The sequence below is a fragment of the Cetorhinus maximus genome, chromosome 12, assembly GCF_964194155.1.
Source record: "Cetorhinus maximus chromosome 12, sCetMax3.hap1.1, whole genome shotgun sequence".
In the NCBI taxonomy this organism is placed as follows: Eukaryota; Metazoa; Chordata; class Chondrichthyes; order Lamniformes; family Cetorhinidae; genus Cetorhinus; species Cetorhinus maximus.
In genome coordinates, this window is record NC_135890.1 from 68,692,775 (window position 1) to 68,764,863 (window position 72,089).

Here is a 72,089-nt window from a genome sequence, read left to right on the forward strand (position 1 = left end):
GGGATAAAGAGGGTCAGCAGCATTGCCAGTGTGAGTAGTGAGGAGTTTGGTAGATAGTTTGCTGCTGGTTGCTTATTGGTACTTGGCAGCTTCATCTCTGTTTGAGGCTTCATTGTTAGCATTTCCAGGCTTCATTTCAGGACTTGTTGGTGTCTCCAAGGCCCCCAGAGGATTCAGACCATGAGGACCCTTCCAGTATCAGACAATCTTCTGTTACCCTGGGAATGGGGTTTGTGGTCTCCGCTGGAGGCACCTCCTCTGAGGGGGAAGAGAGGGGCAGAAGGGAGAGGAGGCCCGGTGTCCCAGTGCAGCTTCCAATGGAGGGACCTGCGAGAGGAGAGGCGCAGGCACAAGGGGCACAAGGCCAGCAGGAAGTCCAATACATAAGGGGCCACAGAAGATGCCACTATCCTACTGCCAGGGTTTACAGGCAGCGATGCAGCTACCTCAATATGTCTGAGGTGCAATGCCGAAGGAGGCTCTGCCTCTCCAGGGAGACTGTGACCTCCATTTGTCAGAGGATCGGGCCTGAGATCAGCTCCAACTGTGTGTGTGGACACCCCATGCCAGTGGCGCTGAAGGTCACAGTGGCTCAACTTCTATCCCTCTGGCTCTTTCAGGGGTCAGTGAGGGGTCTGTGTGGAGTCTCCCAATCAGCTTCCCACAGTTGTGTCAAGCTGGTGACAGAAGCTCTGTTCAGGTGGGTACTGACCTTTATTCTTTACCGTATGGATGAGGCCAGCCAGGCACAGCGAGCCAGAGGCTTCACAGCCATTGCTGGCTTCCCCCGTGTCCAGGGTGCTATAGACTGCACACATGTGGCCATCAAGGTGCCAGCGGGTGAGCCCGGTGCCTTCGTCAACAGGAAGGGATTCCACTCCATGAACGTGCAGATAGTGTGTGACCACAGGATGCAGATTCTGCAAGTCTGTGCAAGGTACCCAGGCAGCTCCCATGATGCTTACATCCTGAGATACTCCCAGGTGCCGAGGCTCTTCAGTCTCCAGCCCGGCTGGATGGATGGCTTTTGGGTGACAAGGGCTATCCATTGAAAAGGTGGGTCATGATGCCTCTCCGCTACCCAAGAACAGAGGCAGAGAAGCATTACAACCGGAGTCATGCCTCCACAAGGGCAGAGGTAGAGAGGACCATAGGCAAGGGGGGGACCCACTGGAGGAAGAAGATCTTGAGGCAGCTCCACAGGCCACAGATGGGTCCAGTAGTGAGTTTGAAAAGGAGCATGGTGAGGAGAACACTGAGGGCATGGAGACAGACCTCAGTAACCTCAGGGAGGCAGGGACATCAGGGATGCCTTGATCCAATGCTACTTCAGGCTACCAAAGGTCAGCTTCAAACATGCCGGGGCTTCCGCCTCCATCCTGAATGTTGGAAAGGACCCTTTCATTTGAACCCAAAGAACACTCAGTGCCTGTGCAGTAAAGTTCAGAACCACCTACGTCCAGCATTACATACTGGCGTACCCTGCATCAATGAAATAAAGAGGTGAAGCATACTCAGGCCATGATGACAAAAACACAATTAATCTCATTGTGACAATTCAATAATATTTACATAAACATTTCTGGTCTTCAACCCCAGACCTGCACACATAAAGTCAACATAAGTGAACATAAAATCACCTGTGACCTGTCCCTCTTGAGCTCATGGGGCCTTTAACTTACGTTTCTGAGTGCTACGACTAGGTTCTCCCCTGTTGCTGGCACCGGCATTGGAGACAGCTGCTCACTCTGCTGTCCTGTTGGCCTTGATGACCTTGGTGGGCGTCCTCTGGCCAGTGGAGCCTGTGCTGGCCCCGCCTGGGAGGGAGTGGCCAGTGCCACAGCTGGCACCTCCCCAGTCACCAGGCCTCATTAGATGCTGCGGTCACTGGCAGAGGGGCAGAGGAGCTGCTGCTGTCATCCGGAGCATCCTGAGAGGAGCCTGCACAGGTGACCAGCAGCTAATGTGCCAATGTGAGGTCGTTCTGGACCTCCCTGCTCACCATTGATGGACGGGCACCTCGCTGGGATACTGGGTGCCTCATCCATCTCCCACACTGACACTGACCACTTGAAGTCATCGCCTGTTTGGGAGGTCCAAGTGTAACTCCAGGAACCCCTCATTCTGTCCCTGGAGCTGCCTCTCCATGAGAGTCACCACTCTCTCAATGGAGGAGACAATGCACTTGGTCAATGCAGTACTCATGCTCCACATGGACTCCTCCATCACGGAGAACATGGCACACAGACCCTCAGGGATCTCCGCCAGATCCCCCCGCACATCTCGCTGCACATCCGACATCTGCTGCCTAATGGACGACTCCAGAGGCTCATCATCTGCTTTCGACCGAACATCGTCCTGGTCTCCGGCAGCCCTCCGACTGCTGGCGCTCTGGGCACTCTCTGCCTCTGCCTGCACCTCAAGCGAGTGTGAAGTGTCCTCACCAATGTGCATCAAGATACTAGCCGCCAATCTAATACCCACCAAGGTGCTGGTATCTGCTTCAGAGAGCGGGCGTGACGCAGGTGTAAATGAAGCCCGGTGGTCCTATGGCATCGGTGGTGGCCCTTCAGGGTCTGGAGAGCGAATGCCTGTTGGCGAATCTAAAATAGAGAAGGGCATGTCATTGGTTAAAGTCATCACGCTGTCACTGTGAATGCCAGGCACCCTGGTGAGACCATGGAGATCTGCAGCACGGTGCCATCATCTTCCAATGATCAATGGGGACTCCAGGTTCAGGCTCCCATCAATGAAGAGACTGCACTAGAATGGCTGCACAATCCAAAATTCTCACCCCTGTGCACTGCGCTCTTACCTTCATCTGGCACCCCCTCCTCTCCACGCCCGGTTGCACGGGGAGAGTGCTGACTCTCCAGCTCCAGGGGATCTTGCTCGTATTGGGGCAGGATTAAGGGGGCTAGCGGTGCCTCTGCCTGTCTGCGACCTGTCTATATTGTTGTGGGCTGTCTTTTCCTGAAAGGACAGGGGAGCATTGATTAGTCCACTCTCTACCTGGCCAACCCCAGCTGAGGAACACCTCGCAGGGCACATCTGAGTCATGGCACTCAAGCCGCAAGGCACTCAGTCCAAGCAGCCAGGGCTCACCTCCTTGGCCAGCTCCAGCGTGGTTGACAGTTGGCACTCAGACTCTAACACCCCTGAAGTCCATGAGGGGACAGCCAGACCTTAACACATCTGCACACTGACCCATGCCAACATGGTACTCACCCTTCCTGAGTGCAGCAGGTCATTGAAGCCCTTCCGGCCACTGCACCCATGTGCGCCGCACCACATCACGGCTGCTGACTGGCGCTGCCACCTTCTCCCATGCCCTCTTGGTGAGGTGCAGTGGCCTCCTCCTCACATCCCAGGGGACAAAGATGTCCCTCCTGGCAGCCACCTCCTCCAGGAGGACGGTGAGGCACTCGTCAGAGAAGCAGAGGGCTGAGTGCTCGCCAACCTGTCCTCCTGCCTGCCGTGTCCAACCGCACTCGAATCCATAGTGAGAGTACAGCAGCCGTCCTCCGTGGCAGCCTTCCAGGGGCTGCCTGGGCTGCTTTTAAACCGGCCGCCGGGTTGCCATTGGACCCGGTAGCCGACAGGCCCCCGCCCCTGCTCGGCCCTTCCCGTCCAGTGCAGAGCCACGTTTCACGCTGGGCGAGCCATAATTGTCTCGCCAACGTGAAATCGCAGCCAGGGCCCGATTGCGGACGGCAGACCATTTCCCAGCCGCTCCCGGACCCACCCGACAACCTCAAAATTCTGGCCTTGGATTCTTTGCCTGTGTGTGTGAAGCAAATTAGAAATTGGATGAACAGAGATCAAATATTGTCGAAAGTCAGAGACGTTGTTTTGGAAGGATGGTCAACTTCATCTGTATCTGATGATTTGAGACCATTCCATGCCAGAAACACAGAGTCAAGCTGTTAAGGTGGGATTTTGTTGTGGGGATCAAGAGTTGTTGCCCCATCACAAGGTAGAGAACCACTCCTGACAGAGCTTCACAGCGCACATCCAGGCATAGCAAAGGTGAAAATACTTGCGTGAAGCTATGTCTGGTGGCCAGGCATTGACAGTGACATTGAAAGCATGGTCAAGCACTCTCTCCACTGTCAGCAACAATAAAAGTTGCCTGTTTCAGCTCCACTGAATCTGTGGGAGTGGCCTGGTCGACCCAGGGTTAGACTACATATCGATTATGTAGGACCATTCTTAGGTACCATGTTTTTGTTGATCAGAGATGCACATTTGAAATGGATGGATGTATACAAAGTCAAATCGCTACCTGTCACACAACAACAGCTGCCAAACCTGCAGAGTTATTAATAATGCTGAATTAAGAGGGGAAGGTGGAAAGGAGTCAGGGAAGCCAGAAAACTAGACATGACTGGGATAGTCGCGAGAGGAGATTTACCGTGTGAGAGCCGGTATACGTGAAGAACTTCGGGGAAGGACCAAAGTGGTTACCGGGTGAAATAAGTGCGGTGACTGGACGTCTATCTTACCACATGGAGGTGGGAGGCCGGATCATCCATAAACATGTGGGCCATTTAAGGAAGAGAGAGACAAGATTTGGTTCCACCAGTGACCATGACCAGGTCTGCGTTTCCTGTTGAAGATACTCTACCCAGGACAGACATGTCTGATGTTCCTGTAAGAGTTGAGGATACAGAACTGCAAGTTCCACCAAAGTACCTGATGTTCAGGCAACTCCGGAAAAGGAGATTCCTGACAAAGAATCTGAAGTTGTGGAGCTGCGACATTCCACACGTACCAGGAAACCACCTGAAAGACTGAACTTGTAAATTCTTCACCCAGTGTAAATATTATGTTGACTTGAAAAATATGTTCTTGTAAATATAATATGTATATCTGAGTTAAAGGGGGAGGAATGTAGTAATTATGGTTTTATTTAGTGTGTGATGTACCTTTAAGAATAACACTTGTTAGGGAAGATTACATGATCTGTAATAACCAATAGGAGGGTACCTCAGCAGTCAATGAGGAGATAGAGTTGGAGTTGAAAGCACACGTGTAGTTGCTGCTGAGTATATTGTAAATAAAGTTAATGTTTCCACCCAAGAAGTGTCTGCAGATCAACTCTATCAATAATAGTACAACTCGGCCCCCGTACAACACCCATTCACCCACCCCTTCCCCACTCACCCTCCTTCACTTCTCACACACCCCCCTCCTACCCCTGCTCACACATCCTCCTCTTCCCCACTCACCCCTCTCTTCCCCACACCCCTCCCTTCCCCACTCACCCCTCCCTTCCCTGCTCACACACCCCCCTCCCACCCCTGCTCTCACACTCTCCTCTTCCCCACTCACCCCTCTCTTCCCCACTCACCCCTCCCTTCCCCACTCACCCCTCCCTTCTCCACTCACCCCTCCCTTCCCCACTCACCCCTCCCTTCCCTGCTCACACACCCCCCTCCCACCCCTGCTCACACACCCTCCTCTTCCCCACTCACCCCTCTCTTCCCCACTCGCCCCTCCCTTCCCCCCTCACCCTTCCCTTCCCCACTCACCCCTCCCTTCCCCACTCACCCCTCCCTTCCCCACTCATCCCTCCCTTCCCCACTCACCCCTCCCTTCCCCACTCACCCCTCCCTTCCCCATTTACCTCCCTCTTCCCCACTCACATACCCACCTACCCCGCTCAAACCCCTTCCCCACTCATATACCCACTTCCCCACTCACCTCCCCCTTCCCTGCTCACACAGCTTCCCCGCTGACACATCCCTTGTCCCTGCTTACACCCCACCTCTCTTCGGGTCTTCAACCCTCTCCCCCCCTCCACTTGCCCTGCTCTCTCTCTCTCTCTCTCTCACTGACCTGCTCTCTCTCTCTCTCACTGCCCTGCTCTCTCTCTCTCTTTCTCTCTCTCGCTGCCCTGTTCTCTCTCTCTCTCTCACTGCCCTGCTCTCTCTCTCTCTCTCTCTCACTGACCTGCTCTCTCTCTCTCTCTCTCTCACTGACCTGCTCTCTCTCTCTCTCACTGACCTGCTCTCTCTCTCTCTCACTGCCCTGCTCTCTCTCTCTCTTTCTCTCTCTCGCTGCCCTGTTCTCTCTCTCTCTCTCGCTGCCCTGTTCTCTCTCTCTCTCTCGCTGCCCTGTTCTCTCTCTCTCTCTCTCTCTCGCTGCCCTGCTCTCTCTCTTTCATTGTCCAGCCCTGCTCACAGAATTGTTATGGTGCAGAAGGAGGCCATTTGGCCCATCATGTTTGTACCGGCTCTCCGAATGAGCATTTTAACTTAGTGCCAATCTCCTGCCTTTTCCCCGTAACCCTGCACATTGTTTCTATTTAAATAATCATCCAATGCCCTCTTGAATGCCTCAATTGAACCTGCCTCCACCACACTTCCAGGCCAGGATATCCTGTGCCCGTGGCCGTCGTGTGTGTTCAGTGGCGTGAGTGGACAAAATGGCGCGATCGCTTTCACGACAGCAGGAAACCAGTTTGTGATTGTCTGCTCAGCCCGCCAATGGTGGGCCGCATTTCCCACCATCGGACCCCGGGAAACTCATTGTAATACATCAGCCTATCATTCTCAGGCCAGCCCGCCAGAGTCCTTCCCCACCCCCAACCCCCCCAACCACTGGATCGTCCGCCCACATCAGCGGGAAAACACGCCCACGTGTTTCACAACAGCACATATAAGGTGACGGACTGCAAGGTTTGTTTGCCTACCTTGCTTCGGGCAGCACTCACAGTCCTCAGCACCAGGCTTCGCAGGCAGCACCACATCACTGATAGGGGGCTCACGGGCAGGTCTCTACCTACCAGACCAGCCATGTGGGGGTGGTTTTTCAATGTCTGCAGGGCTAGGGCTTGCTTGGGGAAGGGGGAGAAGTGGCCTCAGGCAAGAGGAGAGGCTGCAGGGTGAGGGCTGTGCTGGGGAAGGGGGGTATCCCAGGGTGTGTGTGGGGGCACATGTTGACCTGTGCAAGTGGCCTCAAGATGGCGAGGGCTGAGGAGGCAGTCTCCAGAGGAGATGAGGCCAGATGGGGATGTGAGGGTGTGTGTGAGAGAGTGAGTGGTGATGTCTCTTGAGCTGGCAGTGAGTGAGATGCCAGTGAATGTGTGATGGGCTTGTGAGTGTGAGAGTTTAGAGTGATGAGATGGTTGCCTTACCCTGGCTGCGCGGATGAAATCATTCAACCTCTATCTGCATTGGATGGTCAGCCTCTGCAGCATTGGCACTGACCGCCACTGCCATCACTTACCAAGCCGGAGTGGTAATGTTGCTGCCCCTCCTGCGGCCAGAATGGGGGTAGAGGATATCACAGCGGCCTCCACAGCGTCCAAAAGGCAATCGAGGGCTGCAGTCTTCTTGCCTTGCGGGGCCATGTCTTCTTTGCTGCAGTCCTGGGCTGGAAGCACCAAGCACGGCTGTACTTTAAATGTGGTGCCTGGCATGATGAAGCAGTGAGGTGACGGTGTGACAGGCAAATTGGAGCCTGCCCGCCATGGAAACAGCGTGTTTCCCAGGAATGCGTAATCAATGAGGCGGGTTTGGGATGATACAGCTTGAAACCCGCCTTCATGTTCAGCGGGTAAAAAGTTGTTTTACCCGCCCGCTACCGCACTTAGTGCAAATCTGGGACAACCCTGTCCTTTAAATCTGTACCGTCTCGTTCTTGATCATCTTACGAGCTGGAGTAGTTTCTCCCTATATACTCTATCCAGCCCCCTCATGATTTTGAACATCTCTATCAAATCTCCTCTTAGCCTTCTCCTCTCCAAGAAGAACAGTCTCAACCTCTCCAATCTGCTCACTCCCCCTCTCTCTCTCTCCCTCTCTCACGGTCTGGCTCTGAAGTTTTTACACAAATTTCTAATGCACAGTCTGTAAATCTTGTCATTGTGACTGAGGTTTACACATTACTCGCTAATTGCAACTTAACTGCCAAAAAAACCCTTTGAAATTACCCAAAAGCTGAGTGCTCCTCGATCAATTTCAGGAGCTGGTTAGTTTCACTCCATTAACGCTGACATGAGTTACTGCAGCTTCAGGAGTAGTAATCGGAAGAACACACAGAGATTACTAACCCATCATTCAGTGAGGCAGCCCCATTGGAAATGAGAGTGACAGGGATCAGCTACATGGAGCAAGGACCCAACCTTCCACCCATTCCCCTCAACCGAGACACTGCAACCAGCAACAGAGTCACCGCAAAGATCCAGAAGCTCCTGCCAGGACTGGTAAGATGTACAAAAATTAGCAGAGAGATTAGGGAGTGGTATAGAGGGACACAGACTGGTGTAGAGGGAAAGGGGTGGGTATAGGGGGACAGAGAGTGGTGTAGAGGGACAGGAACTGGTGTAGAGGGACAGGGAGTGGTGTAGGGAGACAGAGACTGGTGTAGAGGGACAGGGAGTGGTGTAGGGAGACAGAGACTGGTGTAGAGGGACAGGGAGTGGTGTAGGGAGACAGAGACTGGTGTAGAGGGACAGGGAGTGGTGTAGGGGGACGGGGAGTGGTGTAGAGGGACAGGGAGTGGTGTAGGGGGACGGGGAGTGGTGTAGGGAGACAGAGACTGGTGTAGAGGGACAGGGAGTGGTGTAGGGAGACGGAGGCTGGTGTAGGGGGATGGGGAGTGGTGTAGGGAGACAGAGACTGGTGTAGAGGGACAGGGAGTGGTGTAGGGAGACAGAGACTGGTGTAGAGGGACAGGGAGTGGTGTAGGGAGACAGAGACTGGTGTAGAGGGACAGGGAGTGGTGTAGGGAGACAGAGACTGGTGTAGAGGGACAGGGAGTGGTGTAGGGAGACAGAGACTGGTGTAGAGGGACAGGGAGTGGTGTAGGGAGACGGAGGCTGGTGTAGGGGGACGGGGAGTGGTGTAGGGAGACAGAGACTGGTGTAGAGGGACAGGGAGTGGTGTAGGGAGACGGAGGCTGGTGTAGGGGGATGGGGAGTGGTGTAGGGAGACAGAGACTGGTGTAGAGGGACAGGGAGTGGTGTAGGGGGACGGGGAGTGGTGTAGGGGGACGGGGAGTGGTGTAGGGGGACGGGGAGTGGTGTAGGGGGACGGGGAGTGGTGTAGAGGGACGGGGAGTGGTGTAGGGAGACAGGGAGTGGTGTAGGGAGACAGAGACTGGTGTAGAGGGACAGGGAGTGGTGTAGGGGGACGGGGAGTGGTGTAGGGGGACGGGGAGTGGTGTAGGGGGACGGGGAGTGGTGTAGGGGGATGGGGAATGGTGTAGAGGGACGGGGAGTGGTGTAGAGGGACAGGGAGTGGTGTAGAGGGACAGGAACTGGTGTAGAGGGACAGGGAGTGGTGTAGGGAGACAGGGAGTGGTGTAGGGAGACAGGGAGTGGTGTAGGGAGACAGAGACTGGTGTAGAGGGACAGGAACTGGTGTAGAGGGACAGGGAGTGGTGTAGGGAGACAGACACTGGTGTAGAGGGACAGGAACTGGTGTAGAGGGACAGGGAGTGGTGTAGGGAGACAGGGAGTGGTGTAGGGAGACAGAGACTGGTGTAAAGGGACAAGAACTGGTGTAAAGGGACAAGAACTGGTGTAGAGGGACAGAGACTGGTGTAGGGGGACGGGGAGTAGTGTAGCAGGACGGGGAGTGGTGTAGGGGGATGGGGAGTGGTGTAGGGGGACGGGGAGTGGTGTAACTCTTTCGAGTCCATTCACAGTTCTTGGCTTCCGGGAGTGGGACATGAACCCATAACCCTCTGATTCAAAGGCGAGGGTGCTATGAACTGAGCCACAGCTGACACCTCTGTGGTGTAGAGGGACAGAGACTGGTGTAGGGGGACGGGGAGTGGTGTAGGGGGACGGGGAGTGGTGTAGGGGGATGGGGAGTGGTGTAGGGAGACAGAGACTGGTGTAGGGGGACGAGGAGTAGTGTAGCGGGACGAGGAGTGGTGTAGGGGGACGGGGAGTGGTGTAGGGAGACGGGGAGTGGTGTAGGGGGACGGGGAGTGCTGTAGGGGGACGGGGAGTGGTGTAGGGGGACGGGGAGTGGTGTAGGGAGACAGAGACTGGTGTAGGGGGACGAGGAGTAGTGTAGCGGGACGAGGAGTGGTGTAGGGGGACGGGGAGTGGTGTAGGGAGACGGGGAGTGGTGTAGGGGGACGGGGAGTGCTGTAGGGGGACGGGGAGTGGTGTAGAGGGACAGAGACTGGTGTAGGGAGACAGAGACTGGTGTAGAGGGACAGGGAGTGGTGTAGGGAGACGGGGAGTGGTGTAGGGGGACAGGGAGTGGTGTAGGGGAACGGGGAGTGGTGTAGGGAGACGGGGAGTGGTGTAGGGAGACGGGGAGTGGTGTAGGGAGACGGGGAGTGGTGTAGGGGTACGGGGAGTGGTGTAGGGGGACGGGGAGTGGTGTAGGGGGATGGGGAGTGGTGTAGGGGGACGGGGAGTGGTGTAGGGAGACGGGGAGTGGTGTAGGGAGATGGAGGCTGGTGTAGGGGGACAGGGAGTGGTGTAGGGGGACGGGGTGTGGTGTAGGGAGACGGAGGCTGGTGTAGGGGGACGGGGAGTGGTGTAGGGGGACGGGGAGTGGTGTAGGGGGACGGGGAGTGGTGTAGGGAGATGGAGACAGGTGTAGGGGGATGGGGAGTGGTGTAGGGAGACGGGGAGTGGTGTAGGGAGATGGAGACAGGTGTAGGGGGACGGGGAGTGGTGTAGGGAGATGGAGACAGGTGTAGGGGGACAGGGAGTGGTGTAGGGAGATGGAGACAGGTGTAGGGGGACGGGGAGTGGTGTAGGGGGACGGGGAGTGGTGTAGGGAGACGGGGAGTGGTGTAGGGGGACAGAGACTGGTGTAGGGGGACGGGGAGTGGTGTAGGGGGACGGGGAGTGGTGTAGGGGGACGGGGAGTGGTGTAGGGGGACGGGGAGTGGTGTAGGGGGACGGGGAGTGGTGTAGGGGTACGGGGAGTGGTGTAGGGGTACGGGGAGTGGTGTAGGGGTACGGGGAGTGGTGTAGGGGTACGGGGAGTGGTGTAGGGGTACGGGGAGTGGTGTAGGGGGACGGGGAGTGGTGTAGGCTGACGGGGAGTGGTGTAGGGGGATGGGGAGTGGTGTAGGGGGACGTGGAGTGGTGTAGGGGGATGGGGAGTGGTGTAGGGAGATGGAGGCTGGTGTAGGGGGACGGGGAGTGGTGTAGGGGGACGGGGAGTGGTGTAGGGGGACGGGGAGTGGTCTAGGGGGACGGGGAGTGGTGTAGGGGGACGGGGAGTGGTGTAAGGGGACGGGGAGTGGTGTAGGGGGACGGGGAGTGGTGTAGGGGGACGGGGAGTGGTGTAGGGGGACAGGAACTGGTGTGGAGGGACAGTGTGGTAATCTGAGGTGTAATACACCTTTAAGAGAGTGTGAGCAGGTTGACCACGTGACTATGTAGCGCAGGCTACCATGTTAATGTTAGTCTAGTCTGGTGTTTGTGTAAATAAATAGTATGTGCTTCATTTCATATTGGTCTCCGCATCTGCCGTATATTGTAATCGACTCACCTGCCGACAGATAAACGAGCAACCAGTTTGTGAGCAAAGCGACTCCATAGTGAAAATGTAACAACTGGTGACGAGGCAAAACACGACCAGTCAACGACATCAAGGAAAACTGTGAAAAATCAACAGTAGTGAATCAGCTGTGCCTTGCAGGCCGATTGTAAGTACAGCCCTCACCGTAGTTATTGAAATTATCTCCCTCCAATATGCCACAATTTGGCCACATCGAACTGTTTGATCAGACGATCGACGACTGGTCAGATTATATTGAACGCCTCGCGTTTTTCATTTTGGCCAACGACGTATTGGGGGGGAAGAAGAGGCGGATGATCCTCTCATCGACATGTGGCAATAAAACATACAGCCTAATTCATAGTCTAATGGCACCCAACGCCCCAGACTCCGAGGTCTTTGATGAGTTGGTGAATCTTGTGAAAAGCCACTTTCAGCCGAAACCCTCGGTAACAACGCAGCGTTTTAAATTTAATTTGAGGTATCGTACCCCTGGAGAGACAGTCACTTGCAATGTAGCAGCCTTGAAATAACTGACAAAGCACTGTGAGTTCGGGATGTCGAATAATGACATGTTAAGGGACCGATTAGTGTGTAGGATTAACGAAGATGCCATTCAAAAAGCACTGTTGCCAGAAACAAATTTAGACTGCAGCAAGCCGCTGGAGTTGGCACTCGCAATGGAAAGCGCAGTCAGGAGTTCCAAAGCAATCAAGGGAGCACAAAATGGCACCGTCCATCACATCAGGAGGGAGGCACTGGTTAGAAATGGCACGGAAGCAGAGGGCTCCGCGGAAAGGCAGGAAACAGCCACCATTAACAGACCAGCAAAAAACAATGGCTTAATGGATAAAAACCACATTCACAATAGCAGAAATGGAACCAGACAGCCTACAAATAAACGACAATTTAAAAGAACCGAGTGTTTCTACTACCATCGCAAGGGGCACATTACACAATATTGCAAAGACAGATTGAGTCAAAATTTCAAACAAAAAGGCAGAAGTTGTAAAATTTCTATAATGGAGGAGTCAGGAGAAACAGAGTCAGATATTTACTCACTGCACAGCCTAAAAATGGGTAAAACAAAGTCAATCTACGTGACAGTGGAAGTCAACAGGAAGCCCATCCGAATGGAGGTGGATACAGGGGCATCCACAAAAGTTATAGGGGAACATACATTCAAATATCTGAATGGAGGACACCACTCATTAAATCTGGAAACTCATATGCTAAATTAAAGACGTATACTGGGGAAGACATACGAGTAAGAGCTATATGCAAGGCTCCAGTACAGTATGGAAACCAGTCTGTTAATTTACCCGATAGTGAAAGTAGGTGAGGGTCTAAGTCTACTTGGTCGGAATTGGCTTAAGGAAATAAAGTTGGAGTGGACCGAGATTTTTCAACTCCGAATGAAAGATCTGCAAGAATTATGACAGAAATATGCCTCAGTTTTCAGGGAAGAGCTCAGGAAGATTCAGGGGCTGCAAACTAAAATCCATGTGGATCCTGGGGCAACCCCCAGATTCTTGAAGGCGAGGCCAGTCCTCTATGTATTATGAGAAAAAGTTGGTGTTGAATTAGACAGGCTGGAAAGGTTGGGAGTCTTACAACCTGCACCATTTTCTGAATGGGCAGTACCCTTGGTTCCAGCACTAAAGCCTGACCAGAGTGTGCGAATGTGTGGGGACTACAAATTGACCGTTAACAAATTGGCCAGACTTGACAGGCACCCTATACCGAAAATTGATGAATTGTATTCCAAGCTGCAGGGGGAGCCGCAAATACGAAGCTCGACATGAGCCACGCTTACCAGTAAGCTGAGCTAGAAAAGGCCTCTCAGGCTTTTCTGACTATCAACACACATAGGGGGCTATACCAACATGCCAGGTTACCTTTCGAAGTCTCATCAGCTTGTGCCGTTTTCCAACGGACAATGGAAAATTTACTTCAAAGTTTTCCCCATGTTGTGGTTTATCTTGATGTCCTAGTAACAGGACCAACTGATGAAGAGCACCTGGCTAACTTGGAAGAGGTATTGAAGCTTTTCTCACAAGCCGGAGCACGTTTGAAAAGAGAAAAATGTATCTTCCAAGCAAAAGAAGTGGTTTACCTGGATCATAGGGTCAACTCACAGGGCCTTCACCCACTAGAAGACAAGGTGAGAGCTATTCATGAGGCGCCAGCACCGAAAAACACCACAGAACTCAAGTCCTTGGGAACGATTAACATTTTCTCCCAAATTTATCAACAGCACTGGCTCCATTATGCAGTTTGCTCAAGAAAAACCACAGGTGGACTTGGCAAGTCCCACAGGCTTTTATGACAGTAAAGCAGTTGCTACATTCATCGGCCCTGATGGTACATTTCGACCCAAAGAGAATTGATTTTGACCCGCGACGCATCCCCTTACGGAGTGTGGGCAGTACTCTCCCACTGGATGGCAGATGGCTCCAAACAGCCCATTGGCTACATCTCAAGAACACTCAGTGTGGCAGAACGAAGATACTCACAGATAGAGAAAGAAAGCGTTAAGAAATTCCACCCAATACATCCATGGTCGCCACTTGACCATCATATCCGATCAAAAGCCAACTGTAGGCTTGTTCGGGGAAGAAAAGGCGATATCCCCAATTGCCTCTTCATGCATCAAAAACTGGGCACTGATTCTAGCTGCTTACGAATATACTTTTATCCACCAGCTGGGAAGCCAGATCGCCAATGCCAATGCACTGAGCCGATTATCCCTGTAGGACAGCATTGTGAACGTCCCAATATCCCAAGAACCTGTCTTATTATTAAACTTTCTAGATTCATCACCAGTGAATGCCAAACAGATCAGGGAATGGACAGACCCTGATCCAGTTTTGTCTCATGTCAGGGAACAAGTCTTGCAGGGATGGTCTAACGGCCCTAGTCAGGTGAAATGAAGCCCTATTTTAACAGGAGATATGAGCTCACCTGCCAGGATGGCATCTTACTGTGGGGAGCGAGAGTCACTGTGCCTCCCAGAGGAAGACAACCATTATTGATAGAATTGCATAGCGCTCACCCCGGCATTTCCAGAATGAAAATGTTGGCGCGCAGCTACTTATGGTGGCCAGGGATGGACACTGAAGTTGAAAACTTAGTCAAGAGATGCATACAGTGCCAACAGGTACAGAAATTTCCCCCTTCGGCTCCACTGCATCCTTGAGAATGGCCAGGAAGGCCATGGGTCTGCCTGCAAATTGTCTACGTGGGGCCTATTTTGGGCACAATGTTCCTCTTGATTATAGACACTCACTCGAAGTGGATGGATGTGTACGAGGTGAGATCGCCCGCGTCTGCCGCCACCATAGGCAGATTGCATCAGGGTTTAGCGATACACAGGTTACCAGGGATAATAGTGTCTGACAATGGAACGGCATTCACTATCATGGAATTCCAAAGATTTACAAGTCTCAATGACATAACACATGTCAAGACCTATTTATACACCCTGCATCCAATGGGTTGGCTGAGAGGCCAGTCCAGACCTTCAGTGCCGGAATGAAAAAACTAGCTGGGGACTCTATAGCAACGAAATTATCACATTTCCTGCTCAGCTACAGAACCACGCCACATACGACCACCAGTATTGCCCCCGCAGAGTTATTAATGAAGAAGCATCTCAGGACACGTTTAAGCCTCAAAACGCCAAATATAGGGGGGAGGGTAGAGAGAAGTCAGGAGGCCCAGAAAAATGAACACGATTACCATAGTCGTGAAAGAAACTTCACTGTAGGAGAAGCAGTTTTTACAAAGAACTTTGGAGATGGGCCCAACTGGCTATCAGGTGAAGTCTGTGCAGTGACAGGACCCCTGCCCTACCACATATCGGTTGAAGGTCAGATAATCAGGAGACACGTAGATCACCTCAGGAAAAGGGGAACAGATCCTTAAGGTGCGCTAAACATTCCTGTTGGAATCAGCACCACAGGTAGAAGGAACTCCTTTTGCTTTGGCAGTACCAGTAGAACCCGTTGAGCCTGAGAGAGTCGAAGAGGCAAACTTGCAGGTTCCTACTGGGGAGCCTCGTGGACAGATGACTCCTGAGAGGGAGGCCTCAGATAAACCAGATGAAGTCGTAGAAGTACGACGGTCGAGACATTTGAAAAAGCCTCCTGAGAGACTAAACTTGTGAATCGTTCATTTTTGTGAATTGTTAATATGTTGTAAAATGTTCTTTCAAGTAAAGGGGGAGGGATGTGGTAATCTGAGGTGTAATATACCTTTAAGAGAATGTGAGCAGATTGACATGTGACTGTGTGACCCAATAGCTGTGTAGCGCAGGCTACCATGTTAATGTTAGTCTAGAGTAGGGTCTGGTTGGAGAAGCAAAAATCATGTTGGTGCTCTGTTGTTTTTGTAAATAAATAGTATGTGCTTCATTTCATATTGGTCTCTGCATCTACCGTATATTGTAATCAACTCACCTGCCGATAGATAAGTGAGCAACCAGTTTGTGAGCAAAGCGACCCCATAGTGACAATATAACAGACATGGAGTGGCACAGGGGTGGGGGGGGGGAGTGGTGCGGGGTGGGGGAGGGGGAGTGGCGCGGGGTGGGGGAGGGGGAGTGGCGCGGGGTGAGGGAGGGGGTGGCTCTGGGGGGGGGGGGGAGTGGCATGGGGGGGTGGGGGGAGGGGGAGTGGCGCCGGGGGGGCAGTGGCGCGGGGTGTATTAGGAATTAAAATGGTGCCGGAGTCTTACTGATGGCCGTGTCTGATACCAGCAGGATGGGTACCTTTTTAAAAAGCTCAATCGGAGGCCGATGATAACCCCAGGTCCCGAGCACAGCCTTGTGTTAGGGAAATGATCGTGCTTCACCCCACAAACCAAACCTAATAGATCCAGGGCCTGATGGCTTTTCAATTTCCTTGTGAAGCAGGATAGGAATTGGAGGCTTCCCGTGAGGAGAGTGCCGTCAGGCATGTGATGAGATCCCTTCAGACCACACCCTGGTGTGTACACCTCGACCAGACAGACTGGCTCAATACCAGACACACAGAGACAGTCAGACCAGACACAGACAACCAGCCACATACACACAGACCAGACACACAGGCCTGGAACAAACACACAGACAGACGTAGACACACAGGCCCAGGCCAGGCAGAGACACACAGCCCAGACACACACATACAGACATAGGGCGAAATTTTACGCCAGTGAGATATGACGGTCCCGCCAAGTCGATGGAGGTTTGAATGGTTGACCACATTTCACAGCCCCATTCCCACCGTGACGGAGCCATAAAATTCCAGCCATAGAGTCACAGACCAGAGACAGACAGAGATCCTGTGCAGTAGGAGGAAGCTTTATTCCAGTGTAAAGTTTGTGTGGCAATGTGTATGCTGCAATAAGTAAAAACAACATCACTTTTTGCTCATAAAGTAAACAAACATTAAATAATTCCCAGTATATACAGCGGAACAGGTAACAGTCACCATTTGACTGGTGGCTTTCTTGAGCTCTCCATGATTGGTGGAAGGTGGGGGTGTTGGAGGTTGTTCTATAACATCTAAACTGTTCAGTCATTGGCCTATTAATGGCCTGGGGGTTGACAGAACATCGAGGCAGCCATTTTACCAGAGTCACATGGCCAAGTACTGGGGGCTGTGCATCTTGTCAGGCTCTAGGGAGACTGCACATTGCTAGATAATGAGGATGCTGGAATCTTCCACCTCTTCTGTCCAAAATTGGTCACCATCATGCCTTCAGACCCTCCTGAAGACTAGAAAATTCTCCACAACCCTACAGGCTTTAAAGGGGCTTTATACCACGGCTTCCCAATGGAGTTCATCTTGTCACACATGAGGCAATGAACTCCTTCCCATCAGCCATTGACGCATGAAGCAATGACCTCCTTCCCATCAGCCATTGACTCATGAAGCAATGACCTCCTTCCCATCAGCCATTGATTTGAGAGGTGAAAACCTCATTCCCATCAGCCTCCTTGTTTGAAGGTACCTCCGGCTCCTTGGAAAGTGAGCCAGCAGGCATCATCCTGCCCCTCCCATACCAGCAGGCACATGGGTATGGGCAGCACCAAGCTCTTGTCTAGCTGGGCTATCTAAAGGTTGTAGGAAACAGGACAGCCTCATTAGATCTGACTCTGAACTCAATTTCTGCCCATGTCCTCTTCCCAGTGATGAGCTAACTGGATAGTGATCAGGAGCAAGAACCTGGGCTGAATTCTTCCCCCTTTAGCCCAAGGAGACCCAGGTCAATTGTAATGCTCCAGTTGTTATCTCAGTCGAGGTCAGGTAAGGTAATCCAGACTTGGGACAGTAACCTGGGGCTGTCTGCTCTACTGTGGCTTAACCCTGCCCTCAGTCAAGAGGGGTGGGTAGCTTGAATATTTTCAAGTACATTAAACCCCTGATCACCAAAGCTCTGCCAGTATGAGTAAAGCTGGCTGCCAAGCTGTGTGAGTGATGCCACTCTCCCATGCCTCTTCCACGGTAGCTCAGCTTGGGGACTCGGACTGGGTAAGCTGTACACACTTGTTTGTTCTGAAGCCCAGCCTGTACTGAATGAGCTGACCTTAGGTGAGGGAGGGTGGGGTGGTGTGTGGGGGTGGGTGTGCAGTGCAGGAAGGGGAGAGTTGTACAATTTACCTCAGCACCTCTGGGGATTCTACCTCCAGCCAGGATTCCCACTGCCTCGAACATTGCCACTGGCTGGAGAGCCACTGTGAACATTGCTGCCAATCCTGGGCAGATGTTCACATAGCTGGTGATGGGCAAGATACCAATGGAGCCCAGGCACTGGCAGAACCCAAACAGTCAGTGTCTTTGGGAGAGGTGAGAGAATACGCAAAAGGGTAACACATACTCCCCGCCCACCCACCCCCCCAGGTAACAATCTCATCCTTTTCACCAACATGGATATGGGAGGAGAGGATAGGGGCTCCATTCCATTATCCCAGGACCAGCAGGATAGCTGGGCACCCCATGGTTCCCAAAGCCAGAGCCAAGGTGTGAGGGGTGCCCATTGGGGTTAAACTCATTGAGCTGCTGTCCAGTGACGTTCCAAGGGCTCAGAGGGCCAGCAGGATGGCTGTAGATGCGACCAACATTCCCAACTTTCCTGGCACTGTTGACCGCCACATTGAAGACCCCCTGGTAGTCCTGGGTGGGCAGTGAGTCACTTGAGAGATCGGTCATTGGCGCTGCCTTAACGTTGAGGCTGGGTCTGCTGGGAACGTCTCCCACAGAAGGCTGGGTACTGGAGCTGAGCCTGGCTCCAAAATCAATCCCTGGATGTAGCTGAGCATCATTGCTGCTGAATGAAGGGAAAAGGAAAAGCTGTCAGTTCATTATCCAGAGCACAATAACTGCCTCCCGCCCAACTCCCACAGGCTCCTCCACTGGGAAACTACTCTCACTGAGGAGAGATTCCCCCATCCCACTGTAAGAAAGAAAGATTCCATTTCTATAGCACCTGTCACAACCTCAGGCTGTCCTGAAGTATTTACAGTCAATGAAATACTTTTGAAGGATCGACACAGTTGTATTATGGGAAATGCAGCAACCAATTAGTGCACTGTAAGATCCCTTGAGCATCAATGAGATATTGACAGGATAATCTGTTTTAGTGATGTTGGGATACTGGCTGGGATACTGACGGAATCTCCCCTGCTCATTCTTCAAAATAATGTCAAGGGATTTTGTTACATCCATCTGAGGGGGCCCCGGTATAATGTTTCATCTCAAATACAGCATCTCCAACAATGCAGCACTCCCTCAGTACCACAGTCTCAGTCAGTCTGGATTCTGTGCACATATAAGGGGTGCACAAGGAGACAGGTGACCACACCGGAGTGAGACGGAGACCAAGTGAGTAGTGAATTAGGCTCACTTGGGAATTCGGTGCATGGGGGAAAAGAGGTGTGGTACACCTAGGGATTATTCTAAAGCGGGAACAGAAGCAGCTGAGCAGAAATGGACCTGAGTGTAAACCTCATCTTCGGAGCTGAGTTTGAAACACAAAATAATCAAACAGTGACATCACAGGAAAACCATAAGTTCATTGGTTGGTAAGAAACTGTTGTTAGGGAGAGCCTTTAAGTAGCTGTAAATTATAAAGCATTTTTTTTAAAGTAGCTACTTGGATTTGAGTAAGTAACATTAGGAATAAGGGGAGGTAAGGGCCAATATCGTAAAATAATATAAGTAAACCAAATTAAAATAAAGTTAACGTAAGGGAAGTAAAGTTAAGACATGGCAGGGCAGCTCGGTTGTATGGAATGCATGTCCTGTAATATGTGGGAAGTTATGGACACTACCAGTGGCCTAGATGACCACATGTGCAGGAAGTGTCACCAGCTGCAGAACCTTGAGCTCCAGCTTTCAGAGCTTGAGCAGCGGCTGGAGTCACTGCGGCACATCCACGAGGCTGAGAGCAACATGGAGCTAGAGGAGAGTGTGAGAGGAGAACCCAGAGCCAGCACCTAGAGGGGAGTGTGGGAGGAGAGCCAGGCAGTGAGCAGCGCCTAGAGGGGAGTGTGGGAGGAGAGCCCGGAGCCAGCACCTACAGGGGAGTGTGGGAGGAGAACCTGGAGCCAGCACCTAGAGGGGAGTGTGAGAGGAGAACCTGGAGCCAGCACCTAGAGGGGAGTGTGGGAGGAGAACCTGGAGCCAGCACCTAGAGGGGAGTGTGGGAGGAGAACCTGGAGCCAGCACCTAGAGGGGAGTGTGGGAGGAGAACCTGGAGCCAGCACCTAGAGGGGAGTGTGAGAGGAGAACCCAGAGCCAGGCAGTGAGCAACACCTAGAGGGGAGTGTGGGAGGAGAGCCCAGAGCCAGCACCTAGAGGGGAGTGTGGGAGGAGAGCCAGGCAGTGAGCAGCACCTAGAGCGGAGTGTGGGAGGAGAGCCAGGCAGTGAGCAGCACCTAGAGGGGAGTGTGGGAGGAGAGCCAGGCAGTGAGCAACACCTAGAGGGGAGTGTGGGAGGAGAACCTGGAGCCAGCACCTAGAGGGGAGTGTGGGAGGAGAACCTGGAGCCAGCACCTAGAGGGGAGTGTGGGAGGAGAACCTGGAGCCAGCACCTAGAGGGGAGTGTGGGAGGAGAACCTGGAGCCAGCACCTAGAGGGGAGTGTGGGAGGAGAACCTGGAGCCAGCACCTAGAGGGGAGTGTGGGAGGAGAACCTGGAGCCAGCACCTAGAGGGGAGTGTGGGAGGAGAACCTGGAGCCAGCACCTACAGGGGAGTGTGGGAGGAGAGCCAGGCAGTGAGCAGCACCTAGAGGGGAGTGTGGGAGGAGAGCCCGGAGCCAGGCAGTGAGCAGCACCTAGAGGGGAGTGTGGGAGGAGAACCTGGAGCCAGCACCTAGAGGGGAGTGTGGGAGGAGAACCTGGAGCCAGCACCTAGAGGGGAGTGTGGGAGGAGAGCCCGGAGCCAGCACCTAGAGGGGAGTGTGGGAGGAGAGCCCAGAGCCAGCACCTAGAGGGGAGTGTGGGAGGAGAGCCAGGCAGTGAGCAGCACCTAGAGGGGAGTGTGGGAGGAGAGCCCGGAGCCAGCACCTAGAGGGGAGTGTGGGAGGAGAGCCCGGAGCCAGCACCTAGAGGGGAGTGTGGGAGGAGAACCTGGAGCCAGCACCCAGAGGGGAGTGTGGGAGGAGAACCTGGAGCCAGCACCTAGAGGGGAGTGTGGGAGGAGAACCTGGAGCCAGCACCTAGAGGGGAGTGTGGGAGGAGAGCCCGGAGCCAGCACCTAGAGGGGAGTGTGGGAGGAGAGCCCGGAGCCAGCACCTAGAGGGGAGTGTGGGAGGAGAGCCCGGAGCCAGCACCTAGAGGGGAATGTGGGAGGAGAGCCCGGAGCCAGCACCTAGAGGGGAGTGTGGGAGGAGAGCCCGGAGCCAGCACCTAGAGGGGAGTGTGGGAGGAGAGCCAGGCAGTGAGCAGCACCTAGAGGAGAACAGAGGAGCTATAAAAACAGCGCAAGAAACAGCGAGAGTTCGAGAGCAGAGGAGAGTGAGGGAGTTCGGTGAGGAGGGAGGAAGTGCTCCTTTCCTTTTCTACTGTTCTTCAGAAAAGAAGAGTTGCGGCCTTAGGAAGTAGGACCTGGTGAGTACATAAGAAAAGTGTAATATTTTTAAACAAGTAGCTATACTTGGATTTAACTAAGAAGCACCAGGAATAAGGGAAATTTAGGGCCATTTTAATAAAGTAATATAAATAATCCAAAGTAGAATAAAGTTAACATAAGGGAAGTGGAGTGAAGACATAGCAGGGCAGCTCAGTCAAGTGGAACGCATGTCCTGTGATATGTGCGAAGTCATGGATGCTACTGATGGCCTAGATGACCACATGTGCAGCAAGTGCTGTCAGCTGCAGAAACTTGAGTTCCGGGTTTCAGACCTCGAGCGTCGGCTGAAGTCACTGTGGCACATCCTCGAGGCTCAGAGCTATGTGGATAGCACGTTCAGAGAGGTGGTCACACCACAGCTTAAGGGCCTGGAGACAGAGAGGGAATGGGTGACCAACAGGCAGTCCAAGAGAAGTAGGCAGGTAGTGCAGGAGGTCCCGCTCACAAATTGGTTTTCTGTTTTGGAAGCTGCTGAGGGCGCTGGTTCCTCAGAGGAGTGCGGTCAGAGCCAAGTTTGCGGCACCACGAGTGGCTCGGCTGTACAGAAGAAAGGAAGAGCTATAGTGATAGGGGATTCATTGATTAGGGGATCAAACAGGCGTTTCTGTGGCCGTAGACGTGACTCCAGGATGGTATGTTGCCTCCCTGGTGCCAGGGTCAAGGGTGTCACAGAGCGGCTGCAGGACATTCTTCTGGGGGAGGGTGATCAGCCAGAGGTCGTGGTCCACATTGATACCAATGGCTTAGGCAGGAAGGGGGATGTGGTCCTGCAATCAGAATTTAAGGAGCTAGGTAGAAAATTAGCAAGCAGGACCTTGAACGTAGTCAGATTGTTCCCAGTGCCACGTTGCCAGAGAGTATAGAAATAGGAGGATAAGGCAAATGAATGTGTGGCTGGAAAGATGGTGCAGGAGGGAGGGCTTTAGAATCCTGGGATACTGGGACTGGTTCTGGGGGAGATGCACCCGTATAAGCCGGACGGTTTGCACCTGAGCAGAGCTGGGACTGAGTTCCTTGCAGGGTGTTTTGTTAGTGCTGTTAAACTAACTCAGCATGGGGTGTGGGAACCAGGAGAGAATATTAAGAGTGGAATACCAGGGTGCACAAAATACTGGGAGAGTCAGATAGCACTAAAATAGAAAATGGTAAGTTAATAGGTGGAGTCGGGATAAGGAAGAAAGTGACAAAATCTAAATCAGGGATACGACGCATGTATGTGACTGCACGGAGTATGGTAAATAAGATAGGGGCGTTACAGGCTCAGATTGCCATGTGGAAATATTATGTTGTGGCGATAACAGAGACCTGGCTCAAGGAAAGGCAGAACTGGGTGTTAAATATTCCTGGGTACAAGGTGTTCAGAAGAGATAGGAAAGGGAGGAAAGGAGGAGGGGTGGCGGGAATGGTTAAGGAGAGCATTGTAGTGCTGGAGAAAGAGGATGTCCCGGAGGGTTCAAGGACAGAATCAATTGGGCTAGAGCTAAGGAACAAAAATGGTGCAATTACATTGCTCGGTGTAGTCTATAGACCGCCAATGAGTGAGAAGGACATAAAAGAACAAATCTGCAGGGAAATTATAGAGAGATGCAGGCATTATAGAGTAGTTATAATGGAGGACTTTAATTACCCGAATGTAGACTGGGACAGTGGTAGTGTAAAGGGTGGAGAGGGGCAAAAGTTTCTAGATTGTGTTCAGGAGAATTTCCTACAGCAGTATGTGTCCAATCCAACAAAAGACCTGGTTGGACCTGGCTCTTGGAAATGAGGTGGGAGAAGTAGATCACATGTCAGTGGGGGAACATTTAGGAGACAGTGATCATCATATTGTATGTTTTAGGATGATGATAGAAAAGGACAATGTACAATCCAGAATAAGAATAATTAACTCGACAAGAGCTGATTTTGATGGGGCAGGAACAGAGCTGGGCCAGATAGACTGGAATGAAAGATTGGCAGGAAAAGCTGTAGCTGAACAATGGGCTACCTTCAAAAAAAGAATTGGTTCAGGCACAGTCAAGGTATATTCCATCGAAAGGGAAACATTACTAAATAATCAAGGGGCAAAAAGGGGGGTTGGGAATAAATACAATAACTGTCACTGGAGATAAAGTACTAGGGAAATGAATGGGGCTAAAGGCTGATAAGACCTGATGGGTTGCATCCTAGGATATTAAAGGAAGTAGCTACAGAGACAGTGGATGTGCTGGTAGTAATCTTCCTAGAATCCTTAGATTCTGGAAAAGTCCCAGAAGATTGGAAAACTGCCAATGTAACGCCCTTATTCAAAAAGGGAGGGAGACAAAAAACAGATGACTATGGCCAGTTATCTTAACATCTGTCATTGGGAAAATGTTAGTCTATTGTAAAGGATGTAATAGCAGAGCATTTAGAAATACATAATCTAATCAAGCAGAGTCAGCATTGCTTCATGAAGGGGAAATCATGCTTGACAAATTTATTAGATTTCTTTGAGGAGGTAAGTAGCAGGATAGATAAAGGGGAACCAGTAGATGTAATATATTTGGATTTCCAAAAGGCATTTGATAAGGTGCCGCACATAAGGCTACTTTTTAAGATAAGAGCCCATGGTGTTGGGGGTAGTATATTAGCATGGACAGAGGATTGGCTAACTAACAGAAGACAGAATTCAGATAAGGGGAGGATTTTCAGGATGGCAACCTGTAACTAGTGGAATGCCACAGGGATCAGTGCTGGGACCTCAATTATTTACAATATATATTAATGACTTGGATGAGGGAAGTGACTGTACAATCGCCAAGTTTGTGAATGACACAATAAGAGGTGGGAAGGCAGGTGGTGAGGATGACAGAAAGGCAAGTGGTGAAGATGACACAAGGGTTCTACAGAGGGATATAGACAGGTTAAGTGAGTGGGCAAAAAAGTGGCAGATGGAATATAATGTGGGAAAATGTGAGGTTATGCACTTTGGCAGGAAGAATAGAGGAGCTGAATATTATTTAAATGGAGAAAGACTGCAGAAAGCTGCAGCACAGATGGATTTGGGGGTCCTCGTGCATGAATTGCAAAAAGCTAACATACAAGTTCAACAGGTGATAGGGAAGGCAAATGGAATGTTGGTCTTTATTTCAAAGGGAATGGAGTATAAAAATAGGGAAGTTTTGTTTAAACTATACAAGGCACTAGTTAGACCACACCTAGAATACTGTGAACAGTTTTGGTCCCCTTACCTAAGGAAAGATATATTGGCATTGGAGACAGTCCAGAGAAGGTTCACTAGGTTGATCCTGGGTATGGAGGGATTTTTTTAATGAGGAGAGGTTGAGTGAGTTGGGCCTGTGCTCATTGGCATTTAGAAGAATGAGAGGCGACCTTATTGAAACATAAGATTCTTGGGGGGGCTTGACTGGGTAGATGCTGAGAGGTTGTTTCTCCTTGTAGGAGAGTATAGGACTAAAGGGCATATTCTCAGAGTAAGGGGTCACCCATTTAAGACAGGGATGAGGAGGAATTTATTCTCTCAGAGGGTAGTGAATCTATGGAATTTTTTTCTGCATAGGGCTGTAGAGGCTGGGTCATTAACTATATTCAAGACTGAGATAGACAGGTTTTTAATCAGTAAGGGAATCAAGGGCTATGGTGAAAAGGCAGGAAAGTGGAGTTGAGGATTATCAGATAGGCCATGATCTCATTGAATGGCAGAGCAGACTTGATGGGCCGAATGGCCTACTTTTGCTCCTATGCCTTATGATCTTAAATCCAGAGTTCCCTGGATGAAAAAGGAGATTGAAATTACGATAAAGAAGAAAAAGTGTGCTTATGACAGGTGTCAGGTAGAAAATACAACTGAGAACCAAGAGGAATACAGATGGTTCAGAGGGGAGGTGAAAAAGCCTATTAGAGAAGCGAAGAGGGATGAGAAAAAACTGGCAGCCAACATATAGGGGAATCCCAAAGTCTTTTATAGGCATAAAACTAGTAAAATGTGATAAAAGGAGGAGTAGGGCTGATTAGGGACCTAAAAGGGAATTTACACATGGACAAAGAGGCCATGGCTGAGATATTAAATGAATACTTTGCATCCGTCTTTACCAAGGAGGTAGATGCTCCCCAGGCCATGGTGACAGATGAGGAAACTCTGTCACTAGAAGGGTTCAAAATTGATAAGGAGGAAGTGTTGAATAGACTGTCGGTATTTAAAGTTGACAAGGCACTGTGACCGGATGAGATGATCCAAGGATATTGAAGGAAGAGAGAGTAGAAATTCAGGTGCACTGGCCATAATTTTTCAGTCTTCTCTAGACTCAGGGGTGGTGCCCAAGGACTGGAGAATTGCAAACATTATGCCCTTGCTCAACAAAGGTTGTAAGGATAAGGCCAGCAATTAAAGACCAGCCAGTTTAACTTCAGTGGTGGGCAAGATTCTAGAAACAATTATTTGGGATAGAATTAGCAGTCACATAGAAAAATATGGGTTGATAAGGAAGAACCAGCATGGATTTCTAAAGAGGAAATCGTGTTTAACTAACATGCTGGAGTTTTTTGAAGAGGTAACAGAAAAGGTCGATGGGGGTACTGCTGTTGATGTGATGTACATGGACTTTCAAAAGGCATTTGATACAGTGCCACACAACAGACTTGTGAGAAAAGTTATTGCTCATGGAATAAAAAGGACAGTAGCAAATTGGATATAAAATTGGCTGAGTAATAGGAAACAGCGAGTAATGGTTCATGGATATTTTTTATCGTGGAGGTCCCCAGGGGTCAGTATTTGGACCCTTGCTTTTCCTGATATATATTAATGATCTAGATCTTGGTGTGCAGGGGACAATTTCAAAGTTTGCAGATGATACAAAACTTGGAAGCATTGTAAACTGTGAGGAGGACAGTGTAGAACTTCAAAAAGGACAGGTGGTGGAGTGGGCAGATAAGTGACAGATGAAGTTCAAAGTAGAGAAGTATGAGGTGATGCATTTTGGTAGGAAGAACATGGAGAGACAATATAAAATAAGGGGTACAACTCTAAATGGTGTGCAGGAGCCGAGGGACCTGGGTGTAGTCTGTTCTCTCTCCTTCTCTCCTCCTCTTGTTGGTTCCAGGCCCCAGGCCTCAGGCTTCAGGGATGGCCTTTTGGTGGATTCAGGGTGTTCCTGGAACCTTTCTATAGATAAAAAACTGCTCTCCTGCAGTTGGATTTAAGTTGAAAAAGGTTTTTTTTAACCCATCCAATGGGAAGTCACATGCAGTGTATCCCCCCCACCACCTCATAAAAACTTAGCAACCCGTATCATCCCACCGATCCGCCTGTATTCCCCAGAATCCAGACTTCCATTTCAACCCACTCCTAGCAAAGTGGGAGCACATCAGGATATTAACCCATTGCTATTTTTTCCAAATTTTCCCAGTCCTCCGCCTCCAAACCAGCCTGGAAAAGCTCTCCCCAGGGTAGAATTATGAAATAGAAAAGGATAAGACTGTCGAGGGAGTTGTGCATAGGCCCACAGTAGGGGGGGATTTTAACTTTCATATAGATTGGAATAAGCAGACTAGCATGAGTTAGAAGGTAGTGAATTTCTTGAGTGTCCAGGACAGTTTTCTGCAACAATTATGTCCAAGAACTAACAAAGGAGCAGGCCATAATTTAGCAATGAATAATGAGCCAGATTTAGTTAACAGCTTGTGAACATTTATTGAACTGTAATCATGATATTGTCAAGTTCATCACCATGTTTGAAACATCTAGAGTTAGGGAAGGCTGACTTTAATGGGATGAGACAGAGACTGTCCACAGTAAACCGGGCAATTCTGTAAATGGTTAACAATGGAAGATAACTGGGAGGTGTTCAAAAAAGATTTTACTGTGATACAAAAGTGGTTTATACCCACAAGAGTGCTACTTGAAGGAAAAGACAGCCATGAACAACTAAAGAGGCAAGAGACAGCATCAAACTAAAAATGCAAAAACTAAGACAGATCCTGGCAATTGGGAAAGATGCAAAGGACAGAAAAGTGTCAGAAAACAGAAAGAAAGGCCAGGATTTTCCAGCCCTGCTCACCGCCCACTCTCCCACACCTTGTCCCACCATGATAAGGCTGGAAAATCCCAGCCTAAGAGCTATGAAAAGGTAGCACAAAAAGTAACTTGCAAGGAATATCAAAATCAACACAAACATTTTTACAATTATGTTAGATAATGGAGGGTGCTCAGGTGCAATGCGGGTTAATTGAAAGCTGACAATGGTGATGTTATCAATGAAAATACGGAAACGGTGGACATGCTGAATAATTACTTTGTGTTGGTATTTACGTTAAAGGAAGAGATCAACATGCCAGACATTGTGAAGAAACTCATATTGAATCAGGGACAGGGAAAAATAAAATTAATGTAAACAAAATAACAGTAATGAAGAAAATAATTGAACTAAAGAGTGACAAATCCCCAAGACCAGATGGTTTTCAGCCCAGGGTTTAAAGGAAGTGGATGAGAACATTGCCAACACTCTAACTAAAATCTTCCAAAGTTCTCGGGATTCGGGAACTTGTCCCCTTAGCTTGGAAAACTGTGCATGTCACTCTGCTATATAAGAAAGATGAGGGAGGGAAACCAGGGAATTATGGACCAGTTAGTCTCACATCTATTATCGTGAAATTACTAGAGTCTGTAATTAAGGATCGAATGGCTGAACACCTTGAAAATTTTCAGCAGAGTCAGTGTGGATTTGTAAAGAGGTGGTCATATCTGACAAATCTGATTGAATTTTATGAAGAGGTGACTAAAGTAGTGGATGTTATTTATATGGACTTCAGAAGGCATTTGATAAAGTCCCTCATGAGAGACTTGGTTAAATTTAAAGCTCATGGACACAAGAACACATGAAATCAAGGAATAGGAGCAGGAATAGACCACACGGTCCATTGAGCCTGCTCCACCATTCAGTACGATCATGGCTGATCTTGGGCTTCAACTCCAGTTTCCCGCCGGCTCCCCATATCGCTTCATTCCCTGAAACACCAAATATCTGTCTATCCCAGCCTTAAATGTATTCAACGATAGTGTATCCACAACCCACTGGGGTAGAGAATTTCAAAGATTCACAACCCTTTGAGTGTAGTAATTTCTCCTCATCTCAGTCCTAAATGATCAGCCCCCTAATCCTGAGACTGTGCCCGTGTTTTAGAATCCCCAACCAGTGGAAACAATCTCTCTGCATTTGTCCTGTCGAGCCTTCAGAATCTTGTAGGTTTCATTGAGATCTCCTCTCGTTCTTCTAAACTCCAGGGAATATAAGGCAATTTACTCAGCCTCTCATCATAGGACAACCCCCTCATCCCAGGGACCAACTCAGTGAACCTTCGCTGTACTATCTCCAATGCAAGTATATCCTTCCTTAAATGTGGAGACCTAATGTGGCGCACAGTACTCCAGATGCAGTCTCGCCAAAACCCTGTACAACTGTAGCAAGACTTCTTTATTTATGTACTCCAATTCCCTTGCAGTCAAGGCCAACATGACATTTGCCTTCCTAATTGCTTGCTGCACCTGCATGCTAACTTCCTGTTGTACAAGCACAACCAAGTCTCTTTGAGCATCAACACTTACAAGTTTCAGACCTTTTTACAAATATTCTGCTTTTCTATAACTTCACACTTCTCAAATTGTACTCCATCTGCCATTCTGTTGCCCACTCACCTAACCTCTTTGCTGTCTCTGTGCGCTCCTCACAGCTTACCTCTCCACCCAGCTTGATATCATCAGCAAACTTTGATATGTTATTCTCCGTCTCTTCATCTAACTCATTAATATAGATGTAAATAGCTGAGACCCCAACCCTGATCCTGAACCCTGATCCTCCACTGCTCACTGCCTGCCAACTTGAATAAGTCCAGTTTATGCCTACTGTCTGCTTCCTATCTGCTAACCAATCCTCAACCCATGCTAATAGAAATTGAGAATAAACTATTAGAAAACTGTCTGAGTGGCAGGAGATAGAGAGTAGGGATAATGGGCAGATATTCTAACTGGCAGGATGTGATGAGTGGTGTTCCACAAGGATCTGTGTTGAGACCTCAATGGTCCCCTGGATTTATTAACAACTTAGCTGATGGGGTAGAAAGCCACATACCCAAATTTTCTGATGACACAAAAATCGGCGGCATTGTAAGCAGTGTAGTTGGAAGCATAACATTTTGAAGAGATATTAGGCTAAACTTTCCAGTCTCTGGATCCTCGGACATCAGACGTACCAGTGATCCCCTGTTCTAGATTCTCCCACAAGAGGAAAGATCCTCTCCACATCCACCCTGTAAAGACCCCTCGGGATTTTATATGTTTCAATCAAGTCACCTCTTACTCTAAATTCCAGTGGATACAAGCCTAACCTGCCCAACCTTTCCTCATAAGACAACCCGCCCATTCCAGGTATTAGTCTGCCAAACCTTCTCTGAACTGCTTCTAACACATTTATATCCTTCCTTAAATAAGGTGGCCAGTACTGTACAGAGTACTCCAGATGTGCTCTCACTAATGCCTTGTACAACTGAAGCATAACCTCCCTATTTCTGTAATCAATTCCCCTCACAATAAATGATAACATTCTATTAGCTTTCCTAATTACCTGCTGTACCTGCATACTAACCTTTTGTGATTCATGTTGTCAGGGCCCATTGCCTTTGATGTATCCAGTGGCTTCACCATACTTCATAATACACAACACTAATAGTACATGACAAACATTATATCTGATATTAATTTACCTTTTTTTGTTCAATCCAACCTCCCTAAATCCTTTGGCAAATGGATTATGGTCAATCTTCAGTTTTGTAATCTGGAATGAAGTTGAATAACAGAGTCAGACATCGATTTTTACCAAGAATCAGGGGGAAATTCAATGAACACCAACCAGTGTGATTGGCCAGAATGCTTAGTCCATCTGTTGGGTCACTGTGGTTAGTCAGTGCAAGGGCACAACATCATTGGTCAATGTTACAGGTCAGGGTGGTTGGTCATTGTGAACAGCAAGTGTGATTGATCAGTATGACATCTTCTGGTAAAAACACTGGGATATTATACTTTTTGCAACAATACTGGAGTATATTAGTCTCTAAAATACCACAGTACAATACTCTCTGAATAGTACTGGGATACAATACTCTCTGGGCAGAATTTTCTGCCTGTCAGACGGGCTGTGCAGGAACGGGCGCTGGCAGGTGCGGACCCAATCGCCACCCGCAATCGGGTCTGTGCCATTTTACGTGGACCGGTCAATTAAAGCCCACCCAGCGTGAAACGTGGCTCCTGAGGACAGCGGGAGTGGGTGGGCAGTGGCGGGGTTTCTATAACCACCAGGTCCACCCGGTGGCCTGTATAAAAGTGCTCCTGCAGCCTTGCAAAGGCTGTCAAACATGGCCAGAAGGGCTCCCCAGAGGGCTGCTGGTGAGCAGGCCAGGCAGGAGGGTAGGGCAGGCGGAGGGGGGGGGGGGGTGGGGGGGGCACTGTGTCCCTTGTTTCTCAGACGATTGCCTTGCTGCCCTCCTCGAGGAGGTGGCAGCATGTCAGGAGGTCCTCGTTCCGAGGGACGGGAGGAGGAGGCCCCCCCCACATGATCAAACATGCCTGGGAGGAGGAGGTAGTGAGCTCCCACGATGTGGTGCAGCGCACCTGGATCCAATGCCGCAAGCGTTTCAACAACCTCTTGCGCTCAGGAAGGGTGAGTACCATGTTGGCATTGGTCACTTAACCCAGCAGGTAGTCTTTTCCCCCTTGCCGCCCTCCCCCTCCATCAACTCTGAGTGCAGTTACTGCATTGACTCATTGACGGCATGTGTCCTTCGCTGGGTGGGCCAGCAGATATTGCCCATGCCGAGGTCACCCTGAGAGGGTGGTGATGAGATGGGTTCTGCACCCGCAGCATGTAGTACAGTGATACCCATATTACTGTTTTGGGGCAACCTGGAGGATCTGTACCTAGGCAGAGTGCTGGAACTGCGAAGCATGTCAAAGTCAGGGTGCTGAATGCTGGAAGGGGAGCTTCCTGGCGGCGGGGCATCAATCCATCTGCTGGTCTTTGCGTTCCATGTGCTTGCGCCTCCTTGCTTTGGCAGGTTAAACTGTGTGGTGCCAAATGTGATGTAGGCAGCATTTGGCCAAGCGGGAGGGACAGGCCTGGCACCTTTGTATGAGTATGTGGCAGCTGTGGGGTTGGAGGCACTGGAGCCCTGCAATGTTCCACTCTGGTTGGGGTGGGACAGCAGCGAAGAGATTCCAGGTTCAAGTTGCAGTAATCAATGCTCCTCTCTCCTTTTCAGGAGAAGAATGCTCATAATGCCGCCGAGCAGGTGAGGACTGGTGGAGGGCCGGCCCAGTTGGCGATCATTACCAGGTTCGAGCAGGAGGCTCCCGACCTGGAGAGGCGCCATGCGCCCAGGTCCACCGGTGTTGGTGAGGCTGGGGATTCACAGGCAGGTATGTTTGCCTAGCACTGAGGTCACCATTAGTGTCCCAGCAGCCATGGAGGTGCTGAATGTTCAGTGATTGAAGTTTGCAACATGGCTTGACCATTGCTTATGGAAGAATGAGCGCATAATGATCCGGGGACAGGGATGCACATTGACATTGTCTCCACAGTAACTAATCAAATGTCCTTGTTCTTCCTTTCAGCATCACTGGAACAGGACCGGGAGGAGGAGGCACAGGGGCCCCCTCTCACACTTGAGGGCCCTGAAGTCTCTGACCCACCAGCGTCACACCATCTCTGCCAGGTAGGCACCAGCGCAAACACTAGCACCTCGGTGGGAATTAGATCATCGGCTAGTGTCCCGGGGCACAGCGGTGAGGGCACTTCACAGTCACTGGAGGAGCTGGCAGAGACAGAGAGTGCCCATGGCGCCAGCAGTCAGAGGACTGCAGGGGACCAGGCACATGCTCGGTTGGTGTCTGATCATGAGCCTCTGGAGTCATCCATGAGGCAGCAAATGCTGGAAGTCCAGCAGGGTATGCGGGAGAATCTGGCTGAGATACATGAGGCTACGCTTGGCTTGGTCTCCGTGGTGGAGGAGTCCACACGGACCCTCGCCAATACAATGAGCCACATGTCTGAGCGCCATGCTTCCTCCATGAAGAGAGTGGCGACTCTTGTGGAGAGCTTACTCCAGGGTCAGGCTTCCTGGGGATGTGCTCTGACCAGCAAGCCCTCACGTCGGCATTGACCTCAGTTGGTCAATGCCAGTGTGGGAGATGGTCTGGGCACCAAGTTTCCCAGCTCGGTGTCCATCCATCTACGGTGAGCAGGGAGGTCCGAACCGACCTCATGTCTGCGCAGCAGCTGCCTGCCATCTCAGTGGGCTCCTCTCAGGGCACTCTGGATGAGGGTGGCAACTCCTCTCCCCCTCTACCAGTGACCATGGCATCCAATGAGGCTGCGGCGACTGGGGAGATGCCAGCTGTGAAACTAGCCACTCCCTCCTAGGCGGGGCCAGCACAGGCTCCATGGGCCAGAGGACGGCCGCCAGGGTCATCGAGGCCATCAGGACAGCACAGTGAGCAGGCTGTCTCAAATCCCAATGCCAGCGAGGGGGCAGCACCAAGATGTAGCACCTGAAAACGTAAATTTAAGGCACCTTTGGCACACCACGGGTTTCTCACTGGTGCTTTTGTGTTGCCCCGCAATGAGGTCATGATTAGTTGGTGTGCTGTTTAACACCTTTGTCATTTTGTTTCCTTAAGTTCATTTTATTATATTATTAAATTTAGACATATGACCATGGCGGAGGGTGCCTCTTTTGCTCTGCAGGTGGATGGTTAACCATGATGTTATGAGTGAGTTGTGTCATATTGAGCTTTATTGACAAGGCCCTTAGTTAATGTTCCTATCCAGGCAGATTTAGCACTCAGGTATCGAGTGTGGAGTCTGCAGCACAGGCTTTTGTTGGAGGTCCATCTGTGGTGGGTAGCTGAAGGTTTGTTGGATTAAAGCCTACCGGGTGTCCCTGCCTCCCTGGAATATGTCTGGGTCAGCATCTACCCCCTCAGCATTTCCCTGTGCATGCTCATCCTCGGACTCATTGTGTGCAGCTGCAGCAACTACACCTACATCTTCTTCACCCACTGCGTCCCCCCTTTCCAGCGCAAGATTGTAGAGAGCGCAGCATGCAACCACTATCACCGACACACAATCTGGGGGGTATTGGAGTGCACCCCCCGAGCGGTCCAGGCATCGGAAGCGCATCTTGAGAAGATTGATGGTTCTCTCCACCACAGTCCTTGTGGTGCCGTGGCTCCTATTGTACCGCTGCTCAGCTTCTGTTCTTAGATGGTGGAGAGGCGTGATGAGCCACCTTCTGAGGGAATAGCCCTTGTCACCCACCAGCCATCCATCCAGCCGGGCTGGAGCACTGAAGAGCCCCGGCACGTCGGAGTGTCTGAGGATGTAGGCATCATGGGAGCTGCCTGGGTATCTTGCACAAACTTGTAAAATCTGCATCCTATGGTCACACACTATCTGCATGTTCATGGAGTGGAAGCTCTTCCTGTTGACGAAGGCACCGGGCTCACCCGCTGGCACCTTGATGGCCACATGTGTGCAGTCTATGGCACCCTGGACGCGGGGGGAGCCGACAATGGCTGCGAAGCCTCTGGCTCATTGTGCCTGACTTGCCTGGTCCCAACGGTAGAGGATGAAGGTCAATGCACGTCTGAACAGAGCGTCTGTAATCTGCTTGACACAAGTGTAGACAGCTGACTGGGAGACACCACAAAGATCACCCACCGACCCCCTGGAAGGAGTCAGAGGCATAGATGTTGAGGGCAGCTGTGACCTTCAGAGCCACTGACATGGGGTGTCCACCCACACAGTTAACAGAGATCTCAGGCCCAGTAATCTGACAGATGTAGTTGACTGTCTCCCTTCAGAGACGGAGCCTCCTTCGGCACTGCACCTCAGGCATATTGAGGTAGCTGCTTCACCACCTGTAAACCCTGGCAGCAGGATAGTGGCGTCTTCTGCGGCCCGTTCCACCTTGGACTTCCTGTTAGCCCTGTGCCCCTTGTGCCTGTGCCTCTCCTCCAAAAGGTGGCTCCCCTAGAGGCTGAATGTGGACTCCTGGCCTCCTCCCCCTTCTAGCCCTCCATTCCTCCTCAGAGGAGGTGCCTCCAATGGAGAGCACAACTCCCATTCCCAAGCTAAGGGAAGGCTTCCTGAAACCTGCAGGCCCCAAAAAGGACCTTCACTGTAGAGTGCTGACCTTAATCCTGTCCAAGCAGCTGATGAGTTTTGAAGTATTTCTGCTCACACAGGCAAGTATCAGTAACTTTCAAAAATAAATATCTGACTGAGCAAATTCGCGACCCCACTGAGCCCTCTTATCCCGCCCGTGGATGAGGTTTATACAAATCTGTCCTACCCGCCTGCCCGTTGCGCCCGTGCAACAACCTGAAGATCACACGGGCCCCAAAAAATCGCTGTCAATTGATGCCTCAAGGGCCTTAAGTGACCCGTTAATTAATGGCAGATGCGCATTGGAGATCATCACACGCCTGCCCACCGAAATATCACGATGGCACACCATGACATCCGGACCCTCGCCCAACATTACCACCTATCATTTTACACGTCGGCGTGTGGGGCCTGCCCCCACACGCCAACAGGAAAATCCTGCCTTCTGGTACAATACAGGGATACAATACTCTCCGTATAATGCTGGGGTCTAATACTCTCCATACAACACTGGGGTACAATACTCTGTACAATCAAGAAGTTCGCGGATGACATGAAAATTGGTAGGATGGTAAATAGTGAGGAGAATAGCCGTAAACTGCAGGGGGATATCAATGAACTGGTCAGGTGGGCAGAGCAGTGGAATTCAACCCAGAAAAGTGTGAGGTAATGCACTTGGGGAGAGCTAACAAGGCAAGGGATTACACTATGAATGGTAGGACCCTGGAAAATACTGAAGATCAGAGAGACCTTGGTGTGCATATCCACAGATCCCTGAAGGTAGCAGGGCAGGTAGATAAGGTGGTTAAGAAGGTGAATGGGATATTTGCCTTTATTAGCCGAGGCATAGAATACAAAAGCAGGGAGTTTATGCTAGAACTGTATAAAACACTGGTTAGGGCGCAACTGGAGTACTGCGTGCAGTTCTGATCACATTATAGGAAGGATGTGATTGCACTGGAGAGGGTGCAGAGGAGATTTACCAGGATGCTGCCTGGGCTGGAGGGTCTGAGCTATGAGGAAAGATTGGATAGGCTGGGGTTATTTTCCTTGGAGCAGCAAGGGTTGAAAGGGGACCTGATAGAGGTGTATAAGATTATGAGGGACATAAATAGGGCGGATAGGAAGGCACCTTTTCCATTAGTAGAGGGGTCAATAACCAGGGGGCAAAGATTTAGGGTAAGAGGTAGAAGGCTAAGAGAGGAGTGGAGGAGAAATCTTTTCACCCAGAGGATGGTGGGAGTCTGGAAGTCACTGCCTGAAAGGGTGGTTGAGTCAGAAACTCTCGTAACATTTAAGAAGTATTTAGGTATTGACTTGCTTTGCCATAGCCTCCAGGCTATGGGCCAAGCGCTGGAAAATGGGATTAATGTAGTAAGATCTTTGTTCACCGGCGTGGACACCATGGGCTGAATGGCCTCCTTCTGTGCTGTAAATGCCTATGAGTGTATAATATTGTAGTATACTACTCTCTGCACAATACTGTGTTCTACTACTCACTGTACAATACTGGGGTATAATACTCCTCTACGATACTCAGATGGGTGGGAGGATGGGGGGGGTGGTGGGTTGGGCAGGGGAAGGCGGATGGCCATGGTGTAGTGGTATTATCAGTGGAACAAGTAATCCAGAGACATAAAGTAATGTTTTTGGAGACCTGGGTTCAAATCCCACCATAGCAAATGATGAAATTTGAATCCAATCAAAATCTGGAATTAAATATCTAATTGTGACCATTGTCAATTGTCATAAAAACCCATCTGGTTCACTAATGCCTTTAGGGAATGAAACCCGCCATCCTCACCTGGTGCCATGAAAATATAATAATTTTCATAATATTGTAATTTATTGTAAAGGTAGGTTAAAAGTGGGATTTGGATGAGTTTCTCTGTGTGTAGTGTGTGTGAGTGGGTTTTAATTGGTCTAGGTGCTTGGATGTATCACAAGGGAAACTAGATTTGAAATGCTAAATACATAAACATGGCTGAAGTTTTAGAATGTGAGATGTGAGGAATATTTGCATTTTTAGATAAACCAGAGTAGTGAATTTCAAAGAGATAGTAAGATGTTACACCTAGCCAACAGAGGCTAAGCCAAACAGTGTGTTTATTTTTCCCAAAGATTACTGATGGTGAGTGCTAGGAAAGATTTATATTATGGAAAAAGTAAAGCTGCAAAGACATACTGAGACAAAGAAATTTGCACTAAAAAGGGAAAAACATGTATAAAGGAGATGAGGCTTTGCTTGAGGAAGAAGGCATTCTAAGGTCCAACAAGTGTGAAAGCCTCCAGCTTTATGTATCAAGCTGCTGTCTAAAGGAACAGGAGCAAAGAGAATTCACTTCGAATATCACTGTCCAGGGTATTGTGTGTTGTGCCTGTGTCTGTTGAAATCTATGTTGTTTTACTGTTGCCTTAATGGAGGTATAACTGGGAGCCAGATTAATTAGAGGATTTAGGAGTTATCATAGTAGTAATTTGTAGACCTATGTATGTGCTTAAAATAATTTATTTTATTAATAAATGTTTAATTTAGTTTTGTGAAAAAACCTCTAAGGCTCAGTGGACTTATTATTACTGAATTCAAGGCACAAATCTCGAAATAAAAATACAAATTGCAAAACAGTTCTGGCAGCTGTTTCGAGCTTCCCTCTGGGATTAGAGCAGCTCAGCATTTACCATCCGCTGTGCCATAACACCTGGTCTGGACTACATGTGACTCCAGACCCACAGCAATGTGGTTGACTCTGAAATGGCCGAGCAAGCCATTCAGTTGTACTAAACCACTAAAAAGTCCAAAAAGAATGAAACCAGATGGACCACCCAGAATCGACCCAGGCATCTGCAAACCCAGCCCTGTTGATGCTGCAAAGTCCTCCTTAGTAATATCTGTGGACTAGTACCAAAATTGGGAGAGCTGTCTCACAGACTAGTCAAACAACAGCCTGACATAGTCATCCTCAATCATACCTTACAGATAACGTTCCAGGCACCACCATCACCATCCCTGGGTACGTCCTGTCCCACCGGCAGGACAGACCCAGCAGAGATGGCGGCACAGTGGTATACAGTCGGGAGGGAGTTGCCCTGGGAGTCGTCAACATCGACTCCGGCCCCCATGAAGTCTCATAGCATCAGGTCAAACATGGGCACATACCGCCCTCCCTCAGCTGATGAATCAGTGCTCCGCCATGTTGAACATCACTTGGAGGAAGCACTGAAGGTGGTAAGGGTGCAGAATGTACTCTTGGTGGAGGACTTCAATGTCCATCACCAAGAGTGGCTCGGTAGCACCACTACTGACTGAGCTGGCCGAGTCCTAAAGGACATAACTGTTAGACTGGGTCTGCGACAGATAGTGAGGGAACCAACAAGAGGGAAAAACATACTTGACCTCATCCTCACCAACCTGTCTGCCACTGATGCATCTGTCCATGACAGCATCAGTAGGAGTGACCACTGCACAGTTCTTGTGGAGACAAAGTCCCGTCTTCACATTGAGAACACCCTCCATCACGTTGTGTGGCACAACATCACTTATGATTTAGCATATCAACCCTGCTAAATGATATAGATTTCGCAACTCAAGACTGGGCTACCATTAGGCGCTGTGGGCCATCAGCAGCAGCAGAATTGTACTCAACCACAATCTGTAACCTCATGGCCCAGCATATCTCCCACTCTACCATTACCATCAAGCCAGGGGATCAACCATGGTTCAATGAAGAGTGCAGGAGGGCATGCCAGGAGCAGCACCAGGCATACCTAAAAATGAGGTGTCAACCTGTTGAAGCTACAACACAGGACTACTTGCGTACCAAACAGCCTAAGCAGCAAGTGATAGACAGAGGTAAGCGTTCCTACAATCAATGGATCAGATCTAACCTCGGTAGTCCTGCCACATTCAGTCGTGAATGATGGTGGACAATTAAACAACTAACTGGAGAAGGCGGCTCTACAAATATCCCCATCCTCAATGGTGGAGGAGCCCAGCACATCAGTGCAAAAGATAAGGCTGAAGCATTTGCTACAATCTTCAACCAGAAGTGCTGAGTAGATAATCCATCTCGGTCACCACTGGAGGTCCCCAGCATCAGAGATGTCAGTCTTCAGCCAGTTCAATTCACTCCATGTGATATCAAGAAGCAGCTGTCTAAGGGTGACTCTGGTCCCACCCCACTCTGGATAACTTTAACGAGCCTCTGAGATGGCCTCACAAACCATTCTGTCCTATCAGAGCCAATAGGATTGGGTCATTAATGCTGATATTACCAATGACATCCATGCCTAAGAACTGTTGGGAGAATACCAAGCACACCACGTCCAAACAGAGTGAACTCCCTGCTCTTTGTTGTTCTGAAGTTGCACCCTGTAAACTTAGTGTCCCTCCCCCTCCCCCTCCCCTTCCCCTGTCTCGTGCTGGTTCAGAGTTGGGGCATCACCACATGGCGAGTGCCACAGGCTTCATCGAGATATCGAATGGTGCCTCACCTTCTCATTCTGGTAGGCAGTGACTGCCATGAAGACTGTCTCAGGGAAGGTGAAGCTTTGGAAAATGCTCCATCGAACTCCGAATGGGTTCTCTTCCTGTACAATGTGAAAGCGAGGCTGGTAACGGTGCATCGAGTGCAGAATAATCTGAAACACAGCAAGGGTGAAATACTCAGTGCCATTGAGATCTGCCCTGGGAGTGTTTGATGGGGACAGGGTAGAGGGAGATTTACACTGTATCTAACCCCGTGCTGTACCTGCCCTGGGAGTGTTTGATGGGGACAGTGTAGAGGGAGATTTACACCGTATCTAACCCCGTGCTGTACCTGCCCTGGGAGTGTTTGATGGGGACAGTATAGGGGAAGCTTTACTCTGTATCTAACCCCATGCTGTACCTGCCCTGGGAGTGTTTGATGAGGACAGTGTAGAGGGAGCTTTACTCTGTATCTAACCCCGTGCTGTACCTGCCCTGGGAGTGTTTGATGGGGACAGTGTAGAGGGAGCTTTACTCTGTATCTAACCCCGTGCTGTACCTGCCCTGGGAGTGTTTGATGAGGACAGTGTAGAGGGAGCTTTACTCTGTATCTAACCCTGTGCTGTACCTATTATGACTGAACTGATGTAGGAGTGACTTGGTCGTGAGAGGGAGGGAGTGGGCAGTAGGAACAACAACATTGCCAACAACAACTTATAATTATATAGTGCCATAATGAAGCATGCCAAGGGGCTTCACAGGAGCATTATAAAATAAAGTATGACACCAAGACACATAGGAGATATTAGGCAAGATGACCTAAAGCTTGGTCAAGGTGATAGGTTTTAAACCACGTCTTAAAGGAGGAAATTGAGGTCGTAGGTGGAGGGGTGTAGGGAGGGAATTAAATTAAAAAGCTTGGGGCCCAGGAAACTGAAGACATGGCCTCCAATTGTGGAGCAATTATGATCGGGAATGTGCAAGAGGCCAGAATTAGAGGTGCGCAGAGATCTCGGAGGGTTGTAGCAGACTCCAGAGATAGGGAGGGGTGAGGGATTTGAACACAAGGATGAGCCAGTGTAGGTCAATGAGCACAGGGTGATAGGGGAATGAGACTTGCTGCAAGTTTAGACACAGACAGCAGATTTTTGGATGACCTCAAGTTTATGGAGGGTAGAATGTGATAGAGCAGCCAGGTGTGTGTTGGAATGGTTGAGCGTAGAGGTAATGAGGACCAGGATGAGGGTTTCAGCAGCAGATGAGCTGAGACAGGGACAAAGTCCAGTGATGTTACTGAGGTGGAAATAGGCAGTCTTAAAGATGGCTTAAATATAAGATCAGAAGCTCATCTTGGGATCAAATGTGACACCTAGGTCGCAAACAGATCGGCTTAATCTCAGACTATTGCCAGGGAGAGGGATGGAGTCAGTAGCTAGGAAACAGAGTTTGGAGCGGACACTGAAAACAGTCTTCCCAATATTTAATTGGAGGAAATTTCTGCTTATCCAGTGCTGAATGTAGGATAAGCACAAGTACCAGGCAATGGCCGTCTCCAACAAGAGAAAACCTAACCATTTCCCCTTGACATTCAATGGCATTACCATTGCTGAATCCTACACTATCAACATCCTAGAGGTTACCTAACCAGAAGCTGAATTGTTCCAGCCACATAAATTCTGTGGCTAGTCGGAGGCTGGGAATTCTGCAGTGAGTAACTTATCTACACCAAATACAAGGCACAAGTCAGGAGTGTGATGGAATACTCCCCACATGCCTGGATGAGTGCAGCTCCAACAACACTCAAGAAGCCTTGACACCGTCCAAGACAAAGCAGCCCTGCTTGATTGGCACTCCATCCACAAACATTCACTCCCTCCATCACCGACGCACAGTAGCAGCAATGTGTACCATCTACAAGATGCACTGCAAGAACTCACCAAGGCTCCTCAGACAGCACCTTCCAAACCCACAATCACTGAAATCTAGAAGGACAAGGGCAGCAGACACGTGGGAACACCACCACCTGGAAGTTCCCCTCCAAGTCACTCACCAACCTGACTTGGAAATATATCGCTGTTCCTTCACTGTCACTGGTTCAAAATCCTGGTACTCCCTCCCTAACAGCACTGTGGGTGTACCTACACCACATGGGCTGCAGAGGTTCAAGAAGGCAGCTCACCACCACCTTCTCAAGGGCAATTAGGGATGGGCAATAAATGCTGGCCCAGCCAGTGAAGCCACATCCCATGAACGAATTTAAAAAAAAGGTTAACCCCAGGGGGTGCACTGGGCAGAAAGTTGATGTGAGAATAGAATGGGGCAGTTGGAGTTGCTGCTTGTAGCAAGCCAGTGTCGAGTGCCTCGGTAAGCCCGTCAGAGGGTGCTGAGAGAGGCAGAGGGGGAAAATATCGACTTGTCCAAGAGGGAATAAAGCCTGTGACAGCAGCGAGAGAGTGGGTAGGTTGTGGAGTACTGAAGGGTTGGAATTGGAGGACAGAGAATCTGAGAGGGGAGGAGTGAAAGCAGCATGATGATAGCTGAGAGTGGTCAAGGAGTGGTAAAGAGAATAGAAGTAAAAACAGAGTGAAAGTGGATATAGAGTGATGGGTTCAGGTCCAGAGCAGCAGCCACAACTCACATGGAAATGGACTCAGGGAAAACTCAGGTTACATAGGCCTGGTTACCAGAAAATTAGAAGAGATTAAAACCTGATAGTAAATGGGAAATTGATAGGAGATAATAGGAAGGAATCCAGAGTTAAAGTCCAAGGTCCTGTGGTGGAACATTGACAACTTCGTAAGTGTAGAATCAGCAATGAAGCATCAACGAACTGTTGTCCCGGCTTGGAGACAGGTGAAGACAGTATAATCCAGAAGCTGTTTGAGGAGGAATGGGCTGCCTTGAGACCCAGGGAGGGAGGGAGAGGGGCTGAGGGGGAGGAGAGGGAAGGAGCAAGGCTGAGGGGAGAAGAGGCTACAGGAGCCAGCAGCTGAAGTAAGATGGCCTCATGTGGTATCTGACAGGGAATGCTATGTAAACATGAGTGAGTGTGAGGGGTCACGGTCACCTACATGGCCAGACTGGTCAAGCACGTTGTTGGTGAGTTTCAGCTTGCAGAAGTTGACGGTCTGTCTCATCCAGTGACTGCCGAGAGCCGGCGATTCCGGGTGGATGTAGGTCACACACGGAGGCTGTGGTTCCGCCTTCCCACACACCCCCCATTGGTCCTTGTACCACTGCAGAGAGAGACAGAGCAACATTACACACAGGATATAGAGCGGCCTGCACCTCAGGCACATTGGGCTCTATTCCAGCCTTGAAGAACTGGGTTAGACCCAGAGAAAAACAGAACCACTGCACAATGGGGAAAGACCAGCCTTCACCTCAGCACCCTGGACTCCACTCCGGCCTCAGAGGGAGTGGGTTAGGCCCAGAACTTCACTCCAACCCCGACTGACCAGCTGAAGGTGGGGCTGGGTCACAGAGGCTGAACTTCCAATAGCCTGGGCCCCTGGGCCTCAGTTCAAAGGCAAAGGAACCAATACAACCAATCCCTTTAACCCCAGTTACAGTGAAACCTGAGGGAAAAGGCTGCAGTCAACTTAACAAGTAGAAAGCAAAATGGCAGAGTGACAGCCCCGGTAGCTATGGCAACTCTCCAATGTACCCTGAACTTTCACTCCCTGTAGTCCTCACCTTGTAGCGCATTCCATCAGCTGGGACCAGGTCGACCATGATCATGTACCGGGAGAACGGCATTAACCCAGACACACTGATCTTACACTGAGGGAACATCCTCCTGAAGGAACACAGTCCATTAAAAAAACAAATCAATCACTTTGGTCTTTACAGTCTGACACCTTCCCTTCCTGTTTAGAATCTCCCCATTCTTCTCATGCCCCTCCCACGGTTTTCTCACCTCCCCTCCTGAAGGTGCTGACTAATTGCTGCCTGACAGTTCCATAGGCTACTCACCCAGTGGCTTGCTAATTCCGGGTGTGACAGCATACAGAACAATCATTACTGAGATATTCCACTCTGGAAGCCATCACATCCAACCCTTACAGATTAGCAGCTTGATTAAATTCAAGTATCAGAGTCCTTCATTGGTTGATTGTATTCCAGTATTGGAGCCCTTCATTGGTTGATTGTATTGCAGCATCAGCACCCTTCATTGGTGAGATTTGAACTCAGCCTCTGGGCTGTTCATCCAGTTGCAAGAGGGTGAGTGAATTGTGATGGCAGAGGGTAGGGCTCCAACTCCAACCATTCTGGGTTGACATGGCTCAGTGACTCATTGGGCACAGTCCCTGGACTATGAGTGTTGGCATTGCCCACTATAGCCACAGAATTAACTGGGAAAATCTGCTGGGAGGGACTCATTCCTCACGTACCTGAGCCCAACTGTGAGTGCAGGAGCCTGATCCCAGACCTCTGCTGGCGGACTATGCCCAAGCTCACAGCTGCAGGAAACTCGCTCAGGCCTCCAACAGCTCAGAGAGATGGCAGCCCTTTTAGCATGAGGTGTGAAGTTAGCAATGGCCCCTATTGGCATCACTAGCTGTGTGCCTGGCGTTGGCTCTGACCCTGTTCCCCCCCACCCCCCTTCACTTACCCCTCTAACTCTCTGCTCCTGGTCCTGCCCCTCTGCCTCCCTCCATCTGCCCCTGGTGGAGAGACACCTTACCTGCCTGATTTGCTGATGATCATTTCGGTGCCAATCTGGTGAAACTTCTGCCACAGTTGTTGGTCCTCCAGAGTGACCCTGATACTGCTCCCAGAGTCAGCCTGACTGGCAATGGCCCTTGGGGTTGGTGAGGGTTCACACTTTGGCACTGGGAAAATAAAAAGGATTCAGTGACCTAGGAACGGCACTCTGAACAGTCACCCTCCCTCATAAAACCTGCAGCGCAGATCATTTCACCACAAAAAGTAAACTTGTAAAATGATCTTCATGGAGGAAAATTAGAGATTTGGGCATAGCTGGCACAGCACTGAGGGAGCACCGCACTGTCAGAGGGTCAGTACTGAGGGAGCACCGCACTGTCAGAGGGTCAGTACTGAGGGAGCACCGCACTGTCAGAGGGTCAGTACTGAGGGAGAACCACACTGTCAGAGGGTCAGTACTGAGGGAGCACCGCACTGTCAGAGGGTCAGTACTGAGGGAGCACCGCACTGTCAGAGGGTCAGTACTGAGGGAGCACCGCACTGTCAGAGGGTCAGTACTGAGGGAGCACCGCACTGTCAGAGGGTCAGTACTGAGGGAGAACCACGCTGTCAGAGGGTCAGTACTGAGGGAGCACCACACTGTCAGAGGGTCAGTACTGAGGGAGCACCGCACTGTCAGAGGGTCAGTACTGAGGGAGCACCGCACTGTCAGAGGGTCAGTACTGAGGGAGAACCGCGCTGTCAGAGGGTCAGTACTGAGGGAGCACCGCGCTGTCAGAGGGTCAGTACTGAGGGAGCACCGCGCTGTCAGAGGGTCAGTACTGAGGGAGCACCGCGCTGTCAGAGGGTCAGTACTGAGGGAGCACCGCGCTGTCAGAGGGTCAGTACTGAGGGAGCACCGCGCTGTCAGAGGGTCAGTACTGAGGGAGCACCGCGCTGTCAGAGGGTCAGTACTGAGGGAGCACCGCACTGTCAGAGGGTCAGTACTGAGGGAGCACCGCACTGTCAGAGGGTCAGTACTGAGGGAGCACCGCACTGTCAGAGGGTCAGTACTGAGGGAGCACCGCACTGTCAGAGGGTCAGTACTGAGGGAGCACCGCACTGTCAGAGGGTCAGTACTGAGGGAGCACCGCACTGTCAGAGGGTCAGTACTGAGGGAGCACCGCACTGTCAGAGGGTCAGTACTGAGGGAGCACCGCACTGTCAGAGGGTCAGTACTGAGGGAGCACCGCACTGTCAGAGGGTCAGTACTGAGGGAGCACCGCACTGTCAGAGGGTCAGTACTGAGGGCGCACCGCACTGTCAGAGGGTCAGTACTGAGGGAGCACCGCGCTGTCAGAGGGTCAGTACTGAGGGAGCACCGCGCTGTCAGAGGGTCAGTACTGAGGGAGCACCGCACTGTCAGAGGGTCAGTACTGAGGGAGCACCGCACTGTCAGAGGGTCAGTACTGAGGGAGCACCGCACTGTCAGAGGGTCAGTACTGAGGGAGCACCGCACTGTCAGAGGGTCAGTACTGAGGGAGCACCGCACTGTCAGAGGGTCAGTACTGAGGGAGCACCGCACTGTCAGAGGGTCAGTACTGAGGGAGCACCGCACTGTCAGAGGGTCAGTACTGAGGGAGCACCGCACTGTCAGAGGGTCAGTACTGAGGGAGCACCGCACTGTCAGAGGGTCAGTACTGAGGGAGCACCGCACTGTCAGAGGGTCAGTACTGAGGGCGCACCGCACTGTCAGAGGGTCAGTACTGAGGGCGCACCGCACTGTCAGAGGGTCAGTACTGAGGGAACACCGCACTGTCAGAGAGTCAGTACTGAGGGAGCACCGCACTGTCAGAGGGTCAGTACGGAGGGAGCACCGCACTGTCAGAGGGTCAGTACTGAGGGAGCACCGCACTGTCAGAGGGTCAGTACTGAGGGAGAACCATGCTGTCAGAGGGTCAGTACTGAGGGAGCACCACACTGTCAGAGGGTCAGTACTGAGGGAGCACTGCACTGTCAGAGGGTCAGTACTGAGGGCGCACCATACTGTCAAAGGGTCAGTACTAAGGGAGTGGTGCACTGTCGGAGGGTCAATACTGAGAGAGTGGTGCACTGTTGGAGCTTTTCAGATGAGACCTTAAAGTGAGGCCCCGTCTCCTCTCTCGATTGGATGTACATAAAATTTCCATGGGCACTATATATAGAAGAGCAGGGTAAAGTGCTTAGAGGCATCCTGTGATTGGGAAGGGCGCTATGTAAATGCAAGTCTTTCCTTCTTTAGAATGCTTGAAGTGAATTTTGTACAAAGTGAGCAGTGGGAAACTGCACATTCTGAAGGGTTAAATGGCCCCTGTGTAATTAGGAACACTCCTGGAATGGCGGTGCGTCTCCCAGAATTAACAGCTAGGAGGAAATGTGGAGATTGCAATTACACGTGAGCGGGATCTCCCATATAGCCCCCTGGTGTATGGAGGTGGGCCCATGTAGAGGCTACAGGAATGAACATCAGCACTGGGGTAAATAAAACCAAGTACATGAAATATATCTTCGAAATTTAGGGAACTCACTTGACTCATGCAATTCTTAAGCTTTTCAAAATAACAGACCCGAGAAATATGGATGTGCTTCACAGATCTGAATTTAACAATAGATTTTTTTAAAAGTCAATTATTACACAGAATGGGGCCACTTCACTATCCTGTATTCTACTCTAACAACACTGATCAGTGTAAAGACTCAACAACAACTAATTGCCTTAATATAGCGCCTTTAATCTGGTAAAACAGCCAAGCCACTTCACGGGAGGGTCATCAAACAAAACTTCAACACAGAGCCACGTAAGCAGATATTTGGTCAGATGACCAAAAGCTGGTCAAAGAGGGAGGTTTTACGGAGCATCTTAAAGGAGGAGAGAGGGGGTTAGAGAGGCAGAGCGGTGTACAGAGGGAATTCCAGAGTTTAGGATCTAGGCAACTGAAGACCTGGGTAGCAATGGTGGAGCCCTGTAAAATGTTCCTTTTCAAACCTGGGTAGGAATCTGTTTCCCCTGCCCTATCAGACTGTGCCTTCCAGATCACAACAACCTGCTGTGTGGAACACATTCCCATCTCCCACTCTGCCTCCTCTGCCAATTACTTTCCATTTGTATCCTTTGATTATCAAATCCTTCTGCCACTGAAAACAATTTCTTCTTATTTACTCCGTCAAGCCTCTTCAGTATTTTAAACACTCTATGAAATCTCCCCTTAACCTTCTTCTCTCTGAGAACGATCTCAGCTCTGCCAACCTGTAACTCAGTTTCCTTCTCCTTTTCTGTATCAATACCCACTCTGTGACCTTCCATCCGAAAGTGTGGTTCACACAGTCCTCCAGCTGAGCTTTAACCAGTTCCTCTATTAATGAAGCCAAGGATGCCAACTGATTTTTGTAAACAAGTTTTCTCACCTTGTCCTGTCGCCTTCAAAGACTTCTGCACATACAATCTCTCTCCCTGCACTGAATTTTAAATTGTGCCCTTTTATTTTTTAATGCCTCTCCTCATTTTCGGAACCCTAGAATGGTTACAGCACAGAAGGAGGCCATTCAGCCCATTGTGTCTGTGCCAGCTCTCTGTCGGAGCAAATTACCCAGAGCCACTCTCCCATCTTCCCTCTGTAACCCTGCACACTCTTCCTTTTCAGATAATATTCCAAACCCCTCTTGAATGCCTCGATTGATCCTGCCTCCACCACACTCTCAGGCAGCGCATTCCAGATCCTAATTACTCGCTACGTGGAAAAGCTCTCCCTATCAAAACATATCACTTCACATTTCTCTGCGTTAAATGTCATCTGCCCTTCCTGCAGTGTAACAGTTTGAAGTTGTGATTTAAGTTACACAACAGCAAGGACTGGGAGGTGCCTGTGGTCATTTGTCAAAACTATCTCATCCTCGGAGATACAGACACAGGGTCAAGCAAAAAAAAATGCAACATGCATAAACAAGGAAGCAGAGTTATAGATCAGCCAAGTGTGAACTCACCCTGAGATGCCTGCTCCATCCTCGCCTGCTCTTTGAGTTAAATAACCCTCTGGAACAAAAACAAGGCTATGGGAGAAATGATATTGAGTGTGGTGAGGAGCAGCAGAGTGTCCCACACTGAACGATGTGCTGGGGTGGTGTGTTGGGAAGGCTGCTGCCAATTTATTGACAATATCCTGGAGAAAAGGGCTGGCCAGGGTGGAGCCACAGGAGTTTTTTTAGGTGTCTGCCTCTCTCTTTGAAGTGGGCCTGCCTCCCAGACAAGAGGAGGGAACATCCTCTACAGAACTTGCGAGATATCAAAGGGAATTAGCATGACCAAGGCACAACTGCACAGGAAATGGGGAGAGCACTAGGCCCACTTCCACACTAGCAATTACCAGCTCCATTTGATCAAGCTTGATGTATATTGGGCACCGCACCGGGAACTGCAGGCTGTATCATCCCGACCATGACAGTGCTGTACAGCACTGCACCAACATTGAGAGCACCCGGGCAAAAGTGGGGCACCCGGCACCCATCTCCCCTCCGGATCTACCCACCCCCCAGCCACTCCTGCTCGAGCTCCCACACTCACATCCCACTCACCTGAAAGCAAGTCCGAGCTCAGATCTCCGCGCTTGCACCTGGAGACCTGATGGCTGCTTGTGAAACCCACCTCAGCACGCTGGCTTCACCTCGACAGAGAGGAGTGGGGCTCTCTGAAGGTGGATGTTTGCTGTCACCCAGATTTCCCGTAGGACTGGCCTTTTTTTATTTGTTCATGGGATGCGGGCATCGCTGGCTGGGCCAGCATTTATTACCCATTCCGAATTGCCCTTGAGAAGGTGGTGGTGAGCTGCCTTCCTGAACCGCTGCAGTCCATGTAGTGTAGGTACACCCACTGTGCTGTTAGGGAGGAAGCTCCAGGATTTTGACCCAGCGACAGTGAAGGAACGGCGATATACAGTAAAATCTTTATTATCCGACATGCGTGGGGAATGGGTGGTGCCGATTAAACAAAAATGCCGGTTAACGGAGAGTTCCATTTACCGATGGAATACCGCACAATATTTGTAGCATGGATTATATGCAAATACTCAGGAAGTACAGAGTGGTATTCTTTTTACTTCTAGTCACCAACAGTACATTAAAACAGAAATGAAAGTATGAAATACACAGTATACAGGCATGGGTTCCAGATAACTTCATAACTGCTTCCATTGGTAAAGTTACGATTCATATCATGGAAACATCAGAAATTCCAGTTAGTAGGTAATTCCAGCTGGACTGCCGGAAAACACAAAGTTTGCTCTTTTCCCAAGTCAGGATGGTGAGTGGCTTGGAGGGGAACTTGCAGGTGGTGGTGTTCCCATCTGTCTACTACCCTTGTCCTTCTATGTGGTAGTGGTCATGGGTTTGGAAGGTACTGTCGAAGGAGCCTTGGTGCATTCCTGTAGATGGTACACAATGCTGCCACTGTGCATCAGCGGTGGAGGGAATGAATGTTTAAGGTAGTGGATGTGGCACCAATCAAGTGCTTTTTCCAGGGTGGTGTCCAGCTTCTTGAGTGTTGTTGGAGCTGCAACCATCCAGGCAAGTGGGGAGTATTCCATCACACTCCTGACTTGTGCCTTGTAGATGGTGGACAGGATTTGGGGAGTCAGGAGGTGAGTTACTCGCCACAGGATTCCTAGCCTCTGATCTGCTCTGGTAGCCACAGTATTTATGTGGCTAGTCCAGTTCAGTTTCTGGTCAATGGTAACCCCCAGGATGTTGATAATGGGGGATTCAATGATGGTAATGCCACTGAATATCAAGGGGTGATGATTAGATTCTCTCTTGTTGGAGAAGGTCATTGCCTGGCACTTGTATGGCACGAATGTTACTTGCCACTTGTCAGCCCAAGCCTGGATATTGCCCAGGACTTGCTGCATTTGGACATGGACTGCTTCAGTATCTGAGGAGTCGCGAATGGTGCTGAAGATTGTACAACCATCAGCGAACATCCCCACTTCTGACCTTATGATGGAAGGAAGGTGATTGATGAAGCAGCTGAAGATGGTTGGGCCTAGGACACTACCCTGAGGAACTCCTGCAGTGATGTCCTGGAGCTGAAATCACTGACCTCCAACAACCACAATCATCTTCCTTTGTGCTAGGTATGACTCCAACCAGCGGAGAGTTTTCCCTCTGATTCCCATTGGCTCCAGTTTTGCTAGGGCTCCTTGATGCCACACTTGGTCAAATGCTGCCTTGATGTCAAAGGCAGTCACTCTCACCTCACCTCGGGAGTTCAACTCTTCTGTCTATGTTTGGACCAAGGCTGTAATGAGGTCAGGAGCAGAGTGGCCCTGGTGGAGCCCAAACTAAGTGTCAGTGAGCAGGTTATTGTTGTGTACTTTGTCTTCTTAGGGCAGTCCCTCGGATCGAGGATGACTTGCTTCCACTCCGGTTCAATGGGTTCTGAAATGGCTGAAAAGTCCAATGCACAATCTGCAGACTCTGCCACATATGGGGCAGGGGGTGCTTGAAAGGTTGGGTAGACGGGTTGTTTGGAGGTTTGTGCACTCCCTGTCTTGATTTCGCCTCGACACATTCCCAGTGAAGTCTCTCAATGTATTTGGTGTCTCCCTGAATGAGACTTCCCCATTGTGGTTGGTCACAGGGTCTCCAATGGGTCAACGGAGATGCTTGACCTCTTCAGGGACATCCCTAAAACATTTCTGTTTGAACTCCTGGGAGTTTCTTCCCGTGACCAAGTTCTGAGTAGAGCAGTTGCTTTGGGAGTCTGGTCTCAGGCATACAAACAACACATCCCACCCAACGGAGCTGGTTTGGAGTGATTAGCTCCTCGATGCTGGGCGTGCTGTTTGGGAGAGGACGCTGCTTTCTTGCCACAGGATTTGGAGGATCTTGCAAAGGTCCGGCTGGTGGTGCTTCTCCAGGCCTTTGAGCTGCCTGCTGTAGGTTATTCAAATCTCCGAACTACATAGAAGCACGGAAATCACTGCTGCCCGGTGAACCATGACCTCAGTTCGCGTAAATGCCGGTGGATAACACTGGCAATGAGACTTTCCATCAATTTGCTGATGATTGACAGAGACTGATGGGGCAGTAATTGGTTGAATTAAATTTGTCCCATACCCTGTTTCCCAAGGCCTGGTCTCCTGTAGCCATGGTGCCCTTTGCACTGGCAGGCAGGAGAAGACAATGTGGCCAAATTTTATTTCAGCCATGCCCCCTTGAGTTTTATAAAAGCCTGATGTTAGTTCCCCATGCCTGGAATAGTCCCACCCGAGAGCGGGAATGATTTAGACATGTCAGTGATTCCTCCATCACACTCCGTGCACCATGCTGTGATTCAGCTGAATGGACTGTCCATTACAGTCACTTCACTTTGCAGTCAGGCCGCAAAGGAGAGTTAACAAAAACCTGATAGAGCAGCAGGCCCTTCCTCGCAGACCCAGTCTCCCATTTGAAAACTGGGCTTTGGGTAGCCAGCAGCTGCTCATTCTGCTGTTTTAACTGAGTTTGAATGAGGCAAATGTTCACCACAGCTTCAAAGCTCTAGTCAAACGTTGGCCAGGTTTCTGATTTTGTCATCACTACCCATTGGAGGGTGGATATTGTAGAAGGACAGACTAAGGTTCAGCTCTCCAACACACCGGAATTTTCTGTGCCCGCTGGCATCGGGCGTGTTCAGCGACGTGAGTGGACAATATGGCGAGAAGGCCAAAAATCGGTTTCATGATGTCGTGAAACCAATTTGCGATGGTCCGCTCAGCCTGTTCATGGCGGGCCATGTTTCCCACCATCAGAGGACAGGAGCCTCATTGCAATATATCTGCATATCATTATGAGGCCACCACGCCAGAATCACCCCTCCCACTGGATCGTCTATCCATGTCGGCAGGAAATCACACTGGTGCAGAACACGTGTTGACAAGTGTGACGTACAGAAGTTGGGATTTACTGTCAAGGCCTTGCTCACATCACAAACAACTGAGGAGCAGAAGATGCTGGAGCCCAACAGCAATGGGACCCTGGAGGAATGTCCATCGCACGCTGGGTGGATTCTCATGGACATGTCTCCATCACGAAGCAGCTCACAGGAGGTGAAAAGTCACCATTGAGGGTCTGCTCACAACGGATGATGGTTGAGGGGGTGGAGGGGAAGGTCCAGCAGAGTTTGGGAGAGGAAGATGTACTGGGGGGTGGGGGAGAGGAAGGTCTAGGATCGACTGGGAGAGTAAGAGGTGTCAGGGTGAGATTGGGAGGGGGGAATGAAAGTGTCGGGGTGGATAAGGTTGGGAGGGGGGATCAAAGCTGTTGAGGGGGTGAGGTTGGGGGGGGGTGAACAAATATGTCGGCGGGGAGGTTGGGGAGACGGACTACGGGGGGAGGATGGGGTAGCTGGGGAGAAGACGGCAACTGGGGAGATAGGTGTAAGGGGGGGTTGGAAGGTTAAAGGGAAGGAGTTCGGAGAGGGGCAGGACTTCGGATTGAGGAAGGAGGGCAGAGAGTCCAGGAGGAGGAAAGAGTCCGGGGTTGGGGTGCGGTGGTGGGGGGTGGAAGAAGGAGTGCAGAGAGAGGAGGGAATAAGGATGGTGGAAGAATTCAGGGTATCTGAAGGAGTCAGGAAGGGAAGAGTTCTAAGCGGAGGGTGAGTGGATGGGTGGTGGGGGGCGTTGGCGGCGGGGAGCCTGGGTGATGGGGAAGACCAATGGAGAGGGAAGGAGTTCCAAGTGGGGAAAGGGGTTCCAAGGCGACGGGAAGGATTCTGGAGTGGGGGGTGTTGTCCAGGTGAACGTGCAAGGGAGGGGTCTGATGGATCCATGACCACCTCCTGGGGAGTGAACTGAGTGAGGGTGGGCGTGATCTGAGGTGAGAGTGACCGAGGGCAGAGTGAGGCGGTAGGGTGGGAGAGTGAGGGTTGAACAGTATCGGTAGAAGGGACGGTGAGGGTGGTTGGGGACTTGGAGGCAGACACGGACCCTGGGGGTGGGAAGGAGGAGGTCGGGGAGGTTAACGTGGATGGGGGGGTGGGATTTTCGGAAAGGGAGGGAATGTGCAGGTTCACCTGGACATCCCCGAGGGAAAAGGGTTGAGTCTGGTAGGTCATGGAGGGGAGGTGGAAGGTGATGCCAGGGGGTCGACAGTGCAGGATCCTCACGAGGGTGTTCGCCGCCGACCTCACCGTCACCACAGGCACGGTCCACATCCTCACCAGTCAGTGCAGCTCCTGTGTCACTTTACCCCACAGTCAGTGCATTTCCTGTGTCTCTTTACCCCACAGTCAGTGCAGTTCCTGTGTCTCCTTACCCCACAGTCAGTGCAGTTCATGTGCATCGTAACCCCACAGTCAGTGCCGTTCCAGTGTCATTTTACACCACAGTCAGGGCAGTTTATGTGTTGTTTTACCCCACAGTCAGTGCAGTTCCTGTCTCACTTTACCCCACAGTCAGTGCAGTTCCTGTCTCATTTTACCCCACAGTCAGTGCAGTTCCTGTCTCACTTTACCCCACAGTCAGTGCAGTTCCTGTCTCACTTTACCCCACAGTTAGTGCAGTTTATGTGTTGTTTTACCCCACAGTCAGTGCAGTTCCTGTCTCACTTTACCCCACAGTCAGTGCAGTTCCTGTCTCACATTACCCCACAGTCAGTGCAGTTTGTGTTACACTTTAACCCATAGTCAGTGCAGTTCCTGTGTCTCCTTACCCCACAGCCAGTGCAGTTCGTGGGTAACTTAACCCAACAGTCAGTGCAGTTCCAGTGCCTGTTTACCCCGCAGTCAGTGCAGATTGTGTGTCACATTTCGCACAATCAGTGCAGTTCGTGTGTCTCTTTACCCCACAGTCAGTGCACTTCGTGTGTCAATTTTCCCCACAGTCAGTGCAGTTCTGGTGTCTCTTTACCCCACAGTCAGTGCAGTTCCAGTGCCTGTTTACCCCGCAGTCAGTGCAGTTCCAGTGCCTGTTTACCCCGGAGTCAGTGCAGTTCCAGTTTCTCTTTTCCCCGCAGTCAGTGCAGTTTGTGTGTCACTTTTCGCACAGTCATTGCAGTCCCTGTGTCTCTTTACCCACAATCAGTGCAGTTGGTGTGTCTCTTTAACCCACAGTCAGTGCTGTTCATGTGTCAATTTCCCCCACAGTCAGTACAGTTTGTGTGTCTCTTTACCCCACAGTCAGTGAAGTTCCTGTGTCTCCTTAACCCACAGTCAGTGCAATTCGTGTGTATCGTTACCCAACAGTCAGTGCAGTTTGTGTGTCACGTTACCCCACAGTCAGTGTAGTTCCTGTGCCTCTTTACCCCACAGTCAGTGCAGTTCGTGCGTCTCTTCACCCCACTCAGTGCAGTTGGTGTGTCACTTTGCCCCACAGTCAGTGCAGTTCGTGTGTCAATTTCCCCCACAGTCTGTACAGTTTGCGTGTCTCTTTATCCAACAGTCAGTGCAGTTCCTGTGCCTCTTTACCCCACAGTCAGTGCAGTTGGTGTGTCACTTTGCCCCACATTCAGTGCAGTTCATGTGTCAATTTCCCCCACAGTATGTCCAGTTTGCGTGTCTCTTTATCCCACAGTCAGTGCAGTCCCTGTGTCTCCTGATCCCACAGTCAGTGCAGGTCCTGTGTAACTTTAAGCAACAGTCAGTGCAGTTGGTCTGTCACTTGACCCCACAGTCAGGGCAGTTCCTGTGTCAATTTAAACAACAGTCAGTGCAATTCCTGTGTCACTTTACCCCACAGTGAGTGCAATTCCTGTGTCACTTTACCCCACAGTCAGTGCAGTTCCTGTGTTACTTTACCACACAGATGGTGCAGTTTGTGTGTTACTCTACCCCACAGTCAATGCAGTTTGTGTGTCGATTTACCCCACAGTCAATGCAGTTCATCTGTCTCTTTACCCCACAGTAAGTGCAGTTAGTGTGTCACTTTACCCCACAGTCAGTGCAGATTGTGTGTCTCTTTACCCCACAGTCAGTGCAGTTCGTGTGCCTCTTTACCCCACAGTCAGTGCAGTTCGTGTGTCTCTTTACCCCACAGTCAGTGCAGATTGTGTGTCTCTTTACCCCACAGTCAGTGCAGTTCGTGTGTCTCTTTACCCCACAGTCAGTGCAGATTGTGTGTCTCTTTACCCCACAGGCAGTGCAGTTTGTGTGTCACTTTACCCCACAGTAAGTGCAGTTCGTGTGTCACTTTACCCCACAGTAAGTGCAGTTCGTGTGTCACTTTACCCCACAGTCAGTGCAGTTCCTGTGTTACTTTACCACACAGATGGTGCAGTTTGTGTGTTACTCTACCCCACAGTCAATGCAGTTTGTGTGTCGATTTACCCCACAGTCAATGCAGTTCATCTGTCTCTTTACCCCACAGTCAGTGCAGATTGTGTGTCACTTTACCCCACAGTCAGTGCAGTTCCTGTGTCTCTTTAACGCACAGTCACTGCCGTTCACGTGTCACTATACCCCACAGTAAGTGCAGTTAGTGTGTCACTTTACCCCACAGCCAGTGCAGATTGTGTGTCTCTTTACCCCACAGTCAGTGCAGTTCGTGTGTCACTTTACCCCACAGTCAGTGCAGATTGTGTGTCTCTTTACCCCACAGTCAGTGCAGTTCGTGTGTCTCTTTACCCCACAGTAAGTGCAGTTTGTGTGTCACTTTACCCCACAGTCAGTGCAGTTCCTGTGTTACTTTACCACACAGATGGTGCAGTTTGTGTGTTACTCTACCCCACAGTCAATGCAGTTTGTGTGTCGATTTACCCCACAGTCAATGCAGTTCATCTGTCTCTTTACCCCACAGTCAGTGCAGATTGTGTGTCACTTTACCCCACAGTCAGTGCAGTTCCTGTGTCTCTTTAACGCACAGTCACTGCCGTTCACGTGTCACTATACCCCACAGTAAGTGCAGTTAGTGTGTCACTTTACCCCACAGCCAGTGCAGATTGTGTGTCTCTTTACCCCACAGTCAGTGCAGTTCGTGTGTCACTTTACCCCACAGTCAGTGCAGATTGTGTGTCTCTTTACCCCACAGTCAGTGCAGTTCGTGTGTCACTTTACCCCACAGTCAGTGCAGATTGTGTGTCTCTTTACCCCACAGTCAGTGCAGTTCGTGTGTCACTTTACCCCACAGTCAGTGCAGTTCGTGTGTCACTTTACCCCACAGTCAGTGCAGATTGTGTGTCTCTTTACCCCACAGTAAGTGCAGTTCGTGTGTCACTTTACCCCACAGTCAGTGCAGTTCGTGTGTCACTTTACCCCACAGTAAGTGCAGTTCGTGTGTCACTTTACCCCACAGTAAGTGCAGTTCGTGTGTCACTTTACCCCACAGTCAGTGCAGATTGTGTGTCTCTTTACCCCACAGTAAGTGCAGTTCGTGTGTCACTTTACCCCACAGTAAGTGCAGTTCGTGTGTCACTTTACCCCACAGTAAGTGCAGTTCGTGTGTCACTTTACCCCACAGTAAGTGCAGTTCGTGTGTCACTTTACCCCACAGTAAGTGCAGTTCGTGTGTCACTTTACCCCACAGTCAGTGCAGTTTGTGTGTCACTTTACCCCACAGTCAGTGCAGATTGTGTGTCACTTTACCCCACAGTAAGTGCAGTTCGTGTGTCACTTTACCCCACAGTAAGTGCAGTTCGTGTGTCACTTTACCCCACAGTCAGTGCAGATTGTGTGTCACTTTACCCCACAGTAAGTGCAGTTCGTGTGTCACTTTACCCCACAGTAAGTGCAGTTCGTGTATCACTTTACCCCACAGTCAGTGCAGATTGTGTGTCACTTTACCCCACAGTAAGTGCAGTTCGTGTGTCACTTTACCCCACAGTAAGTGCAGTTCGTGTGTCACTTTACCCCACAGTAAGTGCAGTTCGTGTGTCACTTTACCCCACAGTCAGTGCAGATTGTGTGTCTCTTTACCCCACAGTCAGTGCAGTTCGTGTGTCACTTTACCCCACAGTAAGTGCAGTTCGTGTGTCACTTTACCCCACAGTCAGTGCAGTTTGTGTGTCACTTTACCCCACAGTCAGTGCAGATTGTGTGTCACTTTACCCCACAGTAAGTGCAGTTCGTGTGTCACTTTACCCCACAGTAAGTGCAGTTCGTGTGTCACTTTACCCCACAGTCAGTGCAGATTGTGTGTCACTTTACCCCACAGTAAGTGCAGTTCGTGTGTCACTTTACCCCACAGTAAGTGCAGTTCGTGTGTCACTTTACCCCACAGTCAGTGCAGATTGTGTGTCACTTTACCCCACAGTAAGTGCAGTTCGTGTGTCACTTTACCCCACAGTAAGTGCAGTTAGTGTTTCACTTTACCCCACAGTCAGTGCAGATTGTGTGTCTCTTTACCCCACAGTCAGTGCAGTTCGTGTGTCTCTTTACCCCACAGTCAGTGCAGTTCGTGTGTCTCTTTACCCCACAGTCAGTGCAGATTGTGTGTCTCTTTACCCCACAGTCAGTGCAGATTGTGTGTCTCTTTACCCCACAGTCAGTGCAGTTCGTGTGTCTCTTTACCCCACAGTCAGTGCAGATTGTGTGTCTCTTTACCCCACAGTCAGTGCAGTTTGTGTGTCACTTTACCCCACAGTCAGTGCAGATTGTGTGTCACTTTACCCCACAGTAAGTGCAGTTCGTGTGTCACTTTACCCCACAGTAAGTGCAGTTTGTGTGTCACTTTACCCCACAGTCAGTGCAGATTGTGTGTCTCTTTACCCCACAGTAAGTGCAGTTCGTGTGTCACTTTACCCCACAGTAAGTGCAGTTCGTGTGTCACTTTACCCCACAGTCAGTGCAGATTGTGTGTCTCTTTACCCCACAGTCAGTGCAGTTCGTGTGTCTCTTTACCCCACAGTAAGTGCAGTTTGTGTGTCACTTTACCCCACAGTCAGTGCAGATTGTGTGTCTCTTTACCCCACGGTAAGTGCAGTTCGTGTGTCACTTTACCCCACAGTAAGTGCAGTTCGTGTGTCACTTTACCCCACAGTCAGTGCAGATTGTGTGTCTCTTTACCCCACAGTCAGTGCAGTTCGTGTGTCTCTTTACAACACAGTCAGTGCAGATTGTGTGTCTCTTTACCCCACAGTCAGTGCAGTTTGTGTGTCACTTTACCCCACAGTCAGTGCAGATTGTGTGTCACTTTACCCCACAGTAAGTGCAGTTCGTGTGTCACTTTACCCGACAGTAAGTGCAGTTTGTGTGTCACTTTACCCCACAGTCAGTGCAGATTGTGTGTCTCTTTACCCCACAGTAAGTGCAGTTCGTGTGTCACTTTACCCCACAGTAAGTGCAGTTCGTGTGTCACTTTACCCCACAGTCAGTGCAGATTGTGTGTCTCTTTACCCCACAGTCAGTGCAGTTTGTGTGTCACTTTACCCCACAGTCAGTGCAGTTCGTGTGTCACTTTACCCCACAGTTAGTGCAGTTCGTGTGTCTCTTTACCCCACAGTCAGTGCAGATTGTGTGTCTCTTTACCCCACAGTCAGTGCAGTTTGTGTGCCACTTTACCCCACAGTCAGTGCAGTTTGTGTGTCACTTTACCCCACAGTCAGTGCAGTTCGTGTGTCACTTTACCCCACAGTTAGTGCAGTTCGTGTGTCTCTTTACCCCACAGTCAGTGCAGATTGTGTGTCTCTTTACCCCACAGTCAGTGCAGTTTGTGTGCCACTTTACCCCACAGTCAGTGCAGTTTGTGTGTCACTTTACCCCACAGTCAGTGCAGTTTGTGTGTCACTTTACCCCACAGTCAGTGCAGTTCGTGTGTCTCTTTACCCCACAGTCAGTGCAGATTGTGTGTCTCTTTACCCCACAGTAAGTACAGTTTGTGTGTCACTTTACCCCACAGTAAGTGCAGTTCGTGTGTCACTTTACCCCACAGTCAGTGCAGATTGTGTGTCTCTTTACCCCACAGTCAGTGCAGTTCGTGTGTCTCTTTACCCCACAGTCATTGCAGTTTGTGTGTCTCTTTACCCCACAGTCAGTGCAGTTTGTGTGTCACTTTACCCCACAGTCAGTGCAGTTTGTGTGTCACTTTACCCCACAGTCAGTGCAGGTCCTGTGTCCCTTTACCCCACAGTCAGTGCAGGTCCTGTGTCCCTTTATCCCACAGTCAGTGCTGCTCCTGTGTCACTTTACCCCACAGACAGTGCAGTTCCTTTGTTACTTTAAACCACAGTCAGTGCAGGTCCTGTGTCCCTTTACCCCACAGTGAGTGCTGATCCCGTGTCACTTTACCCCACAGTCAGTGCAGGTCCTGTGTCACTTTACCACACAGATGGTGCAGTTTGTGTGTTACTCTACCCCAAAGTCAGTGCAGTTTGTGTGTCGATTTACCCCACAGTCAATGCAGTTCCTGTGTCTCTTTAATGTACAGTCACTGCCGTTCATGTGTCACTATACCCCACAGTAAGTGCAGTTTGTGTGTCACTTTACCCCACAGTAATTGAAGTTTGAGTGTAAACTTTACCCAAACATTCAGTGCAATTCATGTGTCACGTTACCCAACAGTCAGTGCTGCTCCTGTGTCACTTTATCCCACAGTCAGTGCAGGACCTGTGTCACTTTACACCACAGTCAGTGCAGTTCCTGTGTCACTTTAACCGACAGTCAGTGAAGGTTCTGTGCCAATTTACCCCACAGTCAGTGCAGTTCCTGTGTCATTTTAACCCACAGTTAGTGCAGTTCATGTGTCTCTTTACCCCACAGTCAGTGCAGTTCCTGTGTCTCTGTACCCCACAGTCAGTGCAGTTCCAGTGTCATTTTACCCCACAGTCAGTGCAGTTCCTGTGTCATTTTACCCCACAGTCAGTGCAGTTCCTGTGTCATTTTACCCCACAGTTAGTGCAGTTCATGTGTCATTTTACCCCACAGTTAGTGCAGTTCATGTGTCATTTTACCCCACAGTTAGTGCAGTTCATGTGTCATTTTACCCCACAGTTAGTGCAGTTCGTGTGTCTCTTTACCCCACAGTCAGTGCAGTTCGTGTGTCACTTTACCCCACAGTCAGTGCAGATTGTGTGTCACTTTACCCCACAGTAAGTGCAGTTCGTGTGTCACTTTACCCCACAGTAAGTACAGTTTGTGTGTCTCTTTACCCCACAGTCAGTGCAGATTGTGTGTCACTTTACCCCACAGTAAGTGCAGTTCGTGTGTCACTTTACCCCACAGTAAGTGCAGTTCGTGTGTCACTTTACCCCACAGTCAGTGCAGATTGTGTGTCTCTTTACCCCACAGTCAGTGCAGTTCGTGTGTCTCTTTACCCCACAGTCAGTGCAGATTGTGTGTCTCTTTACCCCACAGTCAGTGCAGTTTGTGTGTCACTTTACCCCACAGTAAGTGCAGTTCGTGTGTCACTTTACCCCACAGTCAGTGCAGATTGTGTGTCTCTTTACCCCACAGTCAGTGCAGTTCGTGTGTCTCTTTACCCCACAGTCAGTGCAGATTGTGTGTCTCTTTACCCCACAGTCAGTGCAGTTTGTGTGCCACTTTACCCCACAGTCAGTGCAGTTTGTGTGTCACTTTACCCCACAGTCAGTGCAGTTCGTGTGTCACTTTACCCAACAGTTAGTGCAGTTCGTGTGTCTCTTTACCCCACAGTCAGTGCAGATTGTGTGTCTCTTTACCCCACAGTCAGTGCAGTTTGTGTGCCACTTTACCCCACAGTCAGTGCAGTTTGTGTGTCACTTTACCCCACAGTCAGTGCAGTTTGTGTGTCACTTTACCCCACAGTCAGTGCAGTTCGTGTGTCTCTTTACCCCACAGTCAGTGCAGATTGTGTGTCTCTTTACCCCACAGTAAGTACAGTTTGTGTGTCACTTTACCCCACAGTAAGTGCAGTTCGTGTGTCACTTTACCCCACAGTCAGTGCAGATTGTGTGTCTCTTTACCCCACAGTCAGTGCAGTTCGTGTCTCTCTTTACCCCACAGTCAGTGCAGTTTGTGTGTCTCTTTACCCCACAGTCAGTGCAGTTTGTGTGTCACTTTACCCTACTCTCTGTGTCCCTATTCATCAAATACTCTCTGTGTCCCTATTCACCATATACTCTGTGTCCCTAGTCACCAAATACTCTCTGTGTCCCTATTCACCAAATACTCTCTGTGTCCCTATTCACCAAATAGTCTCTGTGTCCCTATTCACCAATTACACTCTGTGTCCCTATTCACCAAATACTCTCTGTGTCCCTATTCATCAAATACTCTCAGTGTCCATATTCACCAAATACTCTCAGTGTCCCTATTCACCAATACTCTCTGTGTCCCTATTCACCAAATACTCTCTGTGTCCCTATTAACCAACACTCTCTGTGTCCCTATTCACCAAATACTCTCTGTGTCCCTATTCATCAAATACTATCAGTGTCCCTATTCACCAACACTCTCTGTGTCCCTATTCACCAACACTCTCTGTGTCCCTATTCACCAAATACTCTCTGTGTCCCTATTCACCAACACTCTCTGTGTCCCTATTCACCAAATACTCTCTGTGTCCCTATTCACCAAATACTCTCTGTGTCCCTATTCACCAAATACTCTCTGTGTCCCTATTCACCAACACTCTCTGTGTCCCTATTCACCAAATACTCTCTGTGTCCCTATTCACCAAATACTCTCTGTGTCCCTATTCACCAAATACTCTCTGTGTCCCTATTCATCAAATACTCTCTGTGTCCCTATTCACCAAATACTTTCTGTGTCCCTATTCAACCAGCAGTTTCTGTGTCCCTATTCACCAAATACTCTCTGTGTCCCTATTCACCAAATACTCTCTGTGTCCCTATTCAATCAGCAGTTTCTGTCTCCCTATTTAGTGAATACCCTGAGTCCCTATTCACCAATTTTCTCTGTGACCCTATTCACAAAATGCTCCCTGTGTCCTGATTCAACAATTATTCTCGGTGTCCCCAATCACCAAATAGTTTTTGTGTCCCTATTCATCAAATACTATCAGTGTCCCTATTCACCAACACTCTCTGTGTCCCTATTCACCAACACTCTCTGTGTCCCTATTCACCAAATACTCTCTGTGTCCCTATTCACCAAATACTCTCTGTGTCCCTATTCACCAAATACTCTCTGTGTCCCTATTCACCAACACTCTCTGTGTCCCTATTCACCAAATACTCTCTGTGTCCCTATTCACCAAATACTCTCTGTGTCCCTATTCACCAAATACTCTCTGTGTCCCTATTCATCAAATACTCCCTGTGTCCCTATTCACCAAATACATTCTGTGTCCCTATTCAACCAGCAGTTTCTGTGTCCCTATTCACCAAATACTCTCTGTGTCCCTATTCACCAAATACTCTCTGTGTCCCTATTCAATCAGCAGTTTCTGTCTCCCTATTTAGTGAATACCCTGAGTCCCTATTCACCAATTTTCTCTGTGACCCTATTCGCAAAATGCTCCCTGTGTCCTGATTCAACAATTATTCTCGGTGTCCCCAATCACCAAATAGTTTTTGTGTCCCTATTAATCAAATACTCTCTGTGTCCCTATTCACCAAATACTCTGTGTGCCCTTGTTCACCAAATACTCATGGCGTCCCTATTCACCAACTGTTCCCTGTGTCTCTATTAACCAAATAGTCTCTGTGTCGCTTATTCACCAAATACTCTCTGTGCCGCTATTCAACAAATACTCTCTGTGCCCTTACTAAACAAGTGCTCTCTGTGTCCATATTCACCAATACTTTGTGTCCCTATTCACCAAATACTCTCTGTGTCCCTATTCACCAAATTTGTGTCCCTATTCACCCAGTAGTTTCTGTCTCCCTACTCAGCAAATACCCTGAATTCCTATTCACCAAATACTCTCTGTCTCCCTATTCACCAAATACTCTCTGTGTCCCTATTCACCAACACTCTCTGTGTCTCTATTAACCAAATACTCTCTGTGTCCCTATTCATCAAATACTCTCTGTGTCCCTATTCATCAAATACACTCTGTGTCCCTAGTCACCAAAAACTCTCTGTGTCCCTATTCACCAAATACTCTCTGTGACCCTATTCACCAAATACTCGTGTGTCCGTATTCAACAAATACTCTCTGTGTCCCTATTCACCAAAACTCTCTGTGTCCCTATTCACCAAAGACTCTCTGTGTCCGCATTCATCAAATACTCTCTGTGTCCCTATTCACCAAATACTCTCTGTGTCCCTATTCACCAACACTCACTGTGTCCCTATTCATCAAATACACTCTGTGTCCCTATGCACCAAATAATCTCTGTGTCCCTATTCACCAAATACTCTCTGTGTCCCTATTCATCAAATATTCTCTGTCTCCCTATTCACCAAATACTCTCTGTGTCCCTATTCACCAGCACTCTCTGTGTCCCTATTCACCAAATACTCTCTGTGTCCCTATTCACCAAATACTCTCTGTGTCCCTATTCACCAAACACTCTCTGTATCCCTATTCACAAAATACTCTCTGTGTTCCTATTCACCAAATACTCTGTGTCCCTAGTCACCAAATACTCTTTGTGTCCCTATTCACCAAATACTCTCTGTGTCCCTATTCACCAAATACTCTCTGTGTCCCTATTCACCAAATAGTCTCTGTGTCCCTATTCACCAATTACACTCTGTGTCCCTATTCACCAAATACTCTCTGTGTCCCTATTCATCAAATACTCTCAGTGTCCATATTCACCAAATACTCTCAGTGTCCCTATTCACCAATACTCTCTGTGTCCCTATTCACCAAATACTCTCTGTGTCCCTATTAACCAACACTCACTGTGTCCCTATTCATCAAATACACTCTGTGTCCCTATGCACCAAATAATCTCTGTGTCCCTATTCACCAAATACTCTCTGTGTCCCTATTCATCAAATATTCTCTGTCTCCCTATTCACCAAATACTCTCTGTGTCCCTATTCACCAGCACTCTCTGTGTCCCTATTCACCAAATACTCTCTGTGTCCCTATTCACCAAATACTCTCTGTGTCCCTATTCACCAAACACTCTCTGTATCCCTATTCACAAAATACTCTCTGTGTTCCTATTCACCAAATACTCTGTGTCCCTAGTCACCAAATACTCTTTGTGTCCCTATTCACCAAATACTCTCTGTGTCCCTATTCACCAAATAGTCTCTGTGTCCCTATTCACCAATTACACTCTGTGTCCCTATTCACCAAATACTCTCTGTGTCCCTATTCATCAAATACTCTCAGTGTCCATATTCACCAAATACTCTCAGTGTCCCTATTCACCAATACTCTCTGTGTCCCTATTCACCAAATACTCTCTGTGACCCTATTAACCAACACTCTCTGTGTCCCTATTCACCAAATACTCTCTGTGTCCCTATTCATCAAATACTATCAGTGTCCCTATTCACCAACACTCTCTGTGTCCCTATTCACCAACACTCTCTGTGTCCCTATTCACCAAATACTCTCTGTGTCCCTATTCACCAAATACTCTCTGTGTCCCTATTCACCAAATACTCTCTGTGTCCCTATTCACCAACACTCTCTGTGTCCTTATTCACCAAATACTCTCTGTGTCCCTATTCACCAAATACTCTCTGTGTCCCTATTCACCAAATACTCTCTGTGTCCCTATTCATCAAATACTCTCTGTGTCCCTATTCACCAAATACTTTCTGTGTCCCTATTCAACCAGCAGTTTCTGTGTCCCTATTCACCAAATACTCTCTGTGTCCCTATTCACCAAATACTCTCTGTGTCCCTATTCAATCAGCAGTTTCTGTCTCCCTATTTAGTGAATACCCTGAGTCCCTATTCACCAATTTTCTCTGTGACCCTATTCACAAAATGCTCCCTGTGTCCTGATTCAACAATTATTCTCGGTGTCCCCAATCACCAAATAGTTTTTGTGTCCCTATTCATCAAATACTACCAGTGTCCCTATTCACCAACACTCTCTGTGTCCCTATTCACCAACACTCTCTGTGTCCCTATTCACCAAATACTCTCTGTGTCCCTATTCACCAAATACTCTCTGTGTCCCTATTCACCAAATACTCTCTGTGTCCCTATTCACCAACACTCTCTGTGTCCCTATTCACCAAATACTCTCTGTTTCCCTATTCACCAAATACTCTCTGTGTCCCTATTCACCAAATACTCTCTGTGTCCCTATTCATCAAATACTCCCTGTGTCCCTATTCACCAAATACATTCTGTGTCCCTATTCAACCAGCAGTTTCTGTGTCCCTATTCACCAAATACTCTCTGTGTCCCTATTCACCAAATACTCTCTGTGTCCCTATTCAATCAGCAGTTTCTGTCTCCCTATTTAGTGAATACCCTGAGTCCCTATTCACCAATTTTCTCTGTGACCCTATTCGCAAAATGCTCCCTGTGTCCTGATTCAACAATTATTCTCGGTGTCCCCAATCACCAAATAGTTTTTGTGTCCCTATTAATCAAATACTCTCTGTGTCCCTATTCACCAAATACTCTGTGTGCCCTTGTTCACCAAATACTCATGGCGTCCCTATTCACCAACTGTTCCCTGTGTCTCTATTAACCAAATAGTCTCTGTGTCGCTTATTCACCAAATACTCTCTGTGCCGCTATTCAACAAATACTCTCTGTGCCCTTACTAAACAAGTGCTCTCTGTGTCCATATTCACCAATACTTTGTGTCCCTATTCACCAAATACTCTATGTGTCCCTATTCACCAAATTTGTGTCCCTATTCACCCAGTAGTTTCTGTCTCCCTACTCAGCAAATACCCTGAATTCCTATTCACCAAATACTCTCTGTCTCCCTATTCACCAAATACTCTCTGTGTCCCTATTCACCAACACTCTCTGTGTCTCTATTAACCAAATACTCTCTGTGTCCCTATTCATCAAATACTCTCTGTGGCCCTATTCATCAAATACACTCTGTGTCCCTAGTCACCAAAAACTCTCTGTGTCCCTATTCACCAAATACTCTCTGTGACCCTATTCACCAAATACTCGTGTGTCCGTATTCAACAAATACTCTCTGTGTCCCTATTCACCAAAACTCTCTGTGTCCCTATTCACCAAAGACTCTCTGTGTCCGCATTCATCAAATACTCTCTGTGTCCCTATTCACCAAATACTCTCTGTGTCCCTATTCACCAACACTCACTGTGTCCCTATTCATCAAATACACTATGTGTCCCTATGCACCAAATAATCTCTGTGTCCCTATTCACCAAATGCTCTCTGTGTCCCTATTCATCAAATATTCTCTGTCTCCCTATTCACCAAATACTCTCTGTGTCCCTATTCACCAGCACTCTCTGTGTCCCTATTCACCAAATACTCTCTGTGTCCCTATTCACCAAATACTCTCTGTGTCCCTATTCACCAAACACTCTCTGTATCCCTATTCACAAAATACTCTCTGTGTTCCTATTCACCAAATACTCTGTGTCCCTAGTCACCAAATACTCTTTGTGTCCCTATTCACCAAATACTCTCTGTGTCCCTATTCACCAAATACTCTCTGTGTCCCTATTCACCAAATACTCTGTGTCCTTAGTCACCAAATACTCTCTGTGTCCCTATTCACCAAATACTCTCTGTGTCCCTATTCACCAACACATTCTGTGTCCCTATTCACCAACACTGTTTGTGTCCCCGTTCACCAACACTCTCTGTGTCCCTATTCGACAAATACTCTCTGTCCCTATTCACCAAATACTCTCTGTGTCCCTATTCACCAACACTCTCTGTGTCCCTATTCACCAACACACTCTGTCCCTATTCACCAAATACTCTGTGTCCCTATTCAACAATTACTCTCTGTGTCCCTATTCATCAAATACTCTCTGTGTCTCTATTCATCAAATACTCTCTGTGTCCCTCTTCACCAAATACTCTCTGTGTCCCTATTCACCAACACTCTCTGTGTCCCTCTTCAACAATTACTCTCTGTGTCCCTATTCATCAAATACTCTCTGTGTCCCTATTCACCAAATACTCTCTGTGTCCCTATTCAACCAGCAGTTTCTGTGGCCCTATTCACCAAATACTCTCTGTGTCCCTATTCACCAAATACTCTCTGTGTCCCTATTCAATCAGCAGTTTCTGTGTCCCTATTTAGTGAATACCCTAAGTCCCTATTCACCAATTTTCTCTGTGACCCTATTCACAAAATGCTCCCTGTGTCCTGATTCAACAATTATTCTCGGTGTCCCCAATCACCAAATAGTTTTTGTGTCCCTATTAATCAAATACTCTCTGTGTCCCTATTCACCAAATACTCTGTGTGCCCTTGTTCACCAAATACTCATGGCGTCCCTATTCACCAACTGTTCCCTGTGTCTCTATTAACCAAATAGTCTCTGTGTCGCTTATTCACCAAATACTCTCTGTGCCGCTATTCAACAAATACTCTCTGTTCCCTTACTCATCAAGTGCTCTCTGTGTCCCTATTCACCAATACTTTGTGTCCCTATTCACCAAATGCTCTCTGTGTCCCTATTCACCAAATTTGTTTCCCTATTCACCCTGTAGTTTCTGTCTCCCTATTCAGCAAATACCCTGAATTCCTATTCACCAAATACTCTCTGTCTCCCTATTCACCAAATACTCTCTGTGTCCCTATTCACCAACACTCTCTGTATCTCTATTAACCAAATACTCTCTGAGTCCCTATTCACCAAATACTCTCTGCGCCGTTAATCAACAAATACTCTCTGTGCCTTTACTCATCAAGTGCTCTCTGTGTCCCTATTCACCAATACTTTGTGTCCCTATTAACCAAATATTCTCTGTGTCCCTATTCACCAATACTTTGTGTCCCAATTCACCCAGTAGTTTCTGTGTCCCTATTCAGCAAATACCCTGAATCCCTATTCACCAAATACTCTCTGTGTCCCTATTCACCAAATACTCTCTGTGTCCCTATTTATCAAATACTCTGTGTCCCTATTCACCAAATTCTCTCTGTGTCCTTATTCACTTACACTCTCTGTGTCACTATTCACCAAATACTCACTGTGTCCCTATTCATCAAATATTCTCTATCTCCCTGTTCACCAAATACTCTCTGTGCCCCTATTCACCAAATATTCTCGGTGTCCCTATTCATCAAATACTCTCTGTCTCCCTACTCACCAAATACTCTCTGTGTCCCTATTCACCAGCACTCTCTGTGTCCCTATTCACCAAATACTCTCTGTGTCCCTATTCACCAAATACTCTCTGTGCCCCTATTCACCAATTACACTCTGTGTCCCTATTCACAAAATACTCTCTGTGTCCCTATTCATCAAATACTCTCAGTGTCCATATTCACCAAATACTCTCTGTGTCCCTATTCACCAAATACTATCTGTGTCCCTATTCACCAAATACTCTCTGTGTCCCTATTCACAAAAAACTCTCTGTGTCCCTATTCACCAAATACTCTGTGTCTCTCGTCACCAAATACTCTCTGTGTCCCTATTCACCAAATACTCTCTGTTTCCCTATTCACCAAATACTCTCTGTGTCCCTATTCACCAATTACACTCTGTGTCCCTATTCACCAAATACTCTCTGTGTCCCTATTCATCAAATACTCTCAGTGTCCATATTCACCAAATACTCTCAGTGTCCCTATTCACCAATACTCTCTGTGTCCCTATTCACCAAATACTCTCTGTGTCCCTATTAACCAACACTCTCTGTGTCCCTATTCACCAAATACTCTCTGTGTCCCTATTCATCAAATACTATCAGTGTCCCGATTCACCAACACTCTCTGTGTCCCTATTCACCAACACTCTCTGTGTCCCTATTCACCAAATACTCTCTGTGACCCTATTCACCAAATACTCTCTGTGTCCCTATTCACCAAATACTCTCTGTGTCCCTATTCACCAACACTCTCTGTGTCCCTATTCACCAAATACTCTCTGTATCCCTATTCACCAAATACTCTCTGTGTACCTATTCACCAAATACTCTCTGTGTCCCTATTCATCAAATACTCTCTGTGTCCCTATTCACCAAATACTTTCTGTGTCCCTATTCAACCAGCAGTTTCTGTGTCCCTATTCACCAAATACTCTCTGTGTCCCTATTCACCAAATACTCTCTGTGTCCCTATTCAATCAGCAGTTTCTGTCTCCCTATTTAGTGAATACCCTGAGTCCCTATTCACCAATTTTCTCTGTGACCCTATTCACAAAATGCTCCCTGTGTCCTGATTCACCAATTATTCTCGGTGTCCCCAATCACCAAATAGTTTTTGTGTCCCTATTAATCAAATACTCTCTGTGTCCCTATTCACCAAATACTCTGTGTGCCCTTGTTCACCAAATACTCATGGCGTCCCTATTCACCAACTGTTCCCTGTGTCTCTATTAACCAAATAGTCTCTGTGTCGCTTATTCACCAAACACTCTCCGTGCCGCTATTCAACAAATACTCTCTGTGCCCTTACTCATCAAGTGCTCTCTGTGTCCCTATTCACCAATACTTTGTGTCCCTATTCACCAAATACTCTCTGTATCCCTATGCACCAAATTTGTGTCCCTGTTCACCCAGTAGTTTCTGTCTCCCTATTCAGCAAATACCCTGAATTCCTATTCACCAAATACTCTCTGTCTCCCTATTCACCAAATACTCTCTGTGTACCTATTGACCAACACTCTCTGTGTCTCTATTAAACAAATACTCTCTGAGTCCCTATTCACCAAATACTCTCTGTGCCGCTATTCAACAAATACTCTCTGTGCCCTTACTCATCAAGTGCTCTCTGTGTCCCTATTCACCAATACATTGTGTCCCTATTAACCAAATATTCTCTGTGTCCCTATTCACCAATACTTTGTGTCCCTATTCACCCAGTAGTTTCTGTGTCCCTATTCAGCAAATACCCTGAATCCCTATTCACCAAATACTCTCTGTGTCCCTATTCACCAAATACTCTCTGTGTCCCTATTTATCAAATACTCTGTGTCCCTATTCACCAAATTCTCTCTGTGTCCTTATTCACTTACACTCTCTGTGTCACTATTCACCAAATACTCACTGTGTCCCTATTCATCAAATATTCTCTATCTCCCTGTTCACCAAATACTCTCTGTGCCCCTATTCACCAAATATTCTCGGTGTCCCTATTCATCAAATACTCTCTGTCTCCCTACTCACCAAATACTCTCTGTGTCCCTATTCACCAGCACTCTCTGTGTAACTATTCACCAAATACTCTCTGTGTCCCTATTCACCAAATACTCTCTGTGTCCCTATTCACCAAATACTCTGTGTCCCTAGTCACCAAATACTCTCTTTGTCCCTATTCACCAAATACTCTCTGTGTCCCTATTCACCAAATACTCTCTGTGCCCCTATTCACCAATTACACTCTGTGTCCCTATTCACCAAATACTCTCTGTGTCCCTATTCATCAAATACTCTCAGTGTCCATATTCACCAAATACTCTCAGTGTCCCTATTCACCAATACTCTCTGTGTCCCTATTCATCAAATAATCTCTCTGTCCCTATTCACCAAATACTCTCTGTGTTCCTATTCATCAAATACTCTCTGTGTCCCTATTCACCAAATACTATCTGTGTCCCTATTCACCAAATACTCTCTGTGTCCCTCTTCACAAAAAACTCTCTGTGTCCCTATTCACCAAATACTCTGTGTCTCTCGTCACCAAATACTCTCTGTGTCCCTATTCACCAAATACTCTCTGTGTCCCTATTCACCAATTACACTCTGTGTCCCTATTCACCAAATACTCTCTGTGTCCCTATTCATCAAATACTCTCAGTGTCCATATTCACCAAATACTCTCAGTGTCCCTATTCACCAATACTCTCTGTGTCCCTATTCACCAAATACTCTCTGTGTCCCTATTAACCAACACTCTCTGTGTCCCTATTCACCAAATACTCTCTGTGTCCCTATTCATCAAATACTATCAGTGTCCCGATTCACCAACACTCTCTGTGTCCCTATTCACCAACACTCTCTGTGTCCCTATTCACCAAATACTCTCTGTGACCCTATTCACCAAATACTCTCTGTGTCCCTATTCACCAAATACTCTCTGTGTCCCTATTCACCAACACTCTCTGTGTCCCTATTCACCAAATACTCTCTGTATCCCTATTCACCAAATACTCTCTGTGTACCTATTCACCAAATACTTTCTGTGTCCCTATTCAACCAGCAGTTTCTGTGTCCCTATTCACCAAATACTCTCTGTGTCCCTATTCACCAAATACTCTCTGTGTCCCTATTCAATCAGCAGTTTCTGTCTCCCTATTTAGTGAATACCCTGAGTCCCTATTCACCAATTTTCTCTGTGACCCTATTCAAAAAATGCTCCCTGTGTCCTGATTCAACAATTATTCTCGGTGTCCCCAATCACCAAATAGTTTTTGTGTCCCTATTAATCAAATACTCTCTGTGTCCCTATTCACCAAATACTCTGTGTGCCCTTGTTCACCAAATACTCATGGCGTCCCTATTCACCAACTGTTCCCTGTGTCTCTATTAACCAAATAGTCTCTGTGTCGCTTATTCACCAAACACTCTCTGTGCCGCTATTCAACAAATACTCTCTGTGCCCTTACTCATCAAGTGCTCTCTGTGTCCCTATTCACCAATACTTTGTGTCCCTATTCACCAAATACTCTCTGTATCCCTATGCACCAAATTTGTGTCCCTGTTCACCCAGTAGTTTCTGTCTCCCTATTCAGCAAATACCCTGAATTCCTATTCACCAAATACTCTCTGTCTCCCTATTCACCAAATACTCTCTGTGTACCTATTGACCAACACTCTCTGTGTCTCTATTAAACAAATACTCTCTGAGTCCCTATTCACCAAATACTCTCTGTGCCGCTATTCAACAAATACTCTCTGTGCCCTTACTCATCAAGTGCTCTCTGTGTCCCTATTCACCAATACTTTGTGTCCCTATTAACCAAATATTCTCTGTGTCCCTATTCACCAATACTTTGTGTCCCTATTCACCCAGTAGTTTCTGTGTCCCTATTCAGCAAATACCCTGAATCCCTATTCACCAAATACTCTCTGTGTCCCTATTCACCAAATACTCTCTGTGTCCCTATTCACCAAATACTCTCTGTGTCCCTATTCACCAAATATTCTCTGTGTCCCTATTTATCAAATACTCTGTGTCCCTATTCACCAAATTCTCTCTGTGTCCTTATTCACTAACACTCTCTGTGTCCCTATTCACCAAATATTCTCTGTGTCC

The 72,089-nt window shown here is 49.0% G+C and overlaps 1 protein-coding gene across 1 annotated transcript; it reads right to left on the bottom strand.

Moving 5' to 3' along the window:
• Positions 1-18,391: 18,391 nt before the first annotated feature.
• On the bottom strand, positions 18,392-43,295 carry tbx16 (T-box transcription factor 16). Its single transcript, XM_078554644.1, has 6 exons — positions 43,180-43,295; positions 42,957-43,059; positions 42,332-42,496; positions 39,287-39,433; positions 30,339-30,409; positions 18,392-18,800 (listed from the first exon to the last, which is right to left on the bottom strand). Exons 1-6 carry the CDS (start codon positions 43,266-43,268, stop codon positions 18,392-18,394), a joined length of 984 nt encoding a protein of 327 aa, XP_078410770.1. The 5' UTR covers positions 43,269-43,295.
• Positions 43,296-72,089: the final 28,794 nt, after the last annotated feature.

Excerpts from the sequence above, each read along its gene's own strand:
- tbx16 (XM_078554644.1), bottom strand. The coding sequence starts at position 43,268 with ATGCTGTCACACCCGGAATTAGCAAGCCACTGGGTGAGTAGCCTATGG. Across the intron at positions 30,410-39,286 it reads CTGCCTACCAGAATGAGAAG|ATTACAAAACTGAAGATTGA; the intron begins GTGAGGCACCAT and ends ACTTCATTCCAG. Across the intron at positions 18,801-30,338 it reads GTTGGATTGAACAAAAAAAG|CAGCAATGATGCTCAGCTAC; the intron begins GTAAATTAATAT and ends CCCTTCATTCAG.